The sequence below is a fragment of the Oryctolagus cuniculus genome, chromosome 14 (assembly GCF_964237555.1).
Source record: "Oryctolagus cuniculus chromosome 14, mOryCun1.1, whole genome shotgun sequence".
Taxonomy (NCBI): domain Eukaryota; kingdom Metazoa; phylum Chordata; class Mammalia; order Lagomorpha; family Leporidae; genus Oryctolagus; species Oryctolagus cuniculus.
The window spans coordinates 75,708,066-75,780,154 of NC_091445.1; the positions used below are offsets into that span (position 1 = coordinate 75,708,066).

The following is a 72,089-nucleotide window of genomic DNA, read 5'->3' on the forward strand; positions in this document are numbered from 1 at the left end:
TGCACCCACATGGGAGACCTGGAAGAGGTTCCTGGCTCCTGGCTTCAGATTGGCCCAGCTCCAGCCATTGCACCCAATTGAGGAGTGAACCATCGGATGGAAGACCGCTCTCTCGTTCTCTCTCTTTTCTCTCTCTCTCTCTCTGCCTCTCCTCTCTCTGTGTAACTCTGACTTTCAAGTAAATAAATAAATATTAAAAAATAAATGTACTTTAATAAATATTAAAATAAATAAATAAATACTGGCATGCTAGAGGCAATTCCCAGTGGCTCCAGAAAACCAAGGTACATAAGTCCTTCAAACCAAGTCCAGTGAGATCAGCTTGGTAGCTTGAAGTTGTCCATGGTGGAATATTTATTCCAAGGAAATTAGCAAACAACACAAATTAGGGCTTCCTCTACTGCCCCCAGAGAGCTGGCATATACTGAGTATTTCTGTATTCATATATACACATAAATATATACATACAAACATTTGTATATACATATATGTATTTTGAAGTTTAAGTAGAATGAATAAAGATGAAGGATACAAACAAAGAGCCTTCATTGCCAAGAAAACAGCATGAGCCCTGATACCGATCGTGGCAAAGTACATGCATACTCCAGGAACAGAGTCATGTGCTGTGACTGAGGGTGCAAAGTGTGTAAGGAAGAGAGTGGGAAATCAGCCTGGAAGGGTTTCTTGGGGACTGAATGGAAAGGATTTTCAAGCCTAGCAAAGAATTCTATAAGCATTGACAATCATCGAAGACTGTCATCATCAGCAGAAATAGCATAATCTGATGTGTGTTTTGTAAAAATGAGGAGTGAATGGGAGGACCACAGATTAGTGGTGACAAAACCAGTCCATGTCAGAAATGATGGAAGTTGAACCATGGTGAAAGGGGCAGGAGGTAAGAACAGCATGAAGTTGAGAGTGATTTTAGACTTAGAATCAACAAGGTTGAAGAGCTATTTTAATATGGAGAGAGAGAAATAGAGAAATCAGAAAAAAGGAGATGGTGAATATGAGATGACTGGCTTGGAAAGAGACATTGGAAGATTGGCTCAGCTATCATTAATGACTAATGTATCCTGGGAATATTTAGAAGCCTTCTGTGTATCTCACCATTCTGAGTCTATTCTCAACTCTGTATCGGTGAAAACCAATGACACCTAAATCTATGCACATAAAGCTCTCCGGCAGGAGTTTATTCCTCAGTTGATAGTCTGGATGGACAATTAGGTGCTTCTATTATAGTCATGTTAGCTGAATGAAGCAAAAAGTCAGAGGAACAGAAGATTTTGGGGAATTGGCAAGAGTTGTTTTGTCCTGTTTTTTAAATTGATGTACCATGAAATCCCAGATAAATAAGGCAGGAAGATCTGGAAAGGCTGGTCAGTTTGAGACTGCTCTCCCAATATGGCTCAAGAGCGTTGCTAGTATGAGCATTGGGCACATTGGACGGAGAGCAGGCTGTAGTCAGAGAAGAAAATGTCTAAATAAGTGACTTTTAAGGTAGCTCAGTTATGAGTGTTTATGGTCTAAGACAGACTGGACAAACTGGGTAAAGAGAAGAGGGAGAAAGCATCACAGGTGATAAGGTGGTAGAGACAAGAGGCCCTGCTGTTGGATGACTGTGCACATGGCAATAAATAACTGCTTAACAGGGAGCCTGAGAACCAAGAGTCCAAGTCATCAGTGAATGAGGGAAAGAGAGAGAAACAGTAGCAAAGTTGAATGGCATGAATCCTGAAAGCACAGGGTGTTTGCACCATTATCCAAAGTGAAGAGGAATCCTCTAGATTGCCAAGCCTCGGAGGTGGCTAGAACCCATCAGTTTGCCAACCTGTAGAAGTCTAAAGCCACTTCCAGTCTTCTCTGATTTTGCAAGTGGCTTATGTGTTTATGGTCTCCTCTGCTTTTTGGGATACTGCTTCTGGTTGTACTGGATTCATCCAGACATAAAACAAACTCCTTGGTGGAGTTCGACCCAGTAAAACCTCATTTGCTTTAGGAGTTTGAGAGCAAGGAAGACTTTGCTAAAGGTTTTGGTTTTGTGTGAAGGTGATAAAGAGCACATTTAGGTTTCAGAAGCAATAAACAACTGCAAATTAAATTGTAGCTATCACAGGAAATGCCCCCCAGCTAACCCACCAGTGAGTAGTTGGAGTTGCACGCCCCTTCACCTGGAGCCAGCCTCTCTCCATCTGGCTCATTGTTTTCTCTCTTCTCTTTCCTCCAACTCCATCCTATCTAGGAAAAGGAATAATATTTTCATTGCTTAAACTTAGTAACATCTCCATTTCAAAAATGCTCACATCATGGTCTCTAACTGACCCAGGAACTTCCCGCCTTGAGGAAATTATGTAAGTAGGGACTGTCCACATGAAGAACAGCACGTGGGAAGCATCAGGCTTCACAGACAACCACAGAAGTAGCCCAGGATCACTGCGCTGAGATCAAACCACATCCTCCCTCTCCCCTACAGAAACAAATTTCTTTCCTTCTTCTTGCAGAGGAATTCCTCCCTCTCTTTCCTGAAGCCTGCTTCAGCAATTCCAGGATACAGGGATCCCATCTCCCTGCACTGATTGATTCCTCTGTAAGAGAAATTCTGGTGTCAGACAGATGTTATAGAGTAATGTTTTATTCTACACCATTACTGCCTTACCACTTACTAATGCATGTAAGGTTAATATCAAGGCTGATGAGACAGTGAATTCCCCCAGTGCAGGCAATTAAGTTATACTCAGAACATGCCAAGGACAAGAAAGAAGGCAAGGTATATCAGAAAGATCACAAGCCCCTTACAAGACTGTCAGTCATGCTGTCTGTTGAAGAGAAAGAGGCTCCAAACAGCATTTATCTGCCCAAGTTGCTATAATTTTTAATCACGCCCACTGAATGAAACTAAGCTCACCACCTTTGTCCTAGTTAGTTTGGAAAGAGGCCAGAGTCTGTGCTGAATAAAAGCAAGTGTGAATGGCATAGGTTGGAAGGGAAGCTGTCCTCCTAGAAAGTGAAGTGCACCAACTCTGCAATGGGAACCCTCCACATTGAATGATAACACAATACCCAACAGTCTTTGCTTGTGCTGCTATAATGAAATACCTGAGACTGGGTAATTTTAAAAAGTTATTTGCTTACTTATTCTCATTTTATTTGAAAGGCAGAGAGACAGACACAGAGAGATCTTCCATCTGCTGGTTCACTTCACAAGTGTTCCAACACCCAGGGCTGGGCCAGGCCAAAGCCAGAAGCTGAGAACTCCAACTGGGTCTGCCAGGTGAGTGGCAGGAACTCAAGTATTCGGGTTACCATTTTCTGTCTCCCAGGATGTGTATTAGTAGGACGCTGGAGGACAAGCAGATCCAGGACTCAAACCCAGACACTCTGATATGGCATTCAGGCAGCTCCAGCAGTGACTTAACCACTGCAGATTCGGTGATTGATAAAGAATCCGCATATATTTTTCATGGTGCCAGCAGGTTCAGTGTGTGGTGAGGGTTACTGCACCTACAGTTGTGCCCTGTTGCTTTATCTTCACATGGCATAAAGGGGAACATTGGGTCCCTACAGGATGGAGGGACAAAAAGGACAAGCACTGTGTCCTCATGTTACAGAAGAGATGGTTCCCATGAATCCTCTGTAGAGGTACTCTTCTCATCCATGGAGGGAGATCTCTCATAACAGAATCAGAAAGGCCTTACCTCTTAATATCATCACAGTAGGTCTTAGACTCCAACATAAAAAATTTGGAAAGACACATAGATTCAAAGTATAGCACCAATCAGATGCTTTCTTTGAGACATCAAGAGCAAGAATCAACCAAGAGAAAGTTCTAAAAATGATTTTAAGTTCATTTTGATGATATCTAGCCACACTAATTGCTTTTCTTTCCATGTCCAGCCTGGATCCTCCATCCTTCTCCTAAACTGTTTACTTATGTTTGATTAAGTTTAGGCTCTCATCATTAGGGGAAAAAAAAGGAAAACAGGATGTAGGTGATTGTGTTGGGTAGATAATGCAATGATCAAATCTATCACTGTAATTCTCTAACTCAGTTACCTTGCATCTGTAGTGTGGAGAGTTTGAATTATCATCTCTGACAACACAACATGAAGATCTACATGCAACACCTCATGTGCACCATCTCAAGTCTTCTCTACCCTCCCCATCTCAGCCACCGCAGAGGAAATTGGAGCCTTGACGAACTTTGTGACCCAGAACTCTTAGTGCTTCCCCTCACAGCCACACTATGAGCCTGTCAAATTATGCTATGGGGCTTTTCCATCACTGAGAAGTTGAATGCATATAGGAGCAAGCGCAATCTGAGAATGTAGAGGTGTTCACCCCCTCAAGGGTCTCCCTTGACTAGTAGGGAGTGAAGCTAATGGATAAATGCTTTTCCTGTACTTCCGAGTGTGCTGTTCTGAGATACAGCTCATAAGGTTTCTATGAAGCCCAATGAATGGAGCACCAGTTGCCCCAAACTGCAGCCAATCTGATGAGACCTTCTAATGTTGCCTTTCCTGTTTTCCTGTTCTCTCCTCACTTTCCTGCTGTTCCGTGGCACTACTTCTCACTTCTCAAAAAAATCCCCACATGTAAAATTTATCTCAGATTCTGCTTTTGGCTGGGAGGCAGGGGTGGGGAGACACAGGCCACAACATAGATTGTAAGGGAAAACACTATACCCAGTATTTATTGCTCTTAGGATGAGAATTTTACCTTCCCTAACAGTAAGATTTAATATGCAAGCTGTTATCTTCAATGAATGGATGTATGGTCGTACACTGACTGGTCTCACAAACCAGTGTTCACTACTGCTGCCCACTGAGTCTGCAAAATCTAAGTCATTGGGAATAGTCCATTAAAAGCTGAATAATTCAGAGACAATTGGAATAAAGTGCATTTTTAAAGTGCATTTTTTGGGGCCAGCACTGTGGCATAGCGGGTAAAGCCTCCACCTGCAGTGCCAGCATCCCATACGGGCACCAGTTCAAGTCCTGGCTGCTCCACTACCGATCCAGCTCTCTGCAATGGCCCGGGAAAGCAGTAGAAGATGGCCCAAATCCTTGGGCCCCTGCACGCACGTGGGAGGCCTGGAAGAGGCTCCTGGCTTCTGGCTTCGGATTGGCCCAGCTCCAGCCGTTGCAGCCAATTGGGGAGTGAACCAGCGGATGGAAGATTCCTCTCTCTCTCTCTCTCTCTCTCTCTCTCTCTCTCTCCTTCTCTTTCTGTGTAACTCTGACTTCAAATAAAAATAAATAAATCTTTAAAAAAAATTAAGTGCATTTTTGTTCCTGTATACATGAACAGCTCTGTGAACTGAAGAATATATTATTTTATATATAAAACTGTTAGTGTTGATTTAGAGACAGGGGATTACAGAATAGTTTCATTTTCATAATACATATTTAAAATAATCCTAAAGTTTATGAATATGTGTGTGTTATTTTCCAAATTTGCCTAAGGTAGCTTTTTCTTATTCTTTTATTCTCAGTCTTTTTTATATCAATTTGTTTCAGGGTATGACCTTTGGAAGAAGGCAAATATGTTTTATTGTCATCCAATCTAACAACCTCTGTTTTTTAAATGAAAGAAGGAATCCATTTACATTTGCATAATTACTGATATATTTGAATTTTTGTCTCACTACCATCTTTTTCATAAATTTTATTCATAAATTCAATGGGAACTATAAACAATAAAAATTTGATAAATTTTATAAAAATGAACATGAATATGATCATCATTTTCTATTTTCTTCAGTAAGTTACTCTTAAGTATGCAAGTTTTAAAAACTAATTTAATTATTCTTACTAAGACAAAAGTTATTCTATTCTTCTGAACAAATGAAAAATCTGAAGATAGTTTACACTTAAACATCTCCTACTGTAATATTGTTGTCAATTTTTAGTTTTATTTTTAAACACATCTGCATACACAAACATAAAATTAATGATCATGTTCATGGTCATTTTTATAAAATTTATCAAATTTATAAAAATTAATCCCTATCGAAGCAATATACACAGCAGACTCATAGAATGGCAGATGTCCTAAACAGCACTCTGGCCTCAGAATCAGCCCTTAAGGCATGTGGATCCAGCTGAAAAGCCCATGAGAGTATTTCAGGCATGGAAAGCCAAGACACTCTGGAAAAAAAAAAAAAAACCTACATGAAAGATCTCCGAGAGTGAGATCCCAGTGGAAAGAACAGGTCATCAAAGAAGGAGGTACCTTTCTCTGAAGGGAGGAGAGAACTTCCACTCTGACTACGACCTTGCCTAAATATGATCAGAGTCGGTGAACTCAAAAGGCTTCCATAGCCTTGGCAACTCATGACAAGAGCCTAAGGTGATTACTGATGCCATAAACAAGAGTGTCAATTGGTTAAGTCAACAACAGGAGTCACTGTGCACTTACTCCTCATGTAGGATCTGTGTCCTTAATATGTTGTACATTGTGATTTAATGCTATAACTAGTACTCAAACAGTATTTTTCGCTTTGTGTTTCTACGTGGGTGTAAACTGTTGAAATCTTTACTTAATATATGCTAAACTGATCTTCTGTATAGAAAGAGAATTGAAAATGAATCTTGATGTAAATGGAAGGGGAGACGGAGCGGGAGAGGGGAGGGTTGCAGGTGGGAGGGAAGTTATGGTGGGGGGGAAGCCATTGTAATCCAAAAGCTGTACTTTGGAAATTTATATTCATTAAATAAAAGTTAAAAAAAAATTAATCCCTATCTTCCAAGCTGTGTCCTTTTTAAAAAAAGATTTATGTATTTATTTGAAAGTCAGAGTTACACAGAGAGAGGAGAGGTAGAGGCAGAGAGAGAGGTCTTCCAACCAGTGGTTCACTCCCCAGATGGCTGCAACGGCCAGAGCTGTGCTGATCTGAAGCCAGGAGCCAGCAGCTTCTTCCTGGTCTCCCACGCAGGTGCAGGGCCCAAGGACTTGGGCCATCTTCTACTGCTTTCCCAGGCCATAGCAGAGAGCTGGACGGGAAGTGGAGCAGCCGGGACTAGAATCAGCACCCATATGGGATGCCAGTGCTTCGGGCCAGGATGTTAACCCACTGTGCCACAGCGCTGGTCCCCCAAGCTGTGTCTTTAATTCCATACATTTTCTTTGGCTTTTCTTTTTGTTGAGGTAGATACAATAACTGTTTTTTCATTGAGTATCTATTCATGATAAACTTCTTTAGTCTTACATGTCTTAAAGTGTCATTATTTTCCCCTTGTTCTTGAATGATAGTTTATCTGGGTAGAAAAGTCTTGTCAATAGTCACTTTTTCTATACATTGATGATATCAGTCCAGTTTCTAGTGGCATCTATTGTTGCCAGTAAGAAAACAGCTTCCAGATCAGTAAATATTCCAGACCAATCAATTGCTATCCCCTTGACAGTAATCCCTCTTTTCACTCTGGAAACAACTTTTTTCTCTACATCCCTTAATGTTCTATAGTTTTGCTGTGACATAGCTAAATGTGGACTGACTTATTTTTATTTTATCCTTCACATTTGCAACCTGCAAACTTATGTCCTTTCTTCTTTTTTTTAATTTTTTTTTTAACTTATGTCCTTTCTCAAGCCAGCTTTTAATTCTTCAATGGCTGATTTTCTAGAATCCTTCTTGATGCCTTTTTCTAGAATTATGATTAAGGAGAGGCTTAAAGCTTCCAATGTGAATCTTCTAGGCTCATTGATGTTTTCATTTGTCTCCCTATACTTTGCTATGGCTGAAAGTCTCATAACGACCTAATAAGTCATCATTCTATCTCTGTATCCAGTCCAAGGTTTATATCATTACTGAATATCTGATTTAATAATTATGTTATATATCCATCATTTCTTAACATACTTCCTATTTCTTTCCATTGTTTGTGTGCATATATGTATTTCTGTGTAAATATTTGAGACTGTATAGGGCTCTATAAAATTCATTTCATTCTTGGCAAATTTATGTTTCAATTATTGATGTTATTGAATGTGTTTCTTAGCATGCACTTTAGAATTCTGGTGTGTGGGTGTATTTTTGAGTAGAACATTTTTGAGATTCTGTTTTTATGTTTTGTTTTCTTTCTCTCACTTCCTCCTCTGTGCAACCTGCCCTGCTAGTGGTTTTGTAGTTGACCCCATCAGATGCCATTGCTCCTACACAGAAACTGGTAGGTCAGGGATCTTGTTCAGGGTTGTACTCTGGAATGACCGCAAATCCAGACTGACAGCCAGAAGGGAGCTTGGTTCACAGAACTACATTGACAGGTTTTCCCTAGTTCCTACACTTTCTCAAACCACTGTCACTGGCAGAGTTTTCAATCCTCTTCTCATATGCCAAAGTGGACCTTATACTTTCATCTCAAGTGAGTCTGATCCCTATCCCATCTTGCCCAAATACTTTTTGTCCACATAATTCTTCAGAAGTCAAAATCTCTAGTTCCAACCCAGATCGCAGCAGGCTCATAAGCTTAGCCCTTGTCACTACTATTTCAGGAGGATTGTTCATGGAGATACTCGCTTTGTCTTTTTATCTGGCAATACCTTTCTTATTTTCTCAATAGACGTTTGTAACAGAAGAATTACATAAACATGAATTTGCTAAACAATTTTGATAGGAGTCTTTTGCTACTTTTATATTCATTCAACAAAAAGAAAAAAAATTGTTTTTTAATGAAAATATTCCTTTTAAATCTTAGCTGTATTAAGATAAGAAAAACTTTGAAATTTAATGTTTTCTGTTATATCTGGAGACATTTTTAAAATGTTGGTGGCAGTGTGGTTATACAGCAATTGTGGCTCTCGACTATTAAGTTATAAATATATTCTATTTAAAAAAGCAAACACCCTAACAAAATAAAAGCTATTTTTGTGAAGCACTCTTTATGGACTAAATAATAGGCTAAACATTGTAGGTGTAGAGTTAATGACTGGTTTGGAAAGCCGCAAAGACATATGCCAAGATTCTGTATTTAAACTGTAGGATAGGAAATTCAAAATATGCCTAACTATGGGTCTTTGAGCCAAACTTTTTCTAATGCAATCATTCCTTTATCAAAACTCTATTTAAAAAAAATAAAAAGGAAAGCACTCAAAAGTAATGTGAAAAGTCTATTTATCCTAATATTTTATTCTATTTTTACTTTTCTATTTTGCTTACTTTGCATTTTTGCAAAGACAAACCTACTCTGAATCTACTAGAGTTTAGAGCTGATGGCACCTATTCCTTTTTTGATCAAGTTTATTCTTCTACATTCTTTGCTACGACTGGCTACACAATCCTTCTCAAATCGGGAGTCTCACTAAAGATTCTGTGTTTCTTTGTCCAGATACAATGAAATTTAACGTGGCCTGCAAAAAAAACGGACAGGAGTGTCGGGAGCAGGCACCTCTGCAGTCACAAAGCATCCCCAGCGGATGTCCATGCAGCACTGGTGAACGCCAGGCCCCTGCCCCGAGCACATCTCCTGGCAGGCTTGCTCCTCAGTGGTTCTGCTGCTCAGGGCCACACGTCCGGAGATGGTATGATGTATTAGCTGACAGTGCAGAAAGGCCACCTGGAGATCTCTGCCTCTGGCAACTATGAGTTTCTCCAGAGAGAAAGTCTCCACCATAAACCACCACGCAATTTTGGATGCTCCATTTAATTCATTGTAAGAGAGTTTGAAATAAAGGTCTGTATCTCAAACCATCCCACAGCTTGTTTATGGTGCTATAATATTTGGAAAAGCTTTGAAGACTGTGAAATTCTCTACATGTGTAGGGTGATGTTTAGCTATTGATGTTTATCAAGGTATGGGTGTGAGGTCATCCCATTACCTGATAAATAGCCTGAGAGTGCAAATTTCCTGCCCTTCCGTTCATCACCCTTATTGTTCATTACTGGACTATAATTTCACTGTCAAAACTTATTCACTGTCATTCTCTATTATACCAGTTTACACATATACTCAGGAAATTGAATTCATCATTATATATTACAGAGTTATGCAGAAAACTGGGTTTGCCTAATGTCTGCTGAAATGGAGCTGTTGGGTAATGAAACCCAGATCATTGTAAAGAACGTCCTCAGGCGCCGGTGCTGTGGCGCAATGCGTTAAAGCTCCAGTCTGCAGTGCCCACATCCCATAGGCGTGAAAGTCCTGGCTGCTCCACTTCTGATCCAGCGCTCTGCTATGGCCCAAGTCCTCGGGTCCCTGCACCCACTTGGGAAACCTGGAAGAAGCTCCTGGCTTCGGATCAGTGCAGCTCCAGCCATTGCAGCCATTTGGGGAGTGAACCAGCAGATGGAAAATTCTCTCTCTCTCTCTCTCTCTTTCCCTCTCTCTGCTTCTGCCTCTGCCTCTCTGTAACTCTGCCTCTCAAATAAATAATTAAACCTTAAAAAAAAAAAAAAAAAAGGAACATCCACAGTGCTTCAGAAAAGGGAGTTCACAATGTCCAGGGTGGCTCATCACCCAGACAACTCTCTACAGGAGGGCAATCCTCAGAGGAGCCCTTTCTCCGTGGAGATAAGTTCTTGCTTTTGAAATCTTCAATATTACTGAGATATGGTCAGGCTCTAGGGAACTGGATTCTACTACCAAATTCACAGCAAACCAATGATTCATTTAAGATGATTTCTGCTGCAATCAGAAAAATATCAATTCTGTTGTCTTGACCTATAATTAACAATTATAATACGGACTCTAATCTATTAGGAAGATTAAAATCCCAGAGGCAGAGCATGCTCTGGTTCCCTTTCCCCACCCTCTCTTTGCCTCTATTCACCTGTGTGTGTTGGCTTTGTTGTAAGGCTCAGAGCAAAGATGGCTGCCAAGCCACCAAGGCATAGCTATACCCAATGAAGAATTATTATCCAATGGAGAATTATGAAGAATTTATAAATGAAGGCACATTTCTTTGAAGCATTCCTCATCACCACACTTCTTTGTTTGTTTTGTTTTGTTTTTGTTTTTTTGTAAATATTTATTTGTTTACTTGAAAGTCAGAGTTACACAGAGAGAGAAGAGGCAGAGAGAAAGAGAGGTCTTCCATCCACCGGTTCACTCCCCAGTTGGACACAAGGGCAAGAGCTGTGCCGATCCGAAGGCAGGAGCCAGGAGCCAGGTGCCAGGAGCTTCTTCTGGGTCTCCCATGTGGGTGCAGGGGCCCAAGGACTTAGACCATCTTCTGCTTTCCCAGGCCACAGCAGAGAGCTGGATTGGAAGAGGAGCAGCCCATCTGGGATGCCACCACTGTAGACAATGGCTTTACCTGCTATGCCACAGCGCTGGCCCCTCACCACCACACTTCTAAAGGTGATCTCCCTTCTTGTCTTATTTGTCAGACTGGGACAACTTATCCACCACTAATCTTCGGCAAGTAGAACTGGATTATTGTGAATGATGTAGTAGACTTGTCAGGACTTACTTCTGAACTGAAAGTCGGGTAGTCTTCCTTTAGGGTGGTTTCTTGATGAAATCTGGGATTTTACTCACAAATGGCAAAGAGAAAATGACTGCTGGCTAGACAACAAGGAATGTCTATTAAGTAGCCAATGTTTTCATCCAGATAAAACCATGACAAATAAAACAACTAAGCACCAGGCACTAATTTTGCTAGTCAGTGGCAAATCCAGATTTCTAGTTCCAGTCCTCACTGAGTTTGCGGACCTGTATTTCTAAACATCTCCTTCTGCATGGTTTATAGGTTCTTACCCATACTAAGACAATCAGCTCATTCTCAGTCCCCCAATCTGCATTATATCCAACAATCAAAAATTTCTCTATATATCCAGTCAAAGACAAAAACCCATCCTTACCACCCCCTCCTTTGACCCACATCCAGTTGCTCACCAAATTCTGTTAATTCTACCTTCTCAATATCTTGTAAATCTTTTGTTGTTGTTGGTTTTAAGGATCAAAGTCAAGTCAGTGGTTTTCTTTTTTTTATTATTTATTTGACAGAGTTAGAGACAGAGAGAGACAGAGAGAAAGGTCTTCCTCTCATTGGCTCACTCCCCAAATGGCCGCTACTGCCGGCACTGCGCCAATCCGAAGCCAGGAGCCAGATGCTTCCTCCTGGTCTCCCATGTGGGTGCAGATGCCCAAGCACTTGGGCCATCCTCTACTGCCCTCCAGGGCCACAGCAGAGAGCTGTACAGGAAGAGGAGCAACCGGGACTAGAACCCAGCACCCAAATGGGATGCTGGTGCCGCAGGTGGAAGATTAACCAAGTGAGCCATGGTGCTGGCCCCAGGTCAGTGGTTTTCAAAACTGGTCATCTTACTTCTCTACTTCTTCCCCTTATACATGGACCATTATCACTACCATTTCAATCTTGGCTCTGTTTGTTTGCTACAGGAGAAAACCATCTCCTTCATATGGCACCAAAGATGCCACAGTGTGCCTTGAGCCTGCTTCTTCTACAGCTTCCCCTTGAGTCCCTCCATCTCCTAGACCCCTGAGTCACACTGAATGTAGACCGTGATCTCCCGAATCGCCACACCTTTGCTTTTGCCATATACTCTGCCCCATACTATCTCAATCTATCATCAAACCCCTGCAAACCTCAGTTCACCTGCTCTAAGATGCTCCCCTGAGACCCTGGATAACCTATGCACACCTCACTTTAACACTTATCACTTCTCCTGAATTGTGAACTCCTCCCCACCTTTTTTTCCTTCATCTTTTTAGATCCAGTATATCTATAGTAGATTACAGTAGACTCCAGTAGATCTACAGTAAAATCCAGTGGATTCATAGAAGGCACTCAGTGCATTTATGAAATAGCACGTTGGTCACTAGGCAACATGGGAAACCAGTAAGGTTGATCCGTAGGGGTAGGTCCCATTCATTCCTAACTAAGCACTTATTTCTCTCCTCACATGTGTGAAGTGCTGGACCAGGTTCATCAAAGGTATAAAGCATCCTCCCTGTCTTTAAGGAGCTATCTTCTGTTTGGGGTGGTAACAGAAACAAATAGCAATTTAAGAGAAATCAAGCCTATCACACTGTCTCAGGTCCTTTTCACAAACAAACCCCTATTTTTATTATTTGGACACTTTGGATATTCCATCTAGAGTTTCTTTTACTTGGCCTAAAATTAAATTTAAGCAGCCCTGATGGGATTGTGGTGCCCTTTCTCTGGTTCCTGTCTATTGTTTGCCCAGAGCCCCTGAGGATAGTGGGGAGCTATTGCAAAACCCAGGAGATGTCAGGCAGCACTGAGAAATATTTTTTGACTGTGCCTAAATAGCAAACAGCAGTGAATGTCTTGGCCATTTTCCTGCCACCTCAGGAGCAGCCTTTAAATCTGAAGAGTGATTTCCGCTTTGCCTTTTTTCTCCTTCAGATTAATAAAAACCCAAGGACCTGGGCTCTGATGAACGGCCTATGGAATTTCCTTCTGGTTTATTTTTTTCCCTCAAATTCAAGATACTATATTTCACTTCCTTCTTGATTTTTTTCCCAGAAATATTTTTGTCTTTGTATAGTTTACCCAAACTTAAGTAATAGGCCTGCTCCTTGGACACAGGGACCTTGAGTTGGCAAAAGACAACTTCTGATGGCTTAATGAGATCTTCAAAATGAGCACCTGCCGGACAGGCACACCACGAAGGTGATCCCTCCAGTTGACGAACTCCCTCCAAGCAGAGGAGTTGCTAAAGGAGACCCACCAGGCAAATGATCACTCCTGGTGGGGGGGGTAAGTAAGTGAGCTGTATCAAAACCCCCACTGGCGCTCCAGGCTGGCGCTTCTCACGGGCTGTGCTCCCAGGGAAGCCAGCTCTGAAACGGACACAAATGTGCAGGTGGCTTATTAGCAAGTGCTCTCGGAGTCATACTTGTGGAAGGGAAGGGACAGAAAGGGAAGACAGCACGGCTGGGCAGAGGGAAAACATAAACTGGGATGCATTCTCCATGGAGACTTCAGGGGGCGCTGCTAAGAGTCCTGAACCTGAGTAGACCACTCCAAGCCTCAGGGGACTGGAGAGCCCCGTGCTGGTTAGTCTTTGGTGCAGTGAGTCCCGTGTGAAATGTCTTCAGCAAAGGCGACTGTCAGAAGGGACAACCGAAGGCACCCGCCTGCTGGCAGCACTCCCAGCAAATGAGCAAGTTCGGTCCTTCATTCCGGAAGGGGTCTCGGGGCAGAGCTTCCGCCGCAAACCTGCACAACTATCTTCATCCTTTTTCTCTTTGAATGGCCCTCCAGCACTGCCTGGCAACGCTCCCCACGTTAGCACGATCCTCACTGCTGAGCGTGACTGCCGCGGAGATTTGTCAGTACCACACCAAGCACAAACCTCAATAAAAACTTGCTCAATGATGAGTGAATACCAAGACCCATGACTGAGTAGTACGCAGAGAAACCACAGCCGGATTTGGGAATCCTGACCTAAAAACTCAAGGCAAATATGTCATAACAAGAGTGTCCTAGAAACTTTAAGCAGAAGTGAAACACAGATCTCAAAATCTGTTGGGCAAGGGCTGTGGCATAGTAGGCTAAGCCTCTGCCTGCGGTGTTGGCATCCCATATGGACACCAGTTCATGTCCTGACTGCTCCTCTTCCAGTCTAGCTCCCTGCTATTGGCTTAGGAAAGCAGCAGAAGATGGCCCAAGTGCTTGGACCCCTGAACCCACATGGGAGACCCAGAAAAAACTCCTGGCTCTTGACTTCAGATCGGCCTGGCTCTGGCCATTGTGGTCATTTGGGGAGTGAACCAGCAGATGAAAGGCCTCTCTCTGTCTCTCCCTCTCTCTGTAACCCTACCTCTCAAATAAATAAACAAAATCTCTACCTCTGAAATATTTTTTATTATTATTATTTAGTTTGAAGATTTTATTTATTTATTTGAGAGGTAGAGTTACAGAGAGAGAGAGAGGTCTTCCATCCGCTGGTTCATTCCCCAAATGGCCACAATGGCCAGAGCCAGGCTGATCCAAAGTCAGGAGCCAGGAGCTTCTTCTGGGTCTCCCATACGGGTGCAGGGGTCCAAGCACTTGGGCCATCTTCTGCTGCTTTTGCTGGACAATAGCAGGGAGCTGGATTGGAAGTGGAGCACCTGGAACTCCAAATGGTGCCCATAAGGGATACCACACTACAGGTGGAGTCTTAACCTACTATGCCACAGCACTGGCACCATAAAATCTTTTTTTAAAATCCATTGGGCAGTATGGATTCTGCAGAAGAGTGGGAGTGCCTGACTTTTCTGGTGGGACACTTAGAGAGGAGCCATTCCAAGGAAGGCCAAGGTCAACCAGAGCAATGGAAGAAGAGGAAGGGCTTCACTCCTTTGCTGGCTGAGTTGAACAAGGCATAGAATCAAACTGGTCCTAGGAAAAAATAACAGCTCAGGAACCAAAAAAGGAGACCCAAGTTAAGGCAGGCCTTTGGGAGAGTTGAATACTGGGTGAACCCTGAAATCGAGAGCATTCCTGGACAAAGCAGATGAGAAGGGAAAAAAGGCAAAATCCTACTTGGCTATTGAAAGGGAAGATGAGATGTCCTGGGCTCAATTCCCATACCTGCATAGACAAACAACTCAAAAATTGTGCAATCCTGGGCAAGCCATTCCACCTTCCTGTGCTTTAGTATATGCATCTGAAAAATGGGTATCAAACTAGTGCCCGCCTCATGAATTATCATCTCCCCAGTTCCCATGGAGCCGGTCATACTTACAAGTTTTCCAAATCTTACAACACCCACCTACCCACTTCTCTTGTTCTTCAACCTTGGCCTCTTTGAGTGGGTTTATATTTCTGATGATCAAACAAGCCTAGACAAAAGCATGGCATATGCAGGGTCCAACACAGGCCAGACCAAATGACACTGCCCTGGTCAACACCATCAACTGCTCCTGTATACTCTTTCCTTCTTTAAAATCCATCTTGCAGGAATGGGCATTTGATGCAATGGTTTAGACAACAGTGGAGACAGCCACATCCTGAATCAGAGTGCCTACATTCAAGTTCTGGCTTTGCTTCCAGTGTCAGCTTCATGCTAATGTGCACCTTGGGAGGCAGCAAGTGATGACTCAAGTACATGGGTCCCTGCTACACACATGGGAAACCAGGATTGTGTTCAGAGTTCCTGGCCTCACCCTGGACCAGCCTTGACTGTTGCAGGCATTTGGGGAGTGAACCAATAGATGGAAGATTCTCTCTTTCTCTCTCTCTCTCCCCCTCCCTCCCTTTCCCCTTGAAATAAATAAAAATAATGAACAATCAGAAAAAAACATTTAAATAAGAAACCCACCTCCTTTCTGCAATCTGCAAACACAAACCATTAACAAATGCCACTCTGGTGGCAGGCTCCAGGTTATCTTGTCTGCAACAACAGCATGCCACCCAGGAATTCTGCTCTAATGCTGTGTAGGAGGACAAGAGGGAATCCTCTTAACTTCCACCTTCAAAGAGCAGGTAAATCATTTCCTTTGTTGAGAGCAGGCATTCAGGATTGCCAGGAGAATTCAAAGCGTTTCTAACACCCTCTTTGCTGAGTTCTATTCATAGAAAACCTTGGCCTGGCTCCAGGTCTGTGTCACATTGTTTGTGTGGAATGAGGATGTGTTCTGCTTTTTCAGAATAACAAGCCCATGTTTTCGAGTCATTAAGGGGAAGACTTTTCCCACAGCGTAATGAGTGGAGTCCCTTGCATCATTCCCAAGGTGTGCCATTCCAAACGACACAAGATGTCCTCAAGGATACCCACGGCCGCACACTTCCCAGCTCGCTTGCCAGCTGAGCAACATGTCTGGGAAGATTTACCTCCATGTCCCTGGCATGCACTTCTCCCCAGGAAACAGACTGCTTCTTGTACCTCTTCTTGCCCTACTTTAAAACACACAGAAAACTGAATGATAGCAGACAAGTACACACTCAAGGGAAAGAAAATAGACACTGGGAGAAGCCAAAATCAGGTCCAGCTTCTCCTATCTGAGTTGTCACCCATTACACAGCCAAACTTCACTAACGCAGTTCTAAAAATTTGCATTTGCCTTGAGTTTCAGAATTTTGTGATTACAACCCTGACACCCGAAGGAGATCTCTGTGATGGCCACCAACACATGAAGATGGAAAAAGAGAACTACACCAGTTGCCCCATCAATTAAAGTATTTTTCTGAGGATAGATTTTTAATCTTGTCTCAACTGGAACAAAATAGATAAATACAGTTAATTAATTAATCCTTTCTTTCTACTGCCTGGGTAATAACCACACACGAAAAAGAAACTAAATATTGAGTAGATATGGTCCTCTACAATAAGCTCCCTGTTAATGCACCTAGGAAAGCAGTTGAAGATGACCCAAGTCCTTGGGTGCCTGCCAACTGTGTGGGAGACCAAGATGAAGCTCCTGGTTCCCAGCTTTGGATTGGCCCAGCCCTGGCCATTGCAGCCACTTGGGGAGTGATCAGTGGATGGAAGATCTGTGTGTGTGTGTGTGTGTGTGCCTGTCTCTCTCTCTTTTCTGTCTCTCTCTGTAACTCTTTCAAATAAAATAAATAAATCCTTTAAAAATTATGAAAAAGGAAAAACAAAGGCAGACATTCTGGGAATTTCACAAGGCAGATCTCAGCCTTTCTGTTGCTTTTGGGTGTTCCTGTGCCCCTGTGCAGGCCCAAAGATGGGCACAGTGCTTGTAGGGCCTCCAAAGCTGACGCATGTATAACTGCTTCTCAGAAGAACAGGAAGAGAGTTTTATTTATTTATTTATTTATTTGACAGGCAGAGTGGACAGTGAGAGAGACAGAGAGAAAGGTCTTCCTTTGCTGTTGGTTCACCTTGCAATGGCCGCCGCGGCCGGCACACCGCGCTGATCCGAAGGCAGGAGCCAGGTGCTTCTCCTGGTCTCCCATGGGGTGCAGGGCCCAAGGACTTGGGCCATCCTCCACTGCACTCTCTGGCCACAGCAGAGAGCTGGCCTGGAAGAGGGGCAACCAGGACAGAATCCGGCGCCCCGACTGGGACTAGAACCCAGTATGCTGGTGCCACAAGGCGGAGGATTAGCCTAGTGAGCCGCGGCGCCGGCTAGGAAGAGAGTTTTTTAAAATGTACTTCAAGAGAAAGAACACAAGTCATTGATGTTAAATAACTGAATATTTGTTAAACACAATTTTCCCTTAAAGCAATTGTGAATAATAATATTTTGTCTTTGACACCAAATAAAGTTATTCAAGATTTTTTTTAAAAAAATCAAGTCAGATGATGAGACAAGTAAAAAGACAGCTAAAGGGTGACTGTCTCTCCTACTCCCCATTGCCAGTGGAGCAGCCCTTGCCCCCCACATCTGGCCCCATCTATATGCCCTCCCCCTACTCTATCTGTTGAGGAGTGCCATCCAATTCCAAAGACACTTGAAGAGCACACCTAGTTCTTTTCCCTCAAAACATCAATAACACAAATAACTTAAGGAGAGTCCTTATTTTCTAACTCCCCAAGACTGATTTTCAATTTTCCTGGCTCCTAAGACATTCTTTAATGTACAAATCCTACTCCTTGAACCAGCAGATGGAAGACCTCTCTCTCTCTCTCTCTCTCTCTCTCTCTCTGCCTCTCCTTCTCTCTGTATAACTCTTTCAAATAAATAAATATTAAAAAAATAAATCCTGCTCTGAGCTGTTATCTTACATATACATGATGGTATTCAGGACATGCCACTCCAAAATATGACTGTAGGAGACCACATATGAGAATATGCCACCCCAAATATGCTTCTTTGGCGTGAGGATTATTTTGAGTTGGTTATTTTGGGAAATAGCAAACATAAGAATAGCTCTAAAGAGTTGCCCCTTTTTAAGGGAAATGTATATCTATGAAGGACATTCACTTCTATAAGGGCGTCTCCCTCTCTGCACCAGGAAGAATGACTAAATCACTAGACACCTTTAATCAATGGAGAAGGTGTCTACCCAGATCCACATAACAGACCCTTGTTTTAGGGTGCTTTTCCTGGCCTGCTTGTATTAACTGGACCTCTTTCCACACTCTTCTTCCCCTGTTTCAGTGACTGATGGCATTGAAGCCTGAAGATTAAGACAATTATTTGAGATTTACTTTAGAGACTTACTTATTTCTCTGAGTTACCTCCCGTGTATTCATGAAGCACTTGTACACATGTTTGTGATACTTCCACTTGTTTTTCTCTTGTTAATCCACCTTTTGTTACAGGGAGATCCAATTAAGAAGGATGGAGGGTGTGCACACCTCTTGATCTTCACCTAAAGAGCACTACACATATTGGTTCGCATCTCATTGGCCACAGAGGATTTTGAATGGCTACATGAAAAAAATGAAATTTACCTACAAAGGAAAAAAATTTGTCACAATTGATTTATTCACAAAAAAATGAGCCACCAGGTCTGATATTGGTACCCCGAAGAAGAGTTTCAAAGAAGCTTTGGGCAATCATGTAGCACTGGCATAGGAACAAAACAATTGTAGCTCTTGGCAATACACCAGCAAGCACATCTTCTCTTAACTCTGCCTCCTACCCTTCCTAACTCACTCTGCATTATCCAAACCAGCTGACTGAACAGGTGGGCTGGGTTTTTTTTTTTTTTTCCATCTTTGTGAGGCATCCCTTATCCTACCAATACTTTACATTGTTGTTGAAGTTGTTTGAAGTCAACTTTTTCACTTTTTTGCTTTGTTTTACTTGCAACCAAAGAACCACACACTACCACACATGATAAAAAAAATATGTACTTGTGTTTCAGTTTTGTTGTTCCCTTCACCAGAGTTTCTCTATAGGGTTCTTTAAAACAGGGACCACCATCTTTCATCTCCTCACTCTGCTGCCATTCATTGACTGTGCAGAACGAATGCTCCCCAACAAGACTACATGACCAACCGCTCGTGGATAGAAGAGTAAATATAGCCTTAAGCCAGACTTGCTAGACTTTGTCCTTCTTTTTAAAATTGCACATTGCCTTTGCATAAGTCTATTGAAAACAGAGCCTGCTTTCAAATTCCTCTAGCTTCCAATAGCCATACGACAATTTCACAAAAATTGTATTCAAAATCTATGTATCACTGGTCTCAGATCCATCAGCAGCTCCGAAGCATTAAATAACTAGAAAGTCAACCATGACCCTGGATTTCCTAGGTTGTTTTCAAACCAAGAACTATGTTAGTGCCAAGACAAGCAGGAGTTCCTGAACTGGCCAACATTCCTTGAATTTCCTTTGAGAGGTGGGAAAAGGGGGTGGGTGCAGTTTAAAATGCATTATATAAGAAAGAAAGGTATGAACAAGTTAAGGGGAAGCCACAAAGGAAGCGAGCCAAGTCCCAAAATAAAAGGCAGGAATAGAAGTCTAAAAATAAACCCAGGGAAGTGTGCGGCATCTGGAGGGCTCCCCGGCATTCTGCTGAGGCATTGTAGCTTTTTATTTGTTTTTCAGGAGCATGCTAATAATTGTTTGGCGATTTAAATAGAACACCATTAGTTGTTCTTTAAAAACAGTCACTTCTTTTGTAAGATTGTGAGAGTTTCAAACGATACTCTTTGAATTTCTCTCATTGCTATTTACCTTTTATGGGTATCTTTAAGAAGTCAGACAATTTTCTTCAGTCTCTTTCTCTCTCCAGCTTAAATAAGACACGTAAAATACTTAAAATATTTCAGTCTTGCATCCATTAATAGCCTCTGAAAATAAAAAAAGAACATCTGAGATTGGCTTTTATAATTATTTATCATCTATTAGAAAGCTTAATATACAGCAGACACAATGATAGGATCCCATGGCATGCATAGAGCGTATGCAAAGATTCTCACTCTTTGCACATCAGCTGTTACCCACAATTTTCAGAGGACACTAGGGTCATCAGAGCTGAATAATACACCTGATGTCAGCATCAGGTGGCATCATGGGTTCATCCTGGTTTCCTCAGACTCAAAAAAATCTACGGTCCCTATCCTTCCACAGTGCTTTAAGATGATCAAAAATAATTTTAAATGGGCTAACTATTCATCGTTAGATCAGAAACATCAGGAAGGTACTCATTGCTTTATCCCTCAAAGAGTTTTACTTTCTTTGGATGACTTTACATTGAGTTTACATTGACGTTCTACGCCTCTTCACAACTAATATTCCTCATGGGTAGAAGGTGCGTCTTCCCCCACAGAGTGGGCTGCCAGATTCTTATAATCACTTTCCTGCCTCAAGAGAAGTATGTTGTGACAGATTTTTAAGAAAATACAAGCCGTCGCCGCGGCTCACTAGGCTAATCCTCCGCCTTGCGGTGCCGGCACACCGCGTTCTAGTCCCGGTCGGGGCACCGGATTCTGTCCCGGTTGCCCCTCTTCCAGGCCAGCTCTCTGCTGTGGCCCGGGAGTGCAGTGGAGGATGGCCCAAGTACTTGGGCCCTGCACCCCATGGGAGACCAGGAGAAGCACCTGGCTCCTGGCTCCTGCCATCGGATCAGCGCGGTGCACTGGCCGCAGTGCGCCGGCCACGGTGACCATTGGAGGGTGAACCAACGGCAAAGGAAGACCTTTCTCTTTGTCTCTCTCTCACTGTCCACTCTGCCTGTCAAAAAATAAAAATAAAAAATAAAAAAAAGAAAATACAAACTACTTACTGAGAAGTATTTATACAGAGGTCATTCACATTTAATAATCAGTTCCAACTTGTTCATTCCTGTGTTCTCCAGACACAACAAAAACAGGAAATATTTACCAACTTCACAGGTGTCAGGAAATACTTTAAAAACCCGGGTGGCCCGCACCATGAGCTGAAGCAGATAGTGTTTTCTATGCATAGGTAAGAGAGGTATATTGCAGTTTAAAATGTGCGCTTTGACCCGGCCACCTTGGTCTGTACTGAGGATCACAGTCTTTGCTTCTGTTGGATGAAATATTTGTACCAAAGATGTGCAATCTATGCAGAGACACTTGGTAGCTCTTCTAGTATTTATAAGGAAACTACAATCCTATCCATTTGGTTTCAACTTCTATGTCCACTTCTGACAAAAAGCCCAGGTGATGAAGGACATCTCAAAGCTATTGAAACATAGGCTTGTGTTCTAAAGTCACCATTGAGGTAGTAAACTACACATTTGCTTTCATACTGCAATTTAGATTTTCAAAATACACAGAGCTTTCTTTTTTCTTTGTCCCAGTTATAAAGTTTCAGAAAACAACTAAAAATACGAAGAACTGGAGACCATTATGCTTAGTGAAATAAGCCAGACCCAAAAAGACAAATATGTCTTTTTTCTGAATGGTTTTAGCTAATACACAGAATACAAAAAAAAAAAAAAAAAGGAAGTTAATGTATATCGACTGACATCTTGTGATTTGATTGTTGTCTATAATCCTTGTCTGTACCCCCGGGGAACAGGGGGCTCTCTCCCTTTTCCTTGTTGAGACCTTCATTTAGAAGTGCCTCGAGCCTTTGATTATAAAGTAGCTTGAAAGTATGTTCTTACAAAAAGTTAAAAGAAAAAAGAGGAAAGAGAGGAAAGAGGAAGGAGAGAAGGAGGGAGGGAGCCAGGAAGGAAAGAAAGTGTTGTTGTATTCTTGGAATCTATGAAATTCATGAAATCTAGTTTCCATATATTAAAAATTTTTTAAAGTTAAAAAACAGAAAAGAATAAAAGATGCATCAGTGATAACATATTGATTTATATCCATTTACATACTTTTTCACAAAAATAACATTATCCATATGGCATTGTAAATGCTTTTTTTTTCTTGCTTAATATACAGTAGAAGTGCTCTTAAGCAAATTCCACTTAATCAAAAATCAACACACATCTATCTTCTCTCCAAAAAACACAAGAATTGACACCCACGGAGTTTGCTGAAGGATGCAGGCAGGTAGCCCTCCCTCTGGGATGCACCTGATACTTGCATTGCCACCAGCTATATTAAAAACTTACCAAGAAAGGGGTCATTTAGTTTAGTGGTTAGGACTCTGGTTGGGATACCTGGGTCTCACATCAGAGACAACACGCAATTTCAGCTCCTAGCTCCTATTCTCTGATAATACAAACTGTGGAAGGCAGTAGGAGATGATTCAAGTAGTTGGGTTTCTGCCACCCACTTGGCAGACTTGGCTTGTGTTAGAGGCTCTTGGCTTTGGCCCTGGCCCAGCCCTAGTGAACCGGTGGATGAGTTCTCTCTCTCTCTCTCTCTCTCTCTCTCTCTCTCGTGTGTGTGTCTGTGTGTGTGTGTACCTCTCAAATCTCTCAAATAAAACAAAAAGGAAACATTTCAAGAGCCTGCTGCATTTGTTCCCAAACCTTCTATGCTAATTTTCATTGTTACATAAAGTACTTAAATATGTAGATCAGCAAGGTAGAGGATTGCTGTCTCTATGAAAATGAAGGTGAATGCTTTAAGCAAATCTGATAAACCTATCACTTTTAAATAAATAACAGATGCACTCAAATTGGGGTACTGAGAGTCATGAAAATCTAAGAGTCTATATTTTTTGTTGCGGTTTAAGGAAGAAAGATGATGTGTACTCTATCCAGCAGTAACTGCCAGATCTGAATACACTGCCTCTCTCTCTGCTGTGGAATGAACATATCTACATCAATCACTATGTGATATCTGTAGCTCCTCATTTTCTATGCCTACAACATATGTAAATCTTGGTTATTCTGTCATTTCATTGAATAGTACAGTATCAACAACTTTTCCAGGTTATTAATTTTCCGATACTATAAAAATATTGCAATATTTGTTGTATATACATTTTTACACTTTTAAAATATTTACACAGAATAAATTCAAAAAAGTAGAATTTCTGCATGAAAGAACGTATTTTTTCAAGCCCATACACACACACACACACACACACATACGTACACACGGTATATATATTTTAAATATGGAGTAGGTAATGAAGGATTTTAATGTTTTAATTTTTAAAAATCAAATGGCGAAAGTGCTACAATGGCAAGTAGTAGAGCGTTCATCACTATACACAAGATCTTACCTTTGACTTTACGTGGGTCCAGGTGTTTTATCAGTGAAATAAAAGATTTAGACCAGAATTCTGTGGGCCTTTCTTCTCAACCCAAATGAGTCAGATTTCCTTGCACTCCTATACTCTCTAGGGAGCTGAAAAGTGTATAGATATGTCTACATTGAAGAACTAAGTCTCAAAAATCTGTATAAACACAATTTTATAAACCAGATTCATGTAAGCAAATCAAGCTAGACCATCATTACATGAAGTCTGTATCTGTATTTCCTACTTGTATTTCTGATCTTACAGGGTCACTCTCTATTGTTAGGGTAGTAGGGGACAAAAAGAAACAAATGCTCTCTTGGTAGCACGTGACTGCCGTTCTGTGCTTCCCTGGCCACCCTCTGGGTAAATGCTCACCTGCGGTTTTCTGACCTTTCAATCAGGCTTCCACCCCCAGCTCTGCATGGACAATGCTTTAACTGTGGCCACCATGGACTGCCTAAGAACTCTTCAGTCTGCCTTATCTCTCTACCACACAAGACACCCCTGGTTACTCGCAATGCTGTTCTTTCTATGAGAACACATTACTTGATTACTCCCCAAGTCTCTGGTTCTTCCACCTTCCATCTACCTTGTGGGGAGCAGCCCGGACTGGACTGAGTTACTGGAATTAAGACTTATTCTATGCATCTGCTCTCCCACAATATGGCGCTGGGAGAGAAGTAAACAGCTTCTACACAGCTGCCTCCAGTTCAACCAATAAACTGTAGGACTTGCTCCTGATTGGAGAGCAGCGTACTCGGCGTGTGGGCAGCCGAGTTAGGATTGGCGGAGGAGGACTATATAGGAGGAGAGAGACGGCATGCACCAGGAACATCTAAGGGGAACATCTGAGGGAACGCCTGTGCAGCCCCCGAGAAAGCCGGCCGGCGGTGTGCCGCTCCCCTGCGGAAGTGGGGAATGTGGCCAGGGGGAACTGCCCTTCCATGGAGGTGGAAGGGATAGTAGCCAACCCGGGAAGAACCAGCAGCAAACCCGGGGAGGGCCGAGCAGACACGAAGAGGGGGAGCGACATACCTGTCCCTGCAAAGCCTCCAGTTTCTCTTAAAATGTCTCTGACACTTTGCAACCCTCTCAGCTGTTGAAGTAGTTGAGAACATTCAAAGAAAAAGCTAAAGGCACCAATGGGTTAAGCAATATTGCAATGCCCTTTTCAAAAGGCAACCATGGTTGGTTTTGATCACCCCTTAGCTTGTCTCCCGTCTGAGCAAACCCAGGTTTCCACATCTCAATGATTCCCAAAGTATGGTGTCTGGACCAGCAGCATCCACATCACCTGGGAACTTGTTAAAATGGGATATTCTTAGGTCCTACTTCACACCTACTGAATCGCAGCAATTTATGTTTTAGCTAGGCTGCTGGGTGATTGTGATGCACGCTAACATTTGAAACCATTGCTGTACGCCATGCACCCTTTTAAAGCCAGGTCTTAGTCTAATGAGTAGGATGACTCTAAATGTGATCTCAATTGCTTCTCTGGTTCCTTTACTTCTCAAGACATCCAGGTAAAAGAAAGGAAGAAAATATGGGATGGAACCAGCAATCCTCCCCATTGCCTCTCAGGGTGAATGACAGCTTCCTCTGGCTACCACAGGACTCACTTGACCCTCTTTGCTAGCCCGGTGTGGTTGATGTTATCCCCAGTGCCTGAGGGAGAAGCACTCCCTGTCTTTGTTGCCCTCAACAGATTCCCTGACTCTAGTGCAGGCCTTCCGTTTTGTCAATCACCTCACACCCCAGCAGGCAAGATAGGCGGCTATGGGAGAGCTGGCAGGGGAAAGGAGGCAAGGCTGTCTTCCTCCTGGGCAGCTGCTACTTTAGTGGAGATGGGAGCCTGTGAACTGCTCCATTCATTCATCTCTCCACCCAGCTCTCCCTCTGTCACTCATTTGTCCGACTGCCCTCCACCCCTCTTCCCACCCATCCTTCTATCCACCTAGCTACCCATTCATCCATTCATTCCAGAAGTATTCCTTGTGCGTCAGCTTTGTTTCTCTCCAATATCATGAGTTTGGGGTTCTTCAGAGATAACTGGTCTGTGGCATTTTCATTTGCATCTCCAGTGTTTCCCAGAATGGTCCATTGGAGTGCAGGAAGAAAATCTCAGAACTTTTATTTATATTTATCAACTGCTTAAAATTTTTCAGTTTGTCAGTATGTTTTACAGTGAACACAATGTATTAACACTATAACATAATAGATACAGTTCAAAATTACATGCTCAAAAAATTGCAGTCAAAAAGTATGCAATAAGGGGTGTGCGAAATTCAAAGATTTTGGAGACCTCCGCAATGAAGAATAGAGGGAGAAAACTACAGAACAATTTGTGATAGGCAGGTACTAACTTTCAGGAGGGGTCCTCAGTAATATGAAGCTGGGAAGCTAGGAAATACGTCTGCAACTCAGAGAAGATGGGTCTACCTCTGTTAGATTTTATTTTCCATGGTCACACAGGTGGTTACCTCCGAGCAGGCACGGGGCGGGTCCTGCCCCCAGGTCAGCTATCATTCAACTGACATTTGGGCTTAAGATTAAGCTAGAAAAACAGGATGTTTTTCCTTATACAGATTGCTCTTTTTTTTTTTTTTAGCATTTTATCAATTCACTTAAAATGTTTCCATAATTTGTCTCCAAGGCCAAGTGGCCATGTTGCCATTCTTGGATAACATGCATTTGAGCTTCAAAGCTGTAGGTTACTCTCTTCCATAGTGGCACTGACAGGTTTGTCTTTGGCTATATTTTCTTTTCTTTTTTTTTTTGGGGGGGGGGGGGTGATGAAATTTTTTTTAGATTTATTTATTTACTCGAAAGTCAGTTACACAGAGAGAGGACAGAAAGAGAGAGAAAGAGAGAGAGAGAGAGAGAGGTCTTCCATCCGCTGGTTCACTCCCCAGATGACCACACAGCCAAAGCTGGAGCTTCTTCCAGGTCTCCCAGGTACAGGAGCCCAAGGACTTGGGCCATCTTCTGCTTTCCCAGGCCAAAGCAGAGAGCTGGATCGGTATAGGAACAGCCAGGACTAGAACCGGCGCCCACATGGGATGCTGGCGCTTCAGGCCAGGGCTTTAACCTGCTGCACCACAGCGCTGCCCCTGGCTATATTTTCTAAAGAACAACAATTTTAAACAATATGAACAAGTGTGAAAATAAACTACTTGTATGAATTATAAGTGTGAATATGAACGAGCTACCTAAACTGATGAGAGTGAAAGCAAGTTGACATTTTTACATCTGTAACCTTCAGTCAATCAGCTAGCAACTGAATGAGATGTAATTATTTGGAGTTTCCTCACAGAACCTAGAATGATGGACAGTAGCCCCGAGTAGCTGTTAAATGGCAAAGTTTCCATCTTTAAATAAATTAAATCCAGTAGGAGAAAACAAAACAAAGGATAAAATATGCTCCAAGTTCAATAATTCAGTGCTATGTGAAAAAACCATTTATTTAGTGACTTAGAAACTGTTATTTCAAGCCTTAGATCCACAGTTAATTTATAATAAGACCAAAAGAAGTATTTACCTTTTGTTGTTGCTGAAGCAAAGAGAGGCTTAAAAAAAAAGAAAAAAACCCTGTGTATTGGGCTAATATACGGGGAGTCTGCCTTCTAGGAAGCTCAGAAGAGTAGACTGAAGTTGTAAGGAAAAGAAAATTATCCTAGCCCCTTGTTTGGCTAGGAGCAGCTTATCTGCAGCAGAAAATTCAGTTGAAGAACCAGACCTTTAATATTCAGTAACGAATTCTTATTCATCGAATGAGTAGGATTTAAGCAATCAACAGAACCACAAATGGACACAAAGCAGCTGTCTTTTTTTTTTTATTGAACAGTAATGAACTTGTCCTTTTAAAACAAAACCTAACAGCTTATTCAGCTTACATTCAAAGACCTTCCACGCACACATTCACAACTCTGTTGGCAAACGTCAAGAATAAAATATAGGCAAATAGTGAAATAATTCTTAAATAATTTCTTTACTCCAAATATAATACTTCTGCAAATATTTCCTCACAACATCTAGTACAACCATCCCATTTGTGCTAAGCTTCTCCCAGGCGTACTCCTAATTCTGTTTATCAATCAAATTTGAAGGAAAAAAATATGAAAATAAACTATATTTTAGAGCTGACATGTTTCCTGCTGAAAATTGACTTTTTTTCCAAACCTCCTAAAAAGTTATTTTATACTTTAAATTCAAAATTCATCTAATTCACAGCACTTGCTTTTAAAGAAATTCCCCCATTGCTCATTTTTTTGACATCTTATAAGGTTCTGTTTGTTACTGTTAATATTACTATAATTATTAATAATAACTTTACTGTGTTTCAGATGTCTGAAAAGTTCATTGAGTTACGCCTTTACTGTAATCATGTTGAACAATAATAGGTCCATTTCCCCCAGAGGGTGATACATAAAAGTGTGCAAGATGACTTGTACTATAAAGTTTATAAAAACATAAATATTCACCTTCACACATATCCCCGCCTACTAAGACAACAGCCTATTGAATTAAGGGTGCCTCCTGGGTCTCACTCAGAGGTGGCATTCCGTACAACCATTTATGGAAGCCTCCGTTTGCCCTCTGCCCCCGACCATCCTTCAGATACAGATGACCTGGGAACCACGTTAGCAGCCCTTGGAAATCAACCTCACTTCAAGGCCATTCTCCAGTTCCCACAGGCTTCAAATCCTACTTCTTCAGGGGTTTTCTGGTTGTTTTGTTTTGACTTTTCCAAAAGTTTCTTTTTTAAAAAAGCACAATTAAATTCTATTGAAGCTACTACCACAAGGAAGATCTAAACTTGCACACCCTCCCCAGCCCTACTCCTACCTTTCTTTACTCCTAATTCTTCCTCCATCGTGTCTCATCATGAATGTAGAGCAAGTCAAAGAACCCATGGTCCCATTGTGGTCTGCAGTTTGGACTAGCTTTGGCTGAACAGTCTCCTTGTAAGATGACCTAAATTGCATTTTCAGTTCTTCAGTGTTACTCTACACACACATTTAACAAATCTATAGGCATACAAATATTTCACAAACAAATATCTAAAGGGTGTTCAGTCATATGCATTTAAGGGATTGCAAGTAGCCTACTTTTTTTTTTTTCTGGGTACACCCTGATTCACACTTGGTCTCCAAAAATTGCATGTCCATATGCTATAATCTAGACGGTTCCTAACATGTTGGCTGTGTGTTGAACAATCATTAAAGTAGAGCCATCTCTCGGAAATTGCTCTCCGGATCAGCGAGGATTTAACCATTTCATCACAGGAGACCGAGCCACATTCTCTTTCACAATTTCTTCTCTCATAGCATTGCCATCTCCAGACGCCACGTCGTGCTCTGCAATGAGATCACGTCCACATGTCTTTAATTCAAAGGGCAAGCACAGTTTTGTTTAGTTTACAAAGGAAATTAAAATGAAACCTTTGATTCAAGATCTTAGGCTAACCTTTTCGCTGCTCTGAATCAATGTGCCCTCTCTCTCTCTAAGATAATACCTTCTTGAATTATTTCTTTTCACAAACCTATGGACCCCCTGACAGCCATGCATTTGTCTTTTGTGTTTTTCTGTTTGTGTGTCTTTTCTCACTCTACCACTGGAACTCCAGTTCCATGAAAGCCAGGACATGGTTTTGTTCACTGCTATATCCCCTCACTTACAACAGTGCCTGGAACACAGTAGGCACTTAAGAAGCACTCACGGAAGGAGCAAATGCTGTCAGAATGAATTGTTAAGTGAGATTTTTATACTAACTGGTAAAGCTGAGGGATTCACTTTTTGGTGTGACTCCAGAAACCCGAAATCAGACCAAAGGGTAGAACTTCTGTAAAGATAGTTCTTGCTCTAAATACTGGAGAAGTTTGTCATGTTTAGAATTTTGTAAAATGAAATTCTCTGCTCCTACCAGTAGTGAGATACATTTGTTTCAGCAGTGGGCATCGTGAGAGGCAACACTCTAAGCTTAGCACTGCCTGGCAATCCAATGTGCATAAATTCATAAAATATTCCAGGTTCTCATTCTCACTTCTCACCCCCTCCCCCCACAAAAAAAAAAAGTTTATTTGTGAATTCCCAGTCTTGGGAAGTTCACTACCCTCTAGAAAAAAGGAAATAACAAATGGGACAAAGTAGATCAGAATCTCGCTTTCCAAGAGAGTTGCAGTCAACAGGAGTTGGAAAGTGAAGAAGGATCCTCACACCATTAGGGTGTGGAAGGGATCTCTAAAGTCCCTGTGCTGGGGAACCTTGGAGCCAGCTAACCTTCTCTCAAAGCTGGGCCCAAGCAGATTTGTGCAGAAGTGGTGTGAAGCCTGCGGCAGGAACGAGGGTCCAAGCCCCATCCCGTAAACCCCAGCACATAAAGGTGGAAAATCTTATGGAGGTGATACACAACTGGGCAGGGCTGGGGTGCCTGGACAGCTTCTCCACAGTTTTTAGGGTGCTTTCTGTCCATGCTGAACCTGGACAACATTGCACCAATAATCACCCTTTGAAAAGAATTACCTTGGGTAAGAAAAGGAGGAGAGGAGCCGGTGCTGTGGCACAGCGGGTTAATGCCCTGGCCTGAAGCCCTGACATCCCGTATGGGTGTTGGTTCTAGACCCAGCTACTCCACTTCTGATCCAGCTCTCTGCTATGGCCTGGGAAAGCAGTGGAAGATGGCCCAAGTCTTTGGGCCCCTGCACCCACGTGGGAGACCCGGAAGAAGCTCTTGGCTCCTGGCTTCGGATTGGCACAGCTCTGTCCGTTGCGGCCATCTGGGGAGTGAACCATCAGATGGAAGACCTCTCTCTCTTTCTCTGCCTCTCCTTCTCTCTCTGTGTAACTCTGACTTTCAAATAAATAAATAAAAATCTTTAAAAAGAAAGAAAAAGAAAAGGAGAAAGAAGTGCTTTCTCCATGAATTTCTAGTAAGAATCTCAGTCCCTAATTTTGGTACAGAAATATTTTAATGTAATCTACCACATAACAGCCTTATGGCAATACAAGGGAACTTCAAAGGATTCATAGCAAATGGAATTAAAAGCTGAGTTTATCGTAATTAAAAGATAAGTTGAATTGGGTGCAAAAAAAAAAACAAAAACGTGAAATCCATGCATACAAGGGCCTTCAAGGAATTCATGGAAAATGCATATTATGAAAAATTGTGCATGGATTTCAAAACAAGTTTTGGCACCCAAATCAACTTATCTTTTAATTCCATTTTTTTTTTCAGGTACCTTTCAAAGTACCCTTGTACATCTGCTTCCCAGGCACCTATATGTTAGCCAAGATACCAGCATAATCTACAAGCAAATGAGAGAGCCTAGTAGGCACCAGGAAGAGAGACTGCTCAAGGGTCCTGCGGAGAAGAGGCTAAGAGGTCACCAGCCTGTGTGCACTCAGGAGGGGCACCAGCGAGGCCCCAACCACGCCTGCTCGCACTGAGCAGTGAGGGCTCCAAAGGCACTTGCATGGCCTCCCTGAACATTCCATCCACAACACCAACGTGGACGCACAAAGGATTTGATTCTCCCTGGGTGGGAAAAGGCTTCGGTGCAAACTCAAGTTCTCTTTAGCCTGTGGTTTTAAAAAAGTCAAACAAGACATAAGAAGCCGCAAGTTGTTGAGGCTAGGTATACCAAGACAACAGCCCTCACATCTGAACTCAAAGCAACCTACTCATTCAGAAAATTTCTAGGCCCAGAAAGAAAGTCAGTGGTTGCTGGGAACTAAGGTGATGTGAGGAAGAGGGTAAGTGCTTAGCTGTACTGAAGTATAATTGGCAGGGATGAAAATATTCTGTAACTAGATAGAGGTGGTGCTTATACAGTGAATGCCACTGAACTGTTTACCTTAGAATAGTTAACTTCATGTTACACTTCATGTTACATGAATTGCATCTTATTAAAAAAAAAAATTCAGGTTTTAAAATCCAGTCTTTCACTGGATAGGACAAATAAGTCATAAGCATTTAAAATGTTAATGTCTCATTTCCCAGATCAAAGAGTCATAATAATCCTTACTTCATAGATTTTAAAAATGAAAAGCTTCCTTTTAAATTATTGTTTAAGAGCATGGCCATAATAAAACTGATAATTCACTTAAAAGCACAATATTCCTTTCATCTGAACAAACCAAGTAACAGGCATATGTAAGAAGGAAGTAAAACTGGAAGAATAAGTACATTTGCAGATATTTCACATCCTAATTACTTTGACATGCATAGGGCCAGAAACAAAAGCAAAATAAAATGGATTTGGATTATTAACTGTTTCTATGATGAGGATATATAATTAATTGATACTAGCAGTTGCTATGGCTACATATTGGGTTATTTTGCCTGCATTTTCTTGTTTGCTTAATCTTTACTTGACAAATAACAGTTGTGTGTATTCAGGGTATAATGTGATGATTTAATCTAAGCTTTCATTGTGGAATGATTAAATCCAACTAACTACTCACATGCTTGGATGTATGTGTGTGTGTGTGTGTTGTGCGAACATTTAAAATATACTCTGCTTGCATATTTGAAGTATATAATAGGCTATCATTTATCTGAGTCACAGGTCTGTGCAATGGAAGAATAAGGGATACCTGTTGTAATGGGGCTGTTGCTATCTGATCATTTATTCAACAAGATAACCGAATATGTTCTAACACCACCTTATCAGCCATGTGTTCCTCACATTCTAACAACCTATGTGAGAACTAACAGAGAGTAATGAGCTATATGTGAATACTATCACAATTTCACCCATTTCCCAAATTTCAATCACAGATATTATTTCTTACTCTTTCCAAAATCCATAAAAACACATGCTTGGAATTATTCCATTTAAATTCTTCCATTAGTTAAAAAAAAGAGAGAGAGAAATGTTCTATATTTTCTATCTTGGCTCTTAAACCTAATCCAATAAATTCCTCACAGTACTTTCTGCATGTGAAGTTGGGAGAGAAATAGTTTTGTCTAGTAAATATATAAAACAGATCACTGAAGAATTTAAAGAACTTCATATATCTCCATTGGTTATTTTTTACTACAGTTTTTTTTTTTGTAATCAATCATGTTTATCCTGTAAAAACTGGGAAAACCTTATGAGAAATTGTGATAGATAATTCTCCAGATTGTTAATGGGATCTTTTCAGGAAACAGCAGCAGCCATCAAACTCAACTACCACTCACCTTTCTTGAGTGAGATAAAGGGAAGAAAAGCATTCCATCGACACCGTATTCTACTCAGAGACACTTTTTAAGTCATGACTTGACAATGAGACTACCGTTGCAATATTTGTAACATAATTAATTCTTACCTGAATGAGGAAGGAATCTCCTGTTGGAAGACTTGACTACTGAATACTGGAAGAAGGGAAATTTCAGGCATCTGCCGGTCACCCTGTCACATATGCCTGACTGGCAATTGCAGGTCTGCTTGCATTCCATCCCGAAGGTGCCGTAGGGGCAGTCTGAGGGTAGAGAAGGATTGGGAGAAGGAGCGCATTCGTATGCATAAACCTCCAAACTAGGAGCCCCTATGTGCATAGCTTCAGGCTTTGAACCAACCTCAAGAATTTTGACTACAAAATGAAAACTTATGCTCAAAGACCCCGGCTTTGAAAGTTAGCACTTCTCATCACAAATGTGTGGTCACACATTAACAGCACATAATGGATGCCTCAAACTTAGTGGCATGGTGTTAAGCCTAGTCAAAGCCACACAAAACCAATCTCCTTGGACCATTTTTAATCCTGTTTGTTTGCTGCTTAGATACCAATAGACAGGTTCTCACAAGCTACCTCTGTTATCAGCCCAGGGATAGTGGGAAATTAGACAGACATGTGCATCAGCTTCTCAAAGAGTTTTTAAAATGTGATGCTGTTTTTTTAATCCACTCTACTCATGACAATTTGCTATTTTAAATGTACAGGAAACAGCTTCAAGTTAACCAGGGCTAAGAGAGTTGGCACCCAAGTTCACCACGAAGAAATCACTCCTCAGTCTGCTCCAACCCACATCAAGTTCCCTATCTGCAAAAGGCAGTACAGCTACCTAAGTCCCCAGCTTACTAGCAAAGCCTTCTGCAACTGAACACGCAAGCTGGAGTTTATACACCCTGAGGATTGTATGCCTACCAAGAACTGGATGCTTTTAAAACTTCTTCATTTTTATGCTTAGAATAAAACATACCACTCTAAGATAAAAAGGATAAGATCGCTTATTTAAAATCATGGGTTTTATGATGGAATCAGTACCTCAATAAATTAATCAGGTTTTAAAAGCCGGCAGAACAGATATAGAATATTTATTCTCTTGGCACGGAAAATATCCTTGTAAATGTAACATCGCATATGGGTAAAGGAACGAGTTGTGAGGCATCCAAGTCTTCAGCAATCTAATATTCAGTTGAATGAACAAGATAGATATTAGATTTAAAAGAGACTTAGCATTTTCTCTTTTCAGCACCCTTCAGATTACAGAGTGACCCGTGCTCTCTGCTGGGAAGGAGAGATCCTGAAATAGCCTCTAGCAGAAAAGCATACAGGATTGGGAAAACTACAGCTTTAGCCAAATTCTGTCAGGCTCCTATTGTATCCCCTGATGTACTGAACAATACTAGGTATATAGCAAGTGTCTAATAACTGCATCATGGCCGGCTGATTGTTATCTGGGCAACACAATGGTAAACATCTGAATATTTAGAAAACATCTGGATATTTGTTTATAGCAACATAGAATCTCTCTACCTAGAGGTGCTAAGGCTCACACAGTCTCATTATTCCAAGCAGAGAGAAAAATGTTCAAAACTAGATGCATGAGCCATCTGAAACATGCCAAAAAGTGCAATCTAAATATCCTTTTAAAAATATGTGTCATTGACATCTACCTCAATCATTCATGCTAGTTCATCATTCATAGCTAACTAGAGTGCTAAAGAGTCCAGCTACTTTCCCCCTTATTTCTTTATCCACATAAAATTGCACATTTACACTCACATGTACAAAGGCATTTCTATGCCAAGAGAACAAGCAATCCATGGCATATACTTTCTACCTCCTGAGTATGACTGTGTTAACCACTTCCTCCCTAATTTCCTATTTTCTTGGCTGACAAGCCCTGTAATTTGCAGAAAATACAGATCCTTTTCAGTTGAAAGAAATATATGTTTATGCGTTCAACCAAAGAAAGTATTCCCCCAATATCTACCTCTTGTTCCTTATAAGCAAAAATAAACAAAAATAAAATTTTCTTCACTGTTCAAGAATTTCTTTTCTAACATTTTATACAATTTGCAGACCAAAAGATGATGAATTTGCACATTATTTGTCTAACAGGTAGGACAAGTAATTAAATAAGCTTATACAGGGTATTATCAATAAAAAGAATACAATTATATTAGGTACATAAAATACAAGGATTTTAGAAATTGTCCACTCCTGGACAATTGATGAATGAGTTAATAGCATGTGTGCCTCTTACTAATAGCTCTTACTAATGATTTCATCAGGTCTCTATAGACAGTGTTTTAAAATACCATTCTTCAGATTCTAAACATGTTTAAACTAGAATCACTAAGTTTAAACTGAAATCTATGAATGCTTAACTAGGAACACGTTATTGAACTATAATTGCAACCTAATGAAGCTTTTCTCTAGGTCTCCAAGGCAGCTAATCTCCTTCGCTACAGACTTTCAATTTTTACTTTTTTTCTTTACTGTTATTTTTGCTTGTCTTACACCCTTTGCTATCTTTCTAAGTCACCAAAACCTTTCTAAAGCAGAATGAAGTTTGTTTTATATTTGAGGGTCACTCTTTTAAGCATGTGAGTTATTTTGTTAAAGGACTTAACCCGCCCTGGTCCACCAAGGGCATTAGCATTCATCAGAACTATTTAATCTTGAGAGAGGCCCACCGGCCTTGGACCCTTTCCAGATCAAAGAATCACTAAATCCGGGGCTGGAACCACTCTGGGAGGTTATCTCACAGAGACCTCTGTAATCTCTGCCTGACCGCAGCGGCCAGGGCGTCTAAACCATTCCCAACAGATTACCTGCTGTGTTTCTAAAGTTTTCCAGAAAAGAGGGTGACACCATCTTCCATGGCAACTCTCTTTCGTAAAATCTCCTTTAACATAGCGAGTGAGCTGCCGAGTCTCCCCAGACCCCAAGGCTGGCTAACAGCCCCCTCAGTGAACCCTGGACCCTGGAGGGGAAACAAGGGGGTGGCTCTTTACCTTTGCATATACCAAACTCGTCGCCAAAATCATCCTCCTCACTGTAAAACTGACACCTGAGCCCCGGGCCACACTTCACACCGTCCATGGCCGCGACGGTGCGGTAGCAGGTCTCTCCCAGCCCCGCGGCACACACTCTGCAGCAGCCACAGTCGTCCAGTACTGTCCTCTTGCAGCGCAGGCTGCTCCTGCACTCGCTACTGTCACAACGTTCCGGGCAATCCACCGCGTACTTGACGCTCCAGGCCGTGGCCAGGTGCGCAGGGACCAGGAGCGTGGTCAGCAGCAAGAAGCTCTTCATGTTCCCCGCTTGGCTCCGGCTCGGCTCCCCGCGACGCAGTCTTGGCTGGCGGGAAGCAGCCGTCCAAAGTGGTAGCTGCGCCTCTCTGCCTACACGTTGATGAGTTTTATACACTGGGTTGCCCGCATGCTTCCCCGTCATCAATTTCCTCAACCCAGCGGCAGCGCGCTGTCCTCCTGCCAGGCTCTCTTGTTTTAGTTTATGAAATCCAGGATGAAGGCTGGATTAACACGCTGCTGCCATCCAGGAATTGAAAAGCCCAAGCTGATGTCATCTGTTATGTTTAGATGGTTGTTTTGCATGAGGACTGAGAAACCCGCTCACATCCGTCTCAGGGGCTCAAGGCCGTGTGTGAAGAGGGAGCGAGGAAGGTCGCCCAGCCTCCTTCAGGACAGGAACTGTTCTGACACCGGCATGTCACTCGGGGTGTAGCTTTGTCTTGCAGCCTCTGTGCTCGGGAGGAAAATGGTATCGACATGAATCATCAGGGCCAAAGAAGCTGCTTCTTCTTCAAAAATAATAATAATACACGTTTGGTATTTCCCCTAAATAAATAGCTATATGAGATCACTTGGAAGAAGAAGGGTTACATTGTGCCTTTTCGATACTTAGAAGAAAGAAAATATTTTGACAGGGATTTTTTTTAAGACCCTTTCTTCCTTCCTCCCACCCCTCTTTCTCAAATGTCATTTCTACAGCAATTCATGCCTCATGTATCTAAGTCTATCACGGATACAGCAGTGCACCTAGCAGGAGGTGGAGCTGCAACTGAGAATTGCCTTTAAAATCAATACCCGAAGCCACACAAGAGGTAAGATCCTGCTGGCAGTGTTTCTGGGTTACTCAGTTCTGGAAAAACGTATCAGCTGGACTTCTCCTGACCCAAAACTCCCTGGGGAGAAGGCTCATCCATCAGATGGTCGCTTGTCCAATGATGGAGTCCATTCGGAGCCCTTCCCCTCGCCTCCTGGCATCTCTCAGGGCCCTTTGCTAAAAGCCGCCAGACAAGGCAGCCAGCCCAAGGAAACACAAGAGCCAGCGGGGAAATCGGAACCCAGCCCCAAAGAGGCAAGCTGCAGGGCAAGGAAAACATCACCCATCAGCAAGCGAGGCCTTCGTGCTATGACGGGTCACGGGGCCTCGAGCCCTCTGGGGAAAACAGAGTAGCTTTTCTAAAACACTAACCGGACCATAAGCCAGATTTGTAGGACAGAGAGAGCAAGATGAAAGAGAAGAGAGGGAAGTCCTTACACCAACCACATAGGTTGGATTTCAAGCCCCTTATGTTGCGTGTCAAAATAGATACAAACCCACGGCCATTTGTAAATAAACGAGCCGGTCAAGTCAGGGATAACTCTTAGTCTGTCACAAATTAGCTGTTGCAAATCCTCAAGGCTCAGCTTCCTCTTCTAAGAATTGACCTCTAAGATGCATGGGCCCTCTAGAAGATAAGGGACAGAGGCCAGTGCCTGTGATTGGCTTCTGCAAGTGCAAGTGGAGGGTGGGGGTGGGGGGAAGGTGGGGTCAGAAGGCAGGCTGCAGGGAATCAAGGAGCAGGAACTGTAGGTGAGCGTTTTGGCTCTCGAATGTCCCAGATTTCGCATGACAATCCAATTTGAAAGACTCTGTCATGTTCCTCTCTCCAGAAGCAAACACTTAGCAGGTGGAACACTCTGATGCATTGTTTTCGGTAGTGGGTAACATCTATTGAATATACAATATATTCCAAGCTCAATACAGGCACATTTCACATATATTAACTCATTTGCTCTTCACCACATTATTAAAAAGTAGCTACTATTATTAAGTCCAGCTTTTGAATGATAAAACTGAGTCAGAAAGAAGTTAAACAATTTGCTGATGGTCCCCATAATATCAGAGACAGACTCAAATCATGTCAGTCTAATGTCAAAGCCACATACTCTGTTAGTTATTACAACACAATCATGCTTTCATAACCAATGGTTCCACAGGCCTCATTCACATTTTAGGCTGATTCTTGAAATAGTTTCTTTTTCAAACTTTGCTGAATGCCATCTTCAAAGGAGAGAGTGGTTAATTGGAATAGTATTCATTAATAACAGCCAACTTTCAAAGAAATCTTACTATGTTCTAGATACCATGTTAAGCACTTTGTATAGATTACCACATTGACTCTCAAATCAACCATTAAGAGTTATATACTATTCTTATGCCCAGAGACGATAAAATTGAGGCCTAGGGAGGTTAAGTAACTTGTCCAACATTGCAGTTAGCAAATGTGAAGCCAGGGTTCCTGCTCTGAGACAAATAGGCTCTGAGGACTAGAATAAAGACAGCAAAACCAAATGCATGCAGGTGTCAAACTGGTGACCCAGGTGGGTTCCATGATAAACTCTCCCAGGAGTAATGCAGAGGAAATGGAGTGGCTTTTTGTCCACATGAGGAGCGCATAAAGCCATTGAAGACAAAGGAAAACGCAATTGACAATACTGTCAGTGAATGACAACTAGATAGAAGACATAAGTTGAGGGTATCAAATCCACAAGAGTAGCTAAATTGTCCCAGAAAGTACCAAATCCGTGGCAGCAAACTAAAGCACAACACACAGAAAAATGTGCTTGACAGAGTTCACAACCGCTGGGGCTAACACAATACGTAACACCTGACACTGACCTTGGGAAGACCTTCAGTTCCTTCAGAGACCCAACACAAACCATTTGTCCCCACATAATTCCCAAGAGATTTTTATCTAGTTGTATTTCTGTCTTCCCCAGCCTGGAGCCCAGATCAACCAATTCCATTAAGAAAGTTAGCAATGACCACAGAGGGTTAGGAAATTGGAGCAGAAGCAACAAACCAGCCAGCTTTAATTTGCGGCAAATTAAATACAATTAAACAATCAGTTGAAGACAAAGTTCCCGAGGCTGAGTGCCCGTGTCCACCCAGTTGGCTTGCTTTCGCTGGAGACTGGCACATCTCTGACTTCGCTCTGCCTTGTGCATCAAGTGTCAAATCCAAGAGTGAGAAAGGCCAAAGGGAATTGCATAAGCTTCTCACAACTCCAAAATCGTAAGTTCAAGCCATGGTGGATTAAACCATGCCATCTCTGGATCCAAAGGACACCATGTGGTCTTACAAAAATGGGTCAGAAATGATAAAACCAACTAGTGACTCAATCCAGTATACCCTGTATATTTAATATATTACTGTGGTTTTTTTCTTAAACTTGATATCATGCCAATCTGGAGAGGAAGCCTACATAATGTGCATTGGTATGTCTGATATTTTGTACCTCACTTTGCTTGTAACCAAATACCAAGGATTATTTTTCTGGTCCAGGTGGAAGGACGCTAGGCAGGTTCCAAATCCTCAGGAAATGGTTCATGGCCAAGCAAATTGTACCAGGCATACTGTGCCTTCCTCATAAATCATCTATACCATACAAGCCTGATTTAAATTGAATTACAAATGCAGACTTGATGGCAACATTTCAAGGAGCAAGAGGAAATATTTAGAAGCAGGTTGTAGGTGTTTGACACTTGGTTTTTAGGTTGGTTTTCATTTTTGTTTTATGGTGCCATTTGGACAGCTTCCTGTTTTTGACACCAGCTGATGGCAATTTTGCATGTGCCTTGTGCAAAGCCTAGCATATATTAGGAGCTTAATACTCAATAAATACATCAATATAACCAACTCAGCATAATTTTCTGAGACTATCAAATTAAAATGGCTATCAGTGCTTCCTGTTCATTCGCTTTTCCCCAGGGGAAGCAAAGTGAGACCTGGGTTCTCGGCTGAGCTGCAAACATGAATATTTCTCTGTGGGAATGAGATAGAGGTGTCCAGATACAGCAGAAGCCACTTGACTGAATGAAGTTTGAAGTCCACAGTTCCATCATGGCAGCTCCTCCTCACCACCCAGCATTCACCTTGAGAAGTTCATGAGGGACCCTGCTGACGCCCATCTGACAAACTGGATGAGACCTACAGCAGTCACAGGCCAGCTCTCAAGGCCTAGGACCCAGGGAATCCCTCGGAGCCTCCTGCTCTCGGAACAGCTTGCTTTCTAGAGATAGCTCTACCATTACCATCTTTTGGGATTTTAGGCAAGGTACACGCCACATATCACACAAACGTTCTCCTTCCTACCTCAGTACTGAGTTGAAAGACCAAACAGGGATAGGGATGTGAGAGCATCGTGACTATTATTATCAAGAGTCCAGTTTTGGAGGATTTGTTTCATTCTTTAAAAGTGATCTTATGTCTTGGAGCAAATATTTTCCTGAAAGAAAATCTCTCCAATTCTCCTCTAAGTTTCAATTTTTAATAAAGACAATTTTATTAGTAAAGTGGGATTTGATGTGCTCACATGACTATGCAGTTCACAGGCAATTTTCAAAAACTACATCTGCTTTGAAGAGGAAAGTCAAGAGCATCTGTTCTAATTAGGCTTCTTGCTGGGTTGTGGGCTCTCTGATTTGTCTTAATGAGCAGGCCAGTGCCACAGGCAGCTGAGTTCTATAAAGCCAACAGCCCTGCAGGAACCAACATGTGCGTGTGACAGTGTAAGGGCAGGATGTGTACAGTGCCTGCTATGAACCTCAGCCCAGAACTTGAGGGGGCATCTCTCAGAGAACTTTACCATCAGATCCAGATCTTTGACTCCAACGGAGTCCAAGAAAACAGCCCGTGAGTCGGGTTCTGTTCTTAACACTGGTCAAATCCAGCAGCTCCCAACTTCGGTTTCACACTACAAGGAGTTTCTTCGAGAGCCAGGAGTTCAGAGCTGTGAACATGTAAGGAGCTCTCACCACCCAAAGCCGCCCGCCCCTCTTTGCCCTCAGCGCTGGCAGGCCGTAAGGCGAGGCAAGTTTTCCTAACAGCCTGTTCTTTGTCAAATCAGGGTCCTGAGTTTATGATCCACCTACAAGGGATCCTAGTCCCAGTGCATCCTTTTCCCTCCAGAAGCACCTGTGCTGCCCTGGCGCGGGATGAGAAGCTGCTACACACAAAGGGCAGTAACTGAACTGAGCGCCAGAAGGCCTGAGCCCGAGTCTCACTTCTGCCCTCCGTCCTCAGGTTACACCCCAACCAGCCTCCGTGTCACATGGAGTCGTTCTTTGTTTCCAGTAAAGTGCAAGGCAGAGAAATGCCTTCCCTTTCTCCAAGAGGTGATGGGAAGGTCAAAGGAGACTGCAGCTATGAGCAGCTGGTTCAGCAGGTGTAAGGCGCTATTACTCATGCTGTAAGACAAATCCCACCACAAAGGAAAATGAGTCTGTGGCCATCTAGCTCACCAGTTCCTCCACTCCTCCCATCTTCTGTAAGACGATCCCATTTCTCACTCACTCCATTCACAGAAAACTGCCATGCCTGGGTTTCCATCTTCAGCCTTAGGATGACTCCGCCACTCCTCCTGGTAGCCTGCCTCACCCCATCCCAGCACGCAATGACAAAACAGCTCAATCAACTTCTCTTCTAGTCAAAAAGAGTTTGGGGGTGTGTTGTTTTTGTTTTGGCTTGATATTGACTCTTATTCCCAACCACATCCCCAACAACACCTACAATCTCATTCTCATACATGCCTTCACCTAGTTTTCCAGGTGTAACCTTATCATTCAAGTTTCCTGAAAGGTATACATAATATACTTATTATTACACACATGTGTCTTTTATATTTCAAAGTATTTTATTGAAAAAAAATTTGATCAACATGTAAAATGTGTATGTTTTGATAGGGTACAGTGTAATATTTCAATATAAACAAAGCATAAACCAATCAAACCAGGTCACTCTCATTTTCACTTGCTTATAGAAGTTTTTAAGGCATCATCAGTTTCTTAAATGACTAAATTATTAGCTTAGACAGTAGAAGTCATTTAGACTTTTTTCAATTTTTTTTACTTATTTATTTGCAAGGTAGAGTTACAAAGAGAGGCGGAGAAAGGTCTTCCATCGCTGGTTCACTCCCCAAATGGTCACAACCGCTGGAGCTGGACAGATCCGAAGCCAAGAGCCAGGGACTTCCCTCGAGCCCCCCACATGGGTGCAGGGGCCCAAATACTTCTACTGCTTTCCTAAGCCATAGTGGAGAGCTGGAAAAGAAAAGGAGCAGCTGGGACACAAACTGGCACCAATATGGGATGCCGGCCCCAGAGGCGGTGGCATAGCCTAATGTGCTACAGCATCAGCCCTGTCATTTAGACATTAGAGCTATCTGACACAACAGAACACAGACTTAATAAGTCATGTTAGAAGCTATTGCTAAGATATTTGGAATTTTCACTAGGAATTTTGGAAAGACTGAGATCTGTGATTAACCCGAGAATCAGAGGAAATGATTTTGCTACTTTGCTTCTCTAATAGCACAGCTCTTCCTTTGCATAACCTCCAACTGACCTTTCATAATGTAATAAAACAGCAATCAGGACCACCCTCACTGGACTCATGAGTCTATCCAGTGACTAAGGGCCTTCCACAAGTCATGTGAGTTGAAAAAAATGATTGAATGGAAGGAAAAAGGCCAACGTTAACCATTAAAAGAGAAATAAGAAACAGAACTTCCAAGGCCCATATTGAGGACTTTTTGAAGGAATGGACAGTTTCAGACTTGCTGTCTAATCTGGCATCGTGCTGTCTCAGCTCCTTTCCTCTTGAGCTCTTAAAAAACAGCAACAAAAAAAGCATACGGGCTGTCACTGTGACACAGGAGGTTAAGCCACTGCCAGCGTCCTATATGGGTACTGGTTCAAGTCCCGGCTGTTCCACTTCTGATCCTGCGGAAGATGGCCTGCGTGCTTGGACCCCTGCCAAACACATGGGAGACCTGGATGAAGCTCCTGGCTCCTGGCTCCTGGCTCCTGGCTCCTGGCTCCTGGCTCTTGGTTCCTGGCTCTTGGCTTTGGCCTGGCCCAGCCCAGGCTGTTGTAGCCATTTGGGGAGTGAATTGGCAGATGGAAGATCTCTCTTTCTCTCTCCCCACCCCCACTCTGCTCTCTCTGTAATTCTGTCTTTCAAATAAATAAATAAATCTTTAAAAACAAAACAAAAATAGTGTAAATAGGCATTTAATGCAGTGGTTAAGACTCCATTTGGGCTTTCTACCTCTTATATCCACATGCCTCAGTTCAAGTCCCAATTTCATTCCCTTTTCCAGCTTTCTGCTAAGGTGCACCCTGGGAGGCAGAGGCGACAGCTCACGTAATTGGGTTCCCCGTATCCACATGGGAGACCCAGACAGAGATCTGGCTGCTGGCTTCAGCATAGTCAGCCCCTGCTATTGCAGGCATTTGGAGAGAGAATCCGCAATTGGGAGATCTATTTCCTTCTCTCTTTCTCTCTCTCTCTCAAACTAAAAAAAAAAAATACATTTTTAAGTGCCTTGCTTTGTTTTGGCTTCCACTTTGACTATGGCCTTGTCTATCATGAGCTTCATGATATCCCCAAGCCTACGTTCTGAGCACTTACTCTAGGTACAACTGTAGGGGGTGCAGTGCAGTGTGTCACAAGAGTTCCCCAAACCACCCATGTCAGAGCCGCCCAGGAGCTTATCAAAAATGCCACATCCAGGGATTCCAATTTTTTCGGTCTGGGTAGATCCTGGAATCAACATTTTTAACAAATGAGCCAATTGATTCTGATGAACTCAATAACTGGAGAAATTTCAAAGCAAACGAATTTTGCCACTCACATCTTCACATTAGCAGAAACAGTACTTGATTGTTATGCTAGAGATTGCGGAAGAAAAAACCTATCTTTAAAGGACTGGCCTGGGATTTCTACCCATATTACACACATGGAATTTTTTTAGCATATTTCATTGATTCTAAGTTATATATCATAACATGTTAGCATCAGTGAGGGTGGAATATAGCCATCACGATACCATGTCATTGACTACTTGTGCACAGTATAAAGTGCAGGATGGGGGCCAGTCACTCAAAAAAGAAGCTCAGAGACAGCAGTGGAGCTGTCTTTTAAGAAATGCTCCATGACACTGTGGCAAAAAAAACATGACCTAAATGAAAGATCTCTGTGAGTGAGATCCCAGCAGAAAGAACGGGCCATCAAAGAAGGAGGTACCTTTCTCTGAAGGGAAGAGAGAACTTCCACTGTGACTATGACCTTGTCTAAATAAGGTCAGAGTTTGTGAACTCAAGAGGCTTCCATAGCCTTGGCAGCTCAAGACAAGAGCCTCAGGTGATCACTGACATCATAAATAAGAGTGTCAATTGTTAAATCAACAACAGGAGTCACTGTGCACTTACTCTCCACGTAGGATCTCTGTCCTTAATGTGTTGTACTGTGCTAATTAACAGTAAAACTACTACCCAAACAGTACTTTATACTTTGTGTGTCTGTGTGGGTGCAAACTGTTGAAATCTTTACTTAGTATATACTGAGTTTATCTTCTGTATATAAAGATAATCGAAAATGAATCTTGATGAAGAATGGGATGGGAGAGGGAGTGGGAGATGGGATGGTTGCGGGTGGGAGGGAGATCATGGGAGGAAAAGTTGCTATAATCCAAAAGTTGTACTTTCGAAATTTATATTTATTAAATAAAAGTCTAAAAAAAAAAAAGAAATGCTCCATTAACCCATGGTCTATGGAGGCCCAGACATCAACATGCAGTGAGAAATCCTTGACATTGGCATGGGATCTCAAAACATCGGATATGAATGTGGACTCATTTTAGGACTATTTTAACTGGTTTATTGAATATATATGTTCCTGCATATGAATGTACAAAAGTTCTAAATGGTAAAACTCAATATCCAAATAAGCCTAAAAGAGTGCTTTCAATAAGTAGAAGTAAAAAAATTAGTGATAATAAAGGCATCATGTCAGAGTTTCACGTAAAGGACATTTTCCTCCTTAATGATAAACACTGATGATATCTTAGACCCAGTGAATTCTGGGAGTTATCTACACAAATAGATCTGCTTTTAGCTTTGTTGACCCACCATCAACAGTTGCTTAGCAGTGGAATATATTCTGTTTTATCAATCTTTATGATTTTGCAAAGGAAATCTGAGAACTTACTCTTGGAAGCTGCCTGACAAAAAGCCTCCTAACTTGATCTGACTAGAGGTATTCTGGGGTAAGATATGCAGGCTGCAAAACCCAACTTTAATATCACACTCTCAGTTCCAAGGGCACTCGCACCAGCTTGTGTTTCTAACAGTGCATCAGGAGCCTGGATCCTCACTGCCACTTCCAGACAACATGCTGAGCCTGTCTTCCTTTGTAAATATATTTAGGAAGTACTCACTGAACAAAACACTAAACAACGTTCCCAGGAATGAAAGGGAATCCAAGGTGCTTCTGGCTCTATTCGAAGTGTTCTCAAGAAGGCAAATCAAAATTTCAACCATTCAACCTTTTTAGTCTAGAAAGTTGATCTGGGGGGCACCCATTGCCAATGGAAAAATTGGTGAGCATTAGTAACACTTACATTTTACTAATTTAGAATAATTAAACTTTTAAGAAAGGCATGAATGATTGCCTTTCAAGCATCCCATATCCAGACAAGAGCCTATACTGGAAACAAGAAAATGTAAGGCATTCAGTTATGACAGGGAATAAGTGAAGGGCATTTTCAAGGAACCTAGGAGGAAACCACTGGGGAACCCTATTTGAAAGGAGATGACAGGGTTAATGTCCTGGCCTGAAGCACCGGCATACCATATGGGCACCGGTTCAAGTCTGAGATGCTCCCCTTCTGATCCAGCTCTCTGCTATGGCCTGGGAAAGCAGTAGAAGATGGCCCAAGTCCTTGGGCCCCTGCACCCATATGGGAGACCACGAAGAAGCTCCTAGATCCTGGCTTAGGATTGGCCTGGTTCCAGACATTGTAGCCAATTGAGGGGTGAACCAGGGGATGGAGGACCTCTCTTTCTCTCTCTGCCTCTGCCTCTCTGTAATTCTGTCTTTTAAATAAATAAATAAATCATTCCAAAAAATAATAAAAAATAAAAATAATTTTTTAAAAAAGTGATTCATAGACAGTTGTTTATTCAATAGCCAAAGAAACAAGAATTAAGAAATATAATATTTTACTATTAAGAAACGTTTAATAACACTGCTATGACAGAGGACTATGCACTGAGTGGCTTATAAACCAGAGAAATGTACATTCCATAGTTCTGGAGGCCAGAAGTCTAAGGCGAGGGTGCCAGCATGGCTGAATCCTAGTGAGAGCCCGCTCACTTCCTGCCTTACACACTGCAAACTTTCGTCCTCACATGGCAGAGAAAAGACAACAGAGCCAATTTCCTGCAGGCCAGAGCTCATCTCCCAGCCAAGTTTGCATTTCTGGACTCCTAACTCAAGTTTCCCCACATGCAGAGACTATATGAGTCCCGGTAAGCGAGAACCATTTTTCTGATTCTCACGTTCCTTACATGCCTGGCTTAGGTCCCACACATCTGAACGGCTCACAAAATGACACAGCCACCCACTTCTAGGAAGAAACAAGCGATGTTTCCAAGCCTCAGCCCTCCAAAGCAATGGTGAACAGGCTAGCCCTCCAGTGCCCTACACCAGTTTCCTCTCTACCACCAAAGAACTCCAGGAGTTAAGCTTGCAAAAATTAATAAACAAACAGGTAAGGGAAAGGAGGTGGGGGAGGGAGGGAAGGTGAGAGGGAGAAAGGGAGCTATCACTGTATTCTTAGAATTGTGTCTATGAGCTACTTGGAATCTCTTCTCTTTGTATCAATTTTAAAAATGTAAAGTTAAAAAAAAAAAACAGTCTTTCTCCACTGTCTTTCAAAATGAAAATGCTAGGGGTCTCTATGACACACTATCATGAGCGTGTGAGTGGGAAGGGGTTTATTAGATGACTTTTCTTACTACGCGTGTCCTCCTACCGCATTGCCCCTTCTGTAGAGGATTGGCAAGATGCACTGATCCCAGGGCCTGGCAACCAGTGAGCAGTCAAAATACGTTGATCACAGAATGACCTTTGGCTGGGCCTCCAAGAGATGCTCCTGCTGCCCCAGGCCCCTGTGACCCCATGATCCCTGGGCTCCATAGAACACCCAAGTGTATATACACAAGGGGAAAAAAGGGGGGTCAAGGAGGCCCCTGGGAAATGACAGAAGCTTGGGCTATGTCTCCACCCACTAAACACTATGATTCAGTTTACGGAGTGGTGGGTGCAGGGTTAAACTGATTCATACAATAAAATGTCCATGTAACCTAACCTCAAACTGGTAAGGTGGTTTACTGACATAGACACACGTGGAAAGAGTCCTCCTCACTGGTTCCACGTTCTGAGGGCCCAGGGTCTGCAGACTCCAGCTGAGAGGCCGAAGGTCAAGACAGCCAGGAGTGGGCTTTATTTACAGCATTCTACCAGTTTCCAGGGGAGTGAAACAACAAGACCTTGTGTGAGATGAGTCACAGGGACTCACAGGATCAGAGAAGTCACAGCGGATCAAAGAACGGATGAGCCTTCCAGCTCACTGCCCCTCTGAAACCGAAAGGCACACTGCGCAGAGCTCTCTCTAATCTGTTTGACTAATTTTCAGGGATTGAGTTGGGAGAAAGATTCAACAGGAGACTTAGTTGCTATAGCCACTTGGCTCCCTGACAAAGTGGGCTTTAGTGGAATAATACAAAGCCACTTTCTTCTCACAATACCTTCCCTCAAACAAAATGAATGAAAAATCCAAGTCTGATTTATGATGGAAAGAGGAAAGACATAATTAATCAACTTGCAAAACATCAGAAATAAATAAGGACACCACAAATAAATATTGCTAATTTATGCAAGAGCACTTATGTAACTGTATTGCTTGTGGGCACATCTATTTTGCTTCTCCTGTCTAATTCTTCATCCCATTATGATATCTGTCCATTTGAGCCAGGTGGGCTGTTACACTAATTGAAGCATGTTGGCTCCCAATTCAGTATTTGTCCATTGGCCATCACACTTTGCAAAGTGAGGTAGGTAAGTGATGTATACTCCTGTTGGCCTCCTGAGTAGGCATGAAGTTGTTTAAAGGAGATGCTGGCTAGATGTCTGGGGGGTACAGGAACTGTCCATGTCTGCTGTGAGGGCCTTCCTACCACCCGACACTGCTTTGGGCGTCTGCACAGGTATCTCACAAACAAGGGCAAGTGGCGTAGTAGTCCACAGGTACCAGATCTGACAGAACAGAGTTCAAAGGGAAGGCAAGACTAGACTTTGAGCTGCATAGCTTTCTAGTTCCTTCCCTGCTGTGCTCAGAATCAGTACGCAAGAGTAACATGGTTAAGCCCCTGCCTGAAGCGTGGCTGGCATCCCATATGGGCACCAGTTTGAGTCCTGGCTGCTCCACTTCCGATCCAGCTCTCTGCTATGGCCTGGGAAAGCAGTAGAAGATGGCCCAAGTCCTTGGGCTCCTGCACCCACGTGGGAGACCTGGAACAATCTCCTGGCTCCTCAATTCGGATCGGCGCAGCTCCAGCCGTTGGGGACATCTGGGGAGTGATCCAGTGGATGGAAAACTTTTCTGTCTCTTCATCTCTCTGTCTGTAACTCTGACTCTCAAATAAATAAACCTTTTTTAAAAAACAAAAAGAGTGGGGCCCTGGCTCACTTGCTTAATCCTCCGCCTGCGGCACCAGCATCCCATGTGGGCACCTGGTTCTAGTCCCGGTTGCCCCTCTTCCAGTCCAGCTCTCTGCTGTGGCCCAGGAGGGCAGTGGAGGATGGCCCAAGTGCTTGGGCCCCTGCACCTGTGTGGAAGACCAAGAGGGGGCACCTGGCTCCTGGCTTCGGGTCGGCGCGGTGCTGGCCATGGCGGCCATTTGAGGGGTGAGTCAACAGAGGGAAGACCTTTCTCTCTGTCTCTCTCTCTCTCTCACTGTCTAACTCTGTCAAATAATTAATAATAATAATAAAGAGTAGCAATCCCTGTGAGTACCTCAACTGCAGCCTCTCACTCACAGCTCAGCATTCTTGTTTGCGCTGCAGGGTTCTTGCCCACAGCCCAGTCATGCTCCCTGCAGCCAGTCTTTCAAGGAGAGAAAGGCTTTGTTGTTACTATTCATGAGCAAAGTCAGAATAAGATCTCAAATCCACTTCTTAACAGGGGGTGGGGGGTAGGGGGGGAGCTAGGGGAAAGCTTTGTTTATTAGGTAGGAGAAAGCTGGTATGTGGGAATGCCCAGCAAGACAAATCTGGATTGGAGAGGTTAGGAATCAGGCCAGCACAGCAAGATAGACTGACCAAGAGTGATTGCACCCAGGCTTCCATGGAGAAGCCAGCTTGTTCACAAGTACCTGCCACCCAAACTGCCTGGCTCCTGTCTCTAACCAGACAGAGAAGGAATTTGGAGTTTCCCAAACAGATTTCTAAGATACCATGACGTTTTCTCCATTTGTGGCCACCCACTTCATATTCAGCCTCTGCCATTTTCTGCTATACTGTGCCTCTATGGACTACATTACCCAGATTCCCCTTCTCGTTGGTCTGGGCACACGGGAGGTACCCGCAGAGAGAGAACCAGAGGAAGAGAAAGGGGCCATGGCGCTTCCTCCATCGCCCTCCCTGGCTTTGCCTTCCCTTCCTGCAGAGGCTGCATCTTCCCACGCTCATGCTGCTGTTGAGCAGCCCCTTGTCCGCACAGCTGGGCTCTCAGGGGCAGCCGCAGTTTCCTGGGTGTCTCAGGTCATTAACCCTGCCCATCCATACCTCCCTAAGTAGTCCCTCTATTAAAGTCTCTTCATTTAAACTACCTCAGTGGGATTCAGTTTCCTGAAAGGATCTGATTGGAGCAGATACTTTTTTTTAATTTTTATTTATTTATTTATTTATTTATTGACAGGCAGAGTGGACAGTGAGAGAGAGAGACAGAGAGAAAGGTCTTCCTTTGCCGTTGGTTCACCCTCCAATGGCCGCCATGGCCAGTGCGCTGCAGCCGGCGCACCGCGCTGATCCGAAGGCAGGAGCCAGGTGCTTCTCCTGGTCTCCCATGGGGTGCAGGGCCCAAGCACTTGGGCCATCCTCCACTGCACTCCCTGGCCACAGCAGAGAGCTGGCCTGGAAGAGGGGCAACTGGGACAGAATCCGGCGCCCCGACCGGGACTAGAACCCGGTGTGCCGGCACCGCAAGGCGGAGGATTAGCCTAGTGAGCCGCGGCACCGGCCTTGGAGCACATACTTTCAACATCAACTCCTTTGATTCTATCTTGTGGTCCAAGCTCACATGTAGATGATTGGTTGAAACAACATACTGAAAGAAGTACAGCATGGACAACAGAACCTTGGCTTCCGTACTCAGAAGCATTTTGTTCTACCTGGAGAATGATGCTACATAAGCTATTTCTTTAGTTGGGGACTTTAGACTAGACAAAGATCTGCTAATAACTGAATCCAGTTTCATCAAGTACATTAAATATGTAATAAACTACATATTATATTAGTAACATGAAATAACTGCATGCATGCATGCATACTCATATATTTTTCATATATATGTTTGTTAAAATATGAATTGTGAAGATCTGGGTATAAATCCTGTGTTCACTGGTGAACTGGAGGAAAGAGAGAAGTCCACGTTGTAGACTTGACTGAATTGTCTCTCATTTGCATTGTCTACATTCCAATGCCCCTTCTATGTATGTCGCATGTTCAGCTTCTTTCATGCCCAGAACTTGATTCCTTGTCTATGAAATGAATTTCAGCAGAGACTGAGCCTTCATTGCTAAATTACTGTGGAGTCTTGACTTTGCTCTGATTCACTTGGCAAAGTGTTGGCTGCCTACTTCTTTCACTCTGTGTCTTCCCAGGGGAAGAGTAATCTTTATTTAGTAAGTTGAAAATATAGTTCAAGGTGCCAATTGTTGCCAATGGTTATTATTACTACTTAAAATCTGAGAATGAAGAGATTTACCCTTATAAAATTATTTTTAAAATAAAATATGTGTTTACTATATGTTGGTTTTTGACAGATCTTTTTCATCAATTTTCTAACCCTTTTCTCCATGAGTATTGTTCATTTGGATTCACAGAATCCTTCCATTGCCAATCTATTCTCTTGCTACATCTCATGTTCACGAAGGAATATTTTGGAAATAGAAGCATTCTGGTAAAAAATAGAGAATGTTCTAGAAATCTGAGTTAGAAGGCTGACTGTTCTGCTAGGAGAGTTTTCCATCTTCCCTGAATTATGAATTATTAAAAGCCTCCTCATCTTACAGAATACTTTGATTTGGGCCCTACAACAAGCATCTTTGGCTTTGGTTTGGTTTTGGGCTGATTTTGGTTTGGCAAGTCAGCTAGTACCACAACCTGAGGGCTTGGATCTTACTGAGTAAGTCACAAAGATACTTTTTTTTAAAAGATTTATTTACTCATTTGAAAGTCAGAGTTACACACAGAGAGAAGGAGATTCAGAGAGAGAGAGAGACAGAGAGAGAGAGAGAGAGAGAGGTCTTCCATCTGCTGGTTCACTCCCCAATTGGCTGCAACAGCTAGAGCTGCGCCGATCCAAAACCAGAAGCCAAGAGCTTCTTCCAGGTCTCCCATGTGGCTGCAGAGGCCAAGCACTTGTGCCACCTTCTACTGCTTTCCCAGGCTATAGCAGAGAGCTGCATTGGAAGTGGAACAGCCGGGCCTCGAACCAGTGCCCATATGGGATGCTGGCACTGCAGGCGGTGGCTTTACCCGCAATGCCACAGTACTAGCCCCCAAGGGATACTTTTCTTTTTCTTTTTTAATATTTATTTATTTATTTGAAAGTCAGAGTTACACAGAGAGAGGAGAGGCAGAGAGAGAGAGAGAGAGAGAGGTCTTCCATCCTCTGGTTCACTCCCCAGATGGCCGCAACAGCTGGAGCTACACCGACCCAAAGCCAGGAGCCAGGAGCCAGGAGCTTCTTCTGGGTCTCCCACATGGGTGCAGGGGCCCAAGGACTTGGCCGTCTTATACTGCTTTCCCAGGCCATAGCAGAAAGAAGGATCGGAAGTGGAGCAGCCGGGTCTCAAACCGGCGCCCATATGGGATGCCGGTGCTTCAGGCCAGGGTGTTAACCCACTGCGCCACAGCGCCGGCCCCCCAAAGAAAGGCTACTTTTCTAAGACTTCTCATTACATACAACTTTGTTCTCAAATGGGCATTTGGGGAATGAGCCAGAAGATAAAAGATCTCTTTCTCTCTCCCTTCTCCCTCCCTCCTTCCTTTCCTTCCCTCCCTCCACCTTTCAAATAAAATGGAAATAAACCAATAATTTTTTAAAAACCAAGTTAGGAACACAAGAGAAGTGTCACTCAGGGATAAACCTTCATCCCTAACATCTTGGTATCCACTGCCTGGTTTCCTGTGCTCTCATTATGTATTGCCCTGGAAATGGTCTCTCTCTCTCTCTCTCTCTCTCTCTCTCTCTGTGTGTGTGTGTGTGTGTGTGTGTGTGTGTGTGTGCTGTAAATTCAGTTTGTAGAACAAAGGCCCTGTACTGTTCCTGGAGCTCTCACTCTTTTCATTTTTTTTTCTTCAGAGAAGTGTTTAAAACTCATTTTATTGAATTGATTCTAATTGAAATCACTCTCTAGTCAGCGCTCTACACAACACACACACACGTATATGGGGCAAAAATACATCTGCCTTAGTGCTTGCAGTGTAGCAGCTTTAAGCCTCTCCCTGACTACAGCAGCTCGGGAGCGAATGGCTTACCTACGACCTGACAATGTGCAAAAGCAAAGCCTCATTCCTAAAGCCAACCTGTTCCATACTCAGAGTAGGCAACGCAAGTGTGATGGCACTTAATGGGAACAAAGAATATTCTCTACCCAAGCCTGCCTTACCTCCGTCACCACACCAGATACCTCATCCTTACAGATACTTCCCCTGAGTCTTCAGAGACAATTTTGGTAAGATTTAAGAACCACTCAATGAAATGAGAAGACACTGAAAAGTGACTAAAGCTTAAAATGTTCTTGAGCAATGAGATGTTGGTATTTGCTGACAATAAATCCTTACACAGAGAACCGCGCAGAGAAATAGGGACCCTGAGACTGAAGAGTGAAGGATTCCCAAGACAAATTTCACCTGCTTCAGAATTTGGTCTTGATCAGTTCTGATCACTTTGGATTTTTCTGGCAACTTTCAGAAAATATGGAGGGAACTAAAAGACATCCAACTTCATTTTGTTTATTAAGAGAGAAATGGGCAGAAGTAGATTTTGAAACATGTTCTTTCCTGTTGACACATATTCAAAGAATGTCTGGAGGAAATACTAAATTAAAATACAGACTGATTCAACTATTGGCATCAAATCACTTACAATGAAATATAGTTGCTATCTTGAATATGAGGGAAAAGAAAAGATGCTTCCCAACATTATAATTTTGTTGATGAAAACAATGAAAATCTTAATTTAGAATCTATTTTATGTTATTTTGGTTTTTATCATTGTGAAATACTTTGACGACATTTACTCAAAATGATTCTATTATATTCCCTGTTCCGGATATTACTGATATAGAGAGTATGGTGGGGAGCTTTAATATTTAAAATAAAAAATTAACAACTATCAGGATCTATATATAGTCCTCCTGTGATACACATTTTTAATCTTCCTCACAGAAAGCCAGGAAAGGTAGTAGACAGATGACAAATTATAAAATCTCGACTAAACACATAACTTGGCACAACTCCTTAGCCATCCTTACATTCACTTAGCAAGTTTACAGGATGTGCAGGGTGCTCTAATGGGGAATTAAACAGACTATTGAGGCATAACATGCAATTCTCATTTTGCTAACAGAACCACTATTTTCTTCAGTTCTCTATTCCTCATTAAAAATTACTCAAACCCAGCTCAGCAGATGCGTCTAAAACAGTCCAATGGGAAATCCCATTCTTATGCCAGTGATGGGTGTGGTAAAGTCATGAGATCTTGTTCTGTCCCATGAGAGAATGGAAGAGAGATCACCACGCTTCTAGAGATGTGAGACCCTAAGGAACACGCACAGGAAGAGCTGGTCCTCTCTCCTAACCTTGTCCTGGCCAGATGACTACTGGGGGCCTGCGACAAGTGAAGGCGAGGTCTGAGAGTGTACACATGACTCTTGGCAGCAACACTGACCCACTGAATTAATCAACCCTGGTGCCACACCATCTCTGAGTTTCTTATTATATGATAATAAAATTTAACTGAATTTCCTTGTCATATAAGTCTGTGCTAGATTTTCTGCTACTTGCAGCTAAAATTATTCCTTTCCAGTGCAAACTGCATAGCTAACAGTTTCAGAGATGTATGCAAATATTGAATAAATAGCAGTAATGTGATAAACATCAGAATGCTGAACAAGATATTGATATTGACTCTATCACTTCTAAGGGTTCTTCCTGCTTTTGGAAAAAGGAGAAAATACTTTCCCTTGGAATGATCAGGAAACACTATGTGGAGAAGGATTTCAATAACAGGACAAGTGCTTGGTAAGAAAACAATCTATTCTTACTTGATAGTAATGAGGATAGAGGAAAAAGTTGTTGGAGCAAAAAGAGAAGTCAGGATGGAACACAACCCACATTGAGTTTGATAGTTACAGTTCTGGGAGTCAGGGGAAACATAACACAGAGTTGGTTTACTTCTAGGTTCTCAGCATATCTGTATATCTTTAACAAAGATGTTAAGGACACATTGATGAAAGACAGTCTCTTCAGTATATAGTGCTGGGAAAATTGGATGCCCACACACAAAAGAATGAACTTAAAACTCCCCCCCCCCCCACCACCAAACTTTTATCTCTCACCATATACAAAAATTAACTCAAAATAGGTGAAATGTTTAAATGTATGACATGAAACTACTAGAAAAAAAATAGGGCTTTGGGAAACTGGGATGGGTAAGGATTTTTTGTGTGTGTAAAACCCCAAAGCACAGAAAACAAAAGCAAAATTAGACAAATGGCATTACATCAAACAAAAAAAGCTTATCTTACAGCCAAGAAATTAACAGAGTGAAGAGACAACTAACAGAATGGGAGAAAATATTTGCAACTATACAACTGACGAGAAATTAATAACCAGAATATGTAAGGAACTCAAACAACTGAGTCTGATTTTAAAGTGATCAATAGACATTTCTCAACAGATGACACACGAATGATCAACAGATATATGAAGAAGGCTCAATTTTACTAATTATCAGAGAAATACAAATAAAACCACAGAGAGCTATCACCTCATTCCAGTTACAATTGTTATCATCAAAGAGAGAAAAGATAGGGGCCGGCGCCGTGGCTCACTTGGTTAATCCTCCGCCTGCGGCGCCAGCATCCCATATGGGCGCTGGGTTCTAGTCCCGGTTGCTCCTCTTCCAGTCCAGCTCTCTGCTGTGGCTCAGGAAGGCAGTGGAGGATGGCCCAGGTGCTTGGGCCCCTGCACCCACATGGGAGACCAGGAGGAAGCACCTGGCTCCTGGCTTTGGATCGGCATATCTCCGGCCATAGAGGCCATCTGAGGGGTGAACCAACAGAAGGAAGACCTTTCTCTCTGTCTCTCTGTCTCTCTCTCTCTCTGTCAAATAAAAAAAAAAAAAAGAATTCTAATTTCTCATAGAAGAGATCATTAATTAATCAATTTATTAAAAAACTTTAAAAAAGAGGAAAGATAACAAGCACTGGTGGGGATGTGGAGAAAAAGAGAAGACTTGCACACTGTTGATGAGAGTGTAAATTAGAACAGCCATTATGGAAACAGTATGAAGGTTCCTCAAGAAACTACTTACCATATGATCCAGCAATCCCTCTATGTCATGGATAACTGAGGGGACAGAAATCAGTAAGCTGAAGAGACATCTGCATTGACATTATTGCAGCATTCACGATTCCCAAGAGCCTAGATATGGAATCAACTCAGTTGTCCACTGACAGATGAATGAATAAAGAAAATGTGGCACATGGTCAATACGCCAAATTTAATACTAAATATTATTTAGTCATAAAAAAGAATGAAATTGTATGATTTGCAGTAGCATGAATAGAAATTGAAGACATTATGTTAAGTGAAATAGGTCAGGTGCAAAAAGACAAAGACCACATGATCTCACTCTCCCATGGAATCTAAAAAAGTGATCTCATAGGACAGAGTCAAATGGCGGATAGTTAGAGGGGAGAAGGGGCTGGGGAAAGGCTGATCAGTGAGTGCTAAGCTACGTTTAGAAGAAGTGAGTTCTGGTGTTCTCCTATACAGCAGAGTGCCTACAGGTAACAATAATGCACTATATATTTCCCGAAAAACTGGAAGAAATGATTTTGAATATTTTGATTTTGAATATTTTTTACTTCAAAGAAATGATAAATGTTTGAGGAGACAGATATTAGTCTACCCTAATTTGAATACTCTACAATGAATACATTTATCAACACATGACGATAAATGTCTCATTTTTTCAACTTAATTTTTTATTTATTTTTTGAGGTAACATCTTTAATTTACATTATAGTCAAAGGCTTAATGACTCTACTAAATAAAGAGTTTAACAAATAAAGAGTCAAAAGGAAAATAGGCAGGGCTATAAACAACAATCAAAAGAAAAGATGGTCAACTTCACTAATGTAAAGTAAATTTTGAAACAGCTTTGATGTGCTATTTTTTAACTAGGTTTTATATGTTCTAATTTATTGATGGTTACCTTTATGCTTTCTCTTCTTAAACATTGTTTTTAATTTATCATCTCATTTCTAGTTTTTATAGTGATTTCATTTATTCACAGAAAATCTTTGATCCACCTGGGATTCTTTGTGATAAAGAATAGGACAGGAATTCAGTTGTTGGTGTGAGGCCAGAAGTGGGGAGGGGGGATGGAGAGATAGTATACAAACATGTCTGCCTCTGTGTGTGTATGTGTGTGTGTGTGTGTGTGTGTACACCATCATACAGCTCCCCAGTGTCCTTCCCTACTCCAATTTTCAAAGATGAGATTGTGTCACCATAATTGCTAAAGAATCACTTAACAAGTTAGCTCAACCATTACTGGACAGAAAGCAAGGCCAGAGGATGGTGGGCTACAAAGGAGGGACCCAGGGAAGATCTGCCCAATCCTGATCTCAGGCACCTGGGGCTGGGCAGGATTGGACAGTCTCAGAAACCTTAGGTTCGAGAAATTTTTTCAAAGGAAACATAACAGAAATAGATGGGAAGGGCTTAAAACAGATCTGCTATGCACCTGCACCTACTTAGCGGGTGCTTCTCAAACTACCTGTGGGGGAGATGAGGCGTGATTGGGGTTTTTGTCTGTTCATTTGTTTTTAGTTTCAGTCCATCATTAACTGATACTTCTATGCAATACAGTACAAATGATAGAAAAATTAATTAAATAAAAACAAAGGCCAGCAGGCCGGCGCTGCGGTTCAATAGGCTAATCCTCCGCCTAGCGGCGCTGACACACTGGGTTCTAGTCCCGGTTGGGGCACCGGATTCTGTCCCGGTTGCCCCTCTTCCAGGCCAGCTCTCTGCTATGGCCCGGGGGGTGCAGTGGAGGATGGCCCAAGTGTTTGGGCCCTGCACCCTGTGGGAGACCAGGAGAAGCACCTGGCTCCTGGCTCCTGCCTTCGGATAGGCGCGGTGCGCCGGCTGCAGCACTCTGGCCGCGGCGGCCATTGGAGGGTGAACCAACGGCAAAAGGAAGACCTTTCTCTCTTTCTCTCTCTCTCACTGTCCACTCTGCCTGTAAAAAACAACAACAACAACAACAAAAAACACCAGCAAAATACATGGGCAAATTTTTATTAACAAATTCTATTTCATTAATAAAATAAAATAAAAATAGAGCCATGTTAACTGACTGCTAACAGTTTCTAAACTGTAATGTCAGTTTCTGTCCTCATCGTTCCCTGGATCTGTAACAACCACAGGTCTGTGGGCCACACTCAGAGATATGGCTCTAGAGGATGTGGCTTATGAATCAGACGAAGGTGTCTGAGCTGTTGAAGGGAAACCCAAGTGCTACAACAGCACACATGGCCCTCGGAGCCCCAAGACAGCTGTTCTGTGGGGGCCTCTGAAACACTAGAGGGTCACAAACAACATTTCTAAGAGCAGCTAGGGGGGACCGCTAAACACCACACAGCAAAGGAGAACCTCAAGGCCACAGGAAGCCAGTCCCAGGCTGCACGCCGCCTTGCACTTGCTCAGCCAGGCACAGCTGCTGCAAAAGTCATCCAAAGCAAACAGGGCGCTCCCCGCAGCAGACTCAACAGAACAAAAACCAACACCCAGAAATAAATGAGATCTCCGAGCTCATCATGTTACACAGCCCACTGTCTTCAAATCCAGGACCCCAAATACAATAACAAAAGATACTCTTAACAAGCGCATGGATCCAAAGCCAAAACTAAATAACTCATTACTATAAACCAACTCGATGCTCAGAATTTTCCAGGTCAGCTACAAGAAAGAGTTATGAGACTGTCTTCCCAATTGAACTAACTCTCACCCGTGTCTAATTGTAGTATGCGAGGCTGAATCCCTTTTTCCTTTCTAGCGCAGCCAGCTTACCTCCTGGAGCATCGGAGTCCCAGGAACTCCTCAAAGCAGGGTGGGCTTGTGGTCTCATTGAAAGGAACATGGAGCTTGGAGCCAGCATGTAAAGGTTTAAGGACCACCTGTAGTTCAGTAATCTCACTAAGTCCCTGAGCTTCAGTTTCCTTATCTAGCAAACAAGACTAATGACAGCCCCTCCCTGGAAATGCCTCTGAAAACTGCGGCCATTTGTAAAACGCTGGATGTGAGTCCTCAGTACCCAGAAATAAGCAGCTGAGTGATGTTTCCGACCACGTGCCCCCCACCCCCCCCATAAAGCTTTGCCTTTCACAGTTTAGTTGTTCTTTGGAGCTCATGTCACTTCCACACACCACACACCATCTTCCTTTTGTTCCCGTCACCAGTGGGATACCCTCAGAGTACGGAACTGGCCTCATCCTGCCCACCTGACAACTTGCAAAAGTGCCTGAGGGATTCACCCCAGGCCCATCACCAGAGACAGAAATGATGTGAAAATGCACAGGGGCACGTGGGTGAGACTCACACGTTTGCTTTATTTCGTGTGTGGCTTTCCTTACCCGGTCCCGCTTGTTTCACCTTCTGCTCTCCCTGGCAGGAAGTCACAGCTCTGCATGGGTTCTGGTCCTTCTGTTTAATGTTTCAGAAAGCTTTTTGCTGTCACTGCATCCCTAGAAAATAAAAGCAGGCCACTTGACAAATTCTGTGTTCTAGCAGTGGCCTTATTAGCACATTCTTTAGATCAGGCAAATGATGCAATCCAGGTCATATGCAGTAGCCTTGGGCAAATCACTCAACTTCTCTGAGCTTATTTCTTCAGTCATAACATAAATACAAGAGCTGCACGCCTTCTTCACATATGTACATGAACACATAAATGGCTACGTAAAGAGATTTATGGAAATAAGTTCAAGTATTTTATTAAACTAAATAATACATAATTATAATATTTATTATTATTCCTACTTTATGGTCCTAGGAAACAAAAGGTGGTAGCCTCTTGCAACCTGCTAAGCAAAATAGCTCTGGATTTTAATTCTTCTACATTAAAAAAAAAAAGATAGAATGTGTGTATCTTAGAAAAAAGAAGGTAAAACCTGTTAATACAATTCAGTGTTGCTACAGAGTGGCTGGGCTTCTGGCGCCTGCTTTATCTATTTGCATTGATTTTGTAATGTTTGCACTGTTGATCAATACCAGTGCAAACAGAATCTTGTAGAATCCTAAGTCTAACACCTTTTGTAGTAAAAGGGAAAGCACTTTGGGAGACCTGGCAATGTATTGTCATCTCTTCCTGGGCAAAATGACAAAATACAGTCCTTGATTTTTAAGAGATATTATTATAAAGTCCCTGAATAAACACATGGTCATTTTTAATTAAAAATGATTAAAAGAGAAACTCCAAATCAAAAATATGTTGCCAATGTTTGCCTTTAATAACATGATTAAATCTCTCAAAAATGAAACTAAAATTTAACCAAATTTAGTCATATTTAGAGGAAATGGCATGACTAGCCACAAGTTTGCTACAAAACATATGGCTTTCTCTGGGTGATGTTTAGACTTTAGTTAAGCCATGCTATAAAGCAACCATGATCTGTGCAAGGTTCCTTGTCTCTCTTCTTCATAAATCTATGTCTAAATGAAAAAATAGAGAGCACTAAAATATGACAGGCACCATTTATGCCAGAAAACATAGTAGTATTGCTTTAGAGCAGTAAATATCTTCAAACTTTCTCTGCCACTTCATTGAGTTCTTATATCTTGGATGTTATGTATGATTGTTGTTACTCAGATAATGGAGATGGTGGCCTTCAGAAATGAGTTCGTTATTACACACAAACCTCTCTCCAAAAAAACAAAGAACTGACAACGCCCTAAGCTGATGTATACACTTCTAAACTTAGGTGTGAAAAAAAAGCTTAACTTTTGAATACTTGTGGTGAAAAAATTAAAACTTGCAAGAACAAAATTCAGTCTTCAGAATCATCTTCCTTGGTCAATAGGATCAGAGTATTTCATCTGGGCTTCTTAAATCTAAATCACTCAAATGATTAGGTTTTCTTCTTTTTTTCTCCTTGTCCTAGTAGCTGGGACTTGTGTGACTACAGAGTGTAAGTATCTAATGTATAGAGCCCATATGTAAACGTTCAATAAATTTCTATGGTTATATTATTATATTGTAGATGAAAATGATTTTCACAATCATCTCTATCCCTCTCTGCTGTATCATAAAATCATTTATCAGCAAAGTTACAAGAACTATTAGCTAAGGTTGTTGTTTTTTAATCTTTGAAAATAGTATAGTGTCTGTCTATTGGAAGAATTACATGAAGCAAAGTGCTTGGATCTTTGTGTGAAATCTTGGAGCTTCCTTTTGTAGGTTCTGATACGGAGATTATTGGAGGCGGAGAAGTGTCCCCTCACTCCAGGCCGTTTATGGCTTCCATTCAGTACGGCGGCATTCACACTTGCGGAGGAGTCCTGATCGCTCCACAGTGGGTGCTGACAGCAGCCCACTGCCACATGCGGTGAGTCCCAACACTTCCCATGCATCTCTCTCTCTCCTTCAGGTCTGCTGGGAGAGAAGTTCCCTTCCCCGGGGGTGAGAATTCCAACAGTTAGTTTTTGTGATTGCTGGTCAACCACCATGTCCACCCTTTTTACCCTAGGTTTTTCTTTTCAGGGAGAACTAGATTTCTTCTCCCAGTAGGCAAATTCAGCCGTTAGACAACGTTCAGTCTCCCATCTAGTGCCAGCGAACATAGTAGCAGTAATAAACGGAGATCATTCCTGATCTTCGGTCATTCTGCGCATGAGGAAATCGACAACCTGGCCTTGCTCTGTGCTCTTCAGCATCTCCATTTTACAAAAGGAGAAAAATTGTAATAAATAGTACAGTCGTTTCCCCCCACCCACAGGTTTTGAGGATGCCTGAAACCACGGATAGTACAGAATCCTATGTATACTATGTCTTTTCCTACGCACGTATACCTATGATTAAGTTTAATTTGTAAGTTAGGCACCGGAAGAGATTGACAACAGTAATTATAAAAATAGAACAGTTATAATAATAAAGTGAAATAACAGTTATTTAAAACTGAGGACTTACTTATTTCTAGAATTTTCTGTTTGATATAGTTAGTCCTTGGTTGACCAGGGGTAACTGAAATCACAGGTAAAGGGTGCAGGTATACCTGCTTCATGTGATTTTGAACATTCAATAATACCTATTTAAGTATTTTGGCACACAGAGCATATTCAGTATTATTATTTCTTTTAATTTAATTTTTTTTGACAGGCAGAGTTAGACAGTGAGAGAGAGAGACAGAGAGAAAGGTCTTCCTTCCGTTGGTTCACCCCTCAAATGGCCGCTACAGCCAGCGCACCGCGCCAATCCGAAGCCAGGAGCCAGGTGCTCCCTCCTGGTCTCCCATGGGGTGCAGGGCCCAAGCACTTGGGCCATCCTCCACTGCACTCCCAGGCCACAGCAGAGAGCTGGCCTGGAAAAGGGGCAAACCGGGACAGAATCCGGCGCCCCGACCGGGGCTAGAACCCGGTGTGCCGGTGCCACAGGTGGAGGAATAGCCTAGTGAGCCGCGGTGCCAGCCAGTATTATTGTTAGTATCTGTGTGTGTGTGTGTGTGTGCGTGTGTGTGTGTGTGTGGTGTTTTGTGGGTCAGTTTCTAGATCCCTTGCCTCCCAATGTCTGAGGCCCACAGTTTGGAAATCACAGCAACAGTATTCCCAGGTGGAAGAAAATAGCTAATAGATTATTTGTAAGAAGAGATAAAGAGAGTTATTTTTCTGGAGTTCCTAGAATGAAAACTTTTCTGAAGACAGAGTCGAACCTTCGAAAGTCCGTTTCAGTCTAGGATTCCCTATCCTCAGTTACGAAAGCCCGCAATCCAACCTGGGATGCTGCAAGCAGCACAAATTGTGCTTGGGGTGTTCAGTTCCCTGTGCTTGTGTTTGCTTCCTTGCTTCTTGCCTGAGCAAGCTGAGACAGAGCCGTCGCCGTCTCTTCTCCTTACACTTCAGAGTCCGTCTTTGTCCCCATGAATGGTTCCCCTGGTATCAGCTGGATCCAGGCAGAATAGCTCAGTTGACTCACTTCACCGTGCTTTGAGAGTTTGTCTAATTGTCCCAATTTAATGAACTCTCTGAATACACACCGGAAATTTGGAAGCCTACAAACAGGCAGAACTTGTGTTTTCTTTGTAAATAGCATGCTGCTGGTTTTCAGTCTCATATGACTATATAAGTGGGGTTCTTGCTCTCACAAAAAGTGCCTTCACAACCCCATCACATCTGTCCCTCTCCCCAGGGAACATGGTCCCTCGGGACCTGTGGGGCAGAGGGTAGCGGACCATAAATGTTCATCCCTTACAAACTGCGCATGTCTTCAAAGATGCTTATGGCCCATATTCAAAGAGACTAGAACTTCCCCCGAATACCGAGCTTGACTTAAAAATGCTCAACAAATGCTGGTGGCAAGAAGGAAATGAATTGGAGGACTGTATTTATTTATGGATTTATTTTTGCTATACCTAAAACACCATGTGCAAAAAAAGTCCTTCACAAACCATAAAATGCTAAAGGAAAATAAATAATATTAACTTGAATTTTAGATTTTGACATGCATATTTAACTCAAGAGAAGTGGGTTCCCAAATTTGGAAAAAGAGACCCAAAAAAAACTGAAGAGAGGTCTTGGAGTTTAAAAAGAAATACAAAAACTATTGCTAAATACCATTTTCAATGGCTGGAGTATAAAGAACTCCAAAATATGTGGATCAAATTTCCTCCACAGGACACTTGGGTGTAAAAATGTAGGCAGATTGGTGTTTGGAAAAATATTAAGCTTTATGAAATTCAAAATATTTAGGAAATAGTTCAATGGTGGCTTCCCACAAATGTACTCCCAAGTGTCCTGTGGGAATAGTTTGCTAACCTCAGGCCTCTCTCTCTCTCTCTCTCTCTCTCTCTGTCTCTTGGTAGAACAGTGAAGTGAGCCAACTCTGGGGGTGCTCCCTTCTCACCACCCACCCGCACTGCTCCTCCTTTAGTACCTGGACCCCTTTATTAGCTACCATGTCAAATATCAAAGGAAACGAGTAAAGTCTCCCTGTGTGAATATAATCTCATTTTCAGCATTTTAACTCACCAGAAGCAAAACTCTCACCAGTTGGTGTCCATGGCCCTCCTAAGTTTCTTCCAATGCCCTCCCTCACTAAGCCTTACTGCCTCTCCCTCCTACCTAGCAAGTTAGTAGATTGAATCTTCCATAGCTCTTTCCATGCAGCCTTACTCCATCTCCAACACGGATAAACACATTCAATGCAAGCAACTAACTTCTGATCCTGCTTGGATTTCCATGTTGGAGCCTCCACTTAATATCGCTGGGGTGTTCTCAAGTATATTAACTTGTCTGCACCTCAATTGGGGATTATCCTAATACCTCCCTCATAGGGCTGTTGGGAGGCTTAAATGAGGAGAAATAGGTAAGACACTTAGAACACAGAGCTAAATAGATGTTAACAAGTTTTATTTATTTTTTTCTTTCTTTCTTTCTTTTGATGCAGAGAGAAAGAGAACTCATATCTGCTAGTTCACTTCCCAAATACCTGGAGGTTGAGAATTCAATCCAGGTCTCCCACGTGGGTGTAGAGATCCACCTACCAGAGCCATCACCTGTTGCCTGCTAGGGTGTGCATCAGCAAGAAGTGAGAATCAGGAGGGTGGACTCCCACCCAGGCACTCTGACATGAAATGCAGGAATCTTAACCACTAGGCCAAAACCCACCCCAAGTATTGTCTGTGTCTATGTGTGCCTTCTGTGATAGGAACTGAGTAACTCAACTAATGAGCCACTTATGTTGATGAGATGGGACTGAGGGAAGCACCCTTTCTGACAGCCAACAGCTTCCATCTCTGGCTTAGACAAGGGAGACCTCCAAGAAACAGGAACCCCACCTTTTGTGATCACACCTCACCGAGTGAATCTAAGCAGAAACAGTGCTTAGGATCCAGGCAGGCAGAGGAAGCAGAAGGGCTTGGCCTGGGGTTTAAAGAGGAATTGAGGGAAAATACTGGGGGTGGAGTCACAAAAGCTGAATTTGGGTTCTGTTTTCCCTGTATATGAGGTGTGTCACCTAGGAGCAGGCAGAAACGCCTTCAACTAGTGAGGAGTGCATGTCCCATCATCTTCAACAAGACAGGTCGTTGGTGGGTACTATTGAGACAATGTTTACAGCCAAGTTCAGCAGATGACCAAAAACTCACTGTCAACAACACTATGATTCTGCTCTAAACATAATTCTGTCCAGGTAAATCCAAGGGGAAACTCAGGAAGTTCCATTATCAATACCACGTCCAGGTGATTCTTTTTTTTTTTTTTGACAGGCAGAGTGGACAGTGAGAGAGAGAGACAGAGAGAAAGGTCTTCCTTTGCCGTTGGTTCACCCTCCAATGGCCGCCGCGGCCAGCGCGCTGCGGCCGGCGCACCGCGCTGATCCGATGGCAGGAGCCAGGAGCCAGGTGCTTTTCCTGGTCTCCCATGGGGTGCAGGGCCCAAGCACCTGGGCCATCCTCCACTGCACTCCCTGGCCACAGCAGAGAGCTGGCCTGGAAGAGGGGCAACTGGGACAGAATCCGGCGCCCCAACCGGGCCTAGAACCCGGTGTGCCGGTGCCGCTAGGCGGAGGATTAGCCTAGTGAGCCGCGGCGCTGGCAGTCCAGGTGATTCTAAAACAGGTCTGAGGACCACACTTGGAGAAATACTGTGTATGCGAATGAAAAACACTGGTATTGTTATGTCTCCTCTGTGTGGAGTCTGGAGCGAGCTTTAACTAAGGAAGCGAAATCCTGGAACTTGGCTAATTCCAGGTATACCACAGACAGAAAGCTTGACCTTGCTAGTTCAGATTACAGTTGAAGGGTATCTGGAAACTGAACGTTTAGAAAGCATTACGAGGGTTGTTTTTGGTATTAGCATGTCCCAGTGGAAATGAAAATAACCAAAACATTTCAAAGGCAATAGCTAGTTAAGGAAATGAGTAAAAGATAAAAGAAAACCAAAAAATGTTCTCAGCACCACTCCCTTCAAGAGAATCCGGGCCCTCCACTCTGCATTTGTACCACACAGCCCTCCTGGTGTGAGTTGTTTATGTACATACCGACTTTTTACTACCATGTTCCTCTTGGGGACATCATCCATCCCCTCCAAAGCCTCGGGGTTAGTGGGTATGTTGGATTTGAACTTGAATCAGTCCCAGGAAATCCAATGCACATCCCCTGAGAAATTGCAGCCCTATTCTGATTTTGCAAGAGGCAACGTTTTCAACAAATAGAGCTGGAATTTCCAAAGTAAACTCTTCTGGCAGAAACCAAGAAGGGGCCGTTCCAGGCAGCCACAGCTCTGCCATACGCAAAGCCACACCACCACAATCATGTGCTCATTCTCCAAGCTTGAAGCAGTCATTGCTTCCTTTTTCTTTATGTTCCTGTGTTCTTTTTCATCTTTATTCATCTTTATTAGTCTGTATATTGGAGTATATGTGTTTTTCTATAATCCACCTGGATTCCCTTTTCAAGAAGCAACCAATAGTTAAATGTAAATAAATAAATACAATTATTTTTATAATCTCTCCTATTCTGAAAAAGAATTTGAAGTGGTTTCCATAAAAATACATATTGCAATGGGATAAATCTGAAGTATACAAACGGTTCCAAAGCATTGTCAGGATCTCCAAAACAGCTTTTCTATTTTCATCATTGACTATAAATGTAATGTTATACAACTTACAGTAAATCAGATTGATTGTCACATTGTTGAAACACTGGTACTAGAACTGTGTACAACTAGAAATTTAAAGACTTGTGTTTCTTTACCTGACTCACTAGTTTGTACTCTCTAAATCACCACTGGAATTATCAATGGCTACTAACCTTGAAATATCGTCATTTCAAAATAGTGGCTTTTTTGCATTTGACCAAAACCTTTCCTTTCTTCTCCAGATTACCTTTCTTATTGAAGGGATAGGACATATGAGCATTTATGACCACCATGAAATGGTCCTTACATCCCCGTATTTTCCTGAAATGAGGTCTAGACATACAGAAAACAAGTTTAGAGTCATAGGTTTACCTTAACTATTGAAATACAATGTTGGGAAGATGCAAAAGTGTTAGTGGTAGATGTGCAATAATATAAAATGTATATTTTTAAATGGTTAAAATGGTAAATTTTATTATATGCATTTTACAACAATGGCAAACATAAGAAATATAATTTCCTTTATTTGGACAAAATATTGTTGTAAACTTTATCTAAGTCAGTTATGACTTCACTGCTTTCTTCCCACAGTAGAGTATAAATTATGTTTTGTTTTGTTTTTCAGTACCAGGGAATTGGTTTGGGAGGGGATTGTAGCCAAGTCATATGGGCCTTGATATTCAATCATGCTGGGGTCCAGTGAGACCTCTATCACTCCACCTAATGCTAAACAGGTTACCTTAGAAGTGGTCTTTCTGTATGTATGTATATGACCCTCTCCACCATCTCCGCTCCCCACTGAGGACTTTGAAAATCATTCTGTTAACCACATTCTCTTTGCTTTTTTAGCTTTACCAAAGGCCAGTCTCCAATGGTGGTTTTAGGAGCACACTCTCTCTCAAAAAATGAACCCTCCAAACAAATATTCGCCATTAAAAAATTCATACCGTTCTCAAGATTTCCATCTGGTCTTCAATCACATGATATTATGCTGGTTAAGGTATGTAGCATTGTCTTCCTTCAATTTCTCCAACATTCTCCTATACCCTGGCTCAATGATTTACATCATCTACACAAAACCATTTCGCAAACACTTTCCCTGTGTTTGAGTTGATTAAGACATGTTCTGTGAAGCCTTGTGTTGCTTCACATACTGCTTTCAAAGAAACAAAAATTCATCACAAATGCATCAGGGCCATGTTCATACAAGAAAATGTGACGATGATGCTCACATACAGAGGAGGAGCCACAGTGAGAACTTCCTTCCCAAGTGCTTTTCTCATTAGCAAGTGAAAAATACAAGAGTCATCCATGCAACAGAGCCAACCAAGTGACTTCAGGGACTCAGAAGTGAGTTACAACTTAGTCTAGACCACACTAAGTGTAGTCCAAACTCAGTCTAGACCGTATTCAAAGAGCAGGAAACAACTCAGCCTTCAAAGTCATGACCTATGGATGTCATTCCACAGAATACCATCCAATACAAGGCAAAGGCCAGTTCGCTTGAGACTGGGCAAAATTCCTGCTCTGTAGATGCTTCCTCCCTGAGCGTCAGAGAGCTCCCCACAGGGAACAGAGAGCATGTTCAGCAGAGCAACAATCACGAATGTAGCTGCAGGCTGCCACCAAAGTAGATCCAGGAAAAAGGGATGCCTTGTTAGGAGAGAGGGACCACACATGCAACATACAGGCTTATAAGCAAACACAAATGGGAAAGGATGATAACCAAGTATTTTTTTTCAATCTGTCAGCTTCAAACAGCCGCGGAACTCAACAAGCATGTCCAGCTGCTCCACCCAAGATCCAAGAATTATATTAGACCTGGAACCAGATGCCAAGTTACTGGCTGGGGAGCCACTGAGCCAGACTTTTCAAGCACCTCTGATACCCTGCAAGAAGTTACTGTTACTGTGATAAGTCGAAAACTGTGCAACAGCCCAAGTTACTACAACCGCAACCCTATTATAACCAACAACATGATTTGTGCAGGAGATGCCAAAGGTCAGAAAGATTCCTGCCAGGTAAGAATTTTTCACTAAACAAGCATCTCAGAGTACTATATTGCAGTCAAGTCTCCATTTTCTCACTAACACTGAGGAAAAGAGACATGGAAAACATGAAAGTACACTTTTTAAAAATCTGTTTTCCATTCCTGCAATTTGATTTTGGGCCTTGAGCAGCACCAAAATGAAATGCACAATTTTTTAAAATTTCTTTTATTTTTGTGGATTATTTCAAACTTTATGTTCACCCATTCCTCACTATATAAAGTTCAATAGTTGGGGCCAGTACTGTGACACAGCAGATTAAATCACCACCTGCAACACAGGCATCCCAAATGACACTAGTTCAAGTCCCAGTTGCTCTACTTCAAGTCCACCTCCTTGCTTAATAGACCTGGAAAGGCAGCAGAAGATGGCCCAGGTACTTGGGCCCCTGCCACGCATGTGGGAGACCCAGATGAAGTTCTTGGCTCCTGGTTTCAACCTGGCCCAACCATGGCCATCGTGGCCATTTAGGAAGTGAGCCAGATGGAAGATCAATCCATCTCTCCCATCCTCTACCCCCATAACTCTGCTTTTCATATAAACAAATATTTTTAAAAAAAAAAAGTTCAATAGCCACTGATTTTCAAAAGAATATCCATATATGTACATAGAGATAGCTAGAGACAGAATATTTAGCCAGTGACAGAGACAAAGGAATTGTTACAGTCATAATCATAGACAGAGATGTGAATATAGACAGATGACAGAAACATGGTCCTAAATAGAGACATAGAAAACCTATACAGAGGTTGTGTGTCAGGCACTCTTCAGGACACAAAGACACCAGGGACTCAGGTAATAATCCTTTGGACAGTCAACAGTGAGGATGGAAAATATCTCAATAGCTTCTCACCATTCTTCTCACCATTCTGTCTCCCCATTTTTTTCCTTCCAGGGTGACTCAGGTGGCCCCTTGATCTGTAAAGGTGTCTTTCACGCCATAGTCTCTGGAGGTCATAAGTGCGGTATTGCCAAAAAGCCTGGAATCTACACCCTGCTGACTAAGAGATACCAGACTTGGATCAAAAGTAACCTTGCCCCATCTCATGAAAATTAAGATTACAAATGATTTTCTGAGATCTACCAGTTACTTCTTTTTTCTATAGTATGCTCACAGGCCACCTTTATCTTCAGCCATAGTTGCATTTAGGTAAGGCAGAATATGGTTGGCATCCATTTCTGTACCCCTGAGACTTATTTTGTTCTTCAAATCAAGTTCTTTGTCACCTCTATCACTGATGTATTTCTATCATGCTGAATAAAATTTAGAAGACTCTCTGTTGGTCTTTTATGGATATGAAGTAATAGCTTCCCCCATTCCACCCACACTCCCCAAAGGGCAACAAGGTGACGAAATGAGACAGCAATGGCACCACCTACAGTCAACATTTATTATGTTGTGGTTTCTGCTGAATCACCCTAAGCTGTTGAGAGTTCTTTAAACTGCTGTAAGAACGTTCAACATGAGAGTTATCCTTTTAACACATTTTCCAATATATTGCATAGTACGATTAACTGTGGGCACAATCACATAGAGGAGGCATCTAGCGTTTACTCATCTTGTATCACTGAAACTGAAACTTTATACCAGTTGAAAAGCAATCCCCCATTTGCCCCACTACCACTTCCTGGCCCCAGGCAAATACCATACTATTCTCCGCATCTACATGTTTGTCTATCCTAAGTTCTATTTTTAAAATAATAAGAAACTCAGGAAAGAATCATTAAGGCTTATACAAACATTTGTATAGGATTTGTCGTTTGTTTATAACACAGTTTTGTTCCAGAAAAAGATTTAAGGCAATATACAAAAATGCCTGCGAAACGATAAAATAAAGAATTAAAAGTAAGTTGGTGAAGGCATCAGAACAAAGGAGAAATAAGAATAAGAAGGAGAAAATAAAGGAAGAAGTAGTCATTGTGCCGTCCATTTTTCCTTACACGTTGTCTAGGACGCTTCATGTTTGGAGAATCTATTCTTCAGCCAATGCAAGATCAGCATAATCACTTACACAAACTGCAGTATATGGGAAATAAAAACAGTTTGCCCAGAAACAGGACCGTTGGTCCTGGAAATAAGACTAGAGAGGACTTGGCTCCATGGTCCTCTTAAGAAGGACAGAGCACCATATTTCCCATAGCCCTGCCAACTGCGTCAGGATCACGTACTATTTCTAATACAGATTACTGATCTCTTGCCCATAAATTAAGATTAAATAAGCTTCAGGTGGGCCTGAACTTGCTCAACAGCCAGTCAGGAAGCCAGGGTTGGCCTAGTGGTGGAGGTGTGCATGTCCCATATCTGGAGTGCCTGGGCTTATTTCCTGGCTCCAGCTCCGGACCCAGTGTCCTGCTAATGCAAACCCCAGAAGGCAGCAATGGTGGCTCAAGCAGTTGGGTTCCTGCCACCAACCTGCAAGACCTGGGTACATTCCCAGCTCCTGACTTCAGCCCAGCCCAGACCTGGCTCTCATGAGCATTTGAAGCGTGAACCAGCAGAAGAGAACTCTCTCTCTCCTCTTTCTCTCTCTCTCTCTTTGTATGTGTGTGTCGGCGGGTGGGTGGGTGTGGGTGTGTCTCTTCACCTCTCAAATAAATGAATGAACTTTTAAAATAAGGTTAAACAATTCAGTTGATTCTGATAAATGGGTAAACGTGAAATCACTGATAATGAACATCCTTTTTTTTTTTTTTAAGATTTATTTATTTATTTGACAGAGTTACACACAGAGAGAAAGAGAGGCAGAGAGAGATCTTCCATCTGCTGGTTCACTCTCCAATTGGCCACAATGGCCGGAGCTGCGCTGATCGGAAGCCAGGAGCCAGGAGCTTCTTCCGGGTCTCCCACACGGGTGTAGGGGCCTAAGGACTTGGACCATCCTCTACTGACTTCCCAGGCCATAGCAAAGAGCTGGATCGGAAGTGGAGCAGCCGGGTCTCAAACCACCCATATGGGATGCCAGCCCTTCAGGCCACGGCGTTAACCCACTTCGACACAGCGCCAGCCCCATGAACATCCTTAGTAACACCTTATAATCAAGATAAGATTCAAGAGATTTTCTAAATAAATTATCAATGTGAACACCTGACTTAGAGCCAAAGTGTAATGCAATAAGATCACTGGTGGACCTCAGCTGTTTTGGACTGAAGTTACCCAGTGACTAAAGTGGTAACCATTGCTATTTTAGGTGCAGGAGCAAAGTGGAGGTGGAGAGATTTCTTCTCCTTCAGCAGTCAGAAGCCAAAAGATTCATTTCAGCCTCCGTACTTAATTTGGATTTTAGAAGACAAATAAAGCTCATTTCCAGA

At 42.4% G+C, this 72,089-nt stretch overlaps 2 protein-coding genes across 2 annotated transcripts; one reads left to right on the forward strand and one right to left on the reverse strand.

Moving 5' to 3' along the window:
- Positions 1 to 27,760: 27,760 nt before the first annotated feature.
- On the reverse strand, positions 27,761 to 36,894 carry ESM1 (endothelial cell specific molecule 1). Its single transcript, XM_002714031.5, has 3 exons — positions 36,174 to 36,894; positions 33,256 to 33,408; positions 27,761 to 29,300 (listed from the first exon to the last, which is right to left on the reverse strand). Exons 1-3 carry the CDS (start codon positions 36,613 to 36,615, stop codon positions 29,200 to 29,202), a joined length of 696 nt encoding a protein of 231 aa, XP_002714077.3. The 5' UTR covers positions 36,616 to 36,894; the 3' UTR covers positions 27,761 to 29,199.
- A 24,030-nt stretch (positions 36,895 to 60,924) lies between these two features.
- On the forward strand, positions 60,925 to 70,056 carry GZMK (granzyme K). The gene is made up of 5 exons (XM_017344539.3): positions 60,925 to 61,070; positions 61,340 to 61,487; positions 67,582 to 67,732; positions 68,484 to 68,753; positions 69,676 to 70,056. The coding sequence occupies exons 1-5, from the start codon at positions 61,007 to 61,009 to the stop codon at positions 69,835 to 69,837; spliced, it is 795 nt and encodes a 264-aa protein (XP_017200028.2). The 5' UTR covers positions 60,925 to 61,006; the 3' UTR covers positions 69,838 to 70,056.
- The last annotated feature ends 2,033 nt before the right edge of the window (positions 70,057 to 72,089 follow it).

What these genes read in the sequence shown, in the direction of transcription:
- ESM1 (XM_002714031.5), bottom strand. Translation starts at nt 36,615, where the DNA reads ATGACGGGGAAGCATGCGGGCAACCCAGTGTATAAAACTCATCAACGT. An exon ending in CGAGTTTGGTATATGCAAAG is followed by an intron (nt 33,409 to 36,173) that starts GTAAAGAGCCAC and finishes CTCTACCCTCAG; the next exon opens with ACTGCCCCTACGGCACCTTC. An exon ending in GAGATTCCTTCCTCATTCAG is followed by an intron (nt 29,301 to 33,255) that starts GTAAGAATTAAT and finishes ATCTCATTGCAG; the next exon opens with AGCACGACGTGGCGTCTGGA.
- GZMK (XM_017344539.3), top strand. Translation starts at nt 61,007, where the DNA reads ATGATTAGGTTTTCTTCTTTTTTTCTCCTTGTCCTAGTAGCTGGGACT. An exon ending in GACTTGTGTGACTACAGAGT is followed by an intron (nt 61,071 to 61,339) that starts GTAAGTATCTAA and finishes TTCCTTTTGTAG; the next exon opens with GTTCTGATACGGAGATTATT. An exon ending in GTCAGAAAGATTCCTGCCAG is followed by an intron (nt 68,754 to 69,675) that starts GTAAGAATTTTT and finishes TTTTCCTTCCAG; the next exon opens with GGTGACTCAGGTGGCCCCTT.